The sequence below is a fragment of the Brienomyrus brachyistius genome, unplaced genomic scaffold (assembly GCF_023856365.1).
Source record: "Brienomyrus brachyistius isolate T26 unplaced genomic scaffold, BBRACH_0.4 scaffold77, whole genome shotgun sequence".
Classification (NCBI taxonomy): Eukaryota; Metazoa; Chordata; class Actinopteri; order Osteoglossiformes; family Mormyridae; genus Brienomyrus; species Brienomyrus brachyistius.
In genome coordinates this window covers 468,430-540,518 of record NW_026042352.1, presented here as the reverse complement: position 1 = coordinate 540,518, position 72,089 = coordinate 468,430, and the positions used below count along the sequence as shown (strand labels likewise).

The window sequence follows — 72,089 nt, the reverse complement described above, 5'->3', positions numbered from 1 at the left end:
AAAAGATTACTGGAGAATTGTAAAAACCCTAACCCTAATCCTAGCCCTAACCCTAACCGGAGAGTTGTAAAATTTTATCTAATGAAAATTCTTAAAATTGACTCTAATCTGCATTTAAATTGGAAACTCCCACTTGGACTTTGACCTTTTTCCATCGTTCAGTTCATGAAGATATTCTGAGACAGATCATTTTTGACAAGTACATGCTACAGAAAGTCTGTAATTTATTCCTTGAATCAAAAACTTTTGATCCAGGAAAGATTACCAGAGAAGTGTGATTTTTTTCTCCAATGACAATGCTTGAAATGGACTCTAATCTGCATATTAAATTGGAAACTCCCACTTGGACTTTGACCCTCTTTCATCATTCAGTTGACTAAAATATCATGCAGAATTTTTTTTGACACTTAAATGCTAAAGGAAGCGAGGATTTAATCCTTGAATCAATAGAATTAGGTCCAGAAAAGATTACTGGAGAATTGTAAAAACCCTAACCCTAATCCTAGCCCTAACCCTAACTGGAGAGTTGTAAAATTTTATCTAATGAAAATTCTTAAAATTGACTCTAATCTGCATTTTAAATTGGAAACTCCCACTTGGACTTTGACCTTTTTCCATCGTTCAGTTAATGAAGTTTTTCTGAGACAGATCATTTTTGACAAGTACATGCTATAGAAAGTCTGTCATTTATTCCTTTAATCAAAAACTTTTGATCCAGGAAAGATTACCAGAGAAGTGTGATTTTTTTCTCCAATGACAATGCTTGAAATGGACTCTAATCTGCATTTTAAATTGGAAACTCCCACTTGGACTTTGACCCTCTTTCATCATTCAGTTGACTAAAATATCATGCAGAATTATTTTTGACACTTAAATGCTAAAGGAAGCGAGGAATTGAATCCTTGAATCAAAAGAATTAGGTCCAGAAAAGATTACTGGAGAATTGTAAAAACCCTAACCCTAATCCTAGCCCTAACCCTAACCGGAGAGTTGTAAAATTTTATCTAATGAAAATGCTGGAAATTGACTGTAATCTGCATTTTAAATTGGAAACTCCCACTTGGACTTTGATCCTCTTTCATCTTTCAGTTCATGAAGATATTCTGAGACAGATCATTTTTGACAAGTACATGCTAAAGAAAGTGTGTAATTTAGTTCTTGAATCAAAAACTTTTGATCCAGGAAAGATTACCAGAGAAGTGTGATTTTTTTTCTCCAATGACAATGCTTGAAATTGACTCTAATCTGCATTTTAAATTGGAAACTCCCACTTGGACTTTGACCTTTTTCCATCGTTCAGTTCATGAAGATATTCTGAGACAGATCATTTTTGACAAGTACATGCTACAGAAAGTCTGTAATTTATTCCTTGAATCAAAAACTTTTGATCCAGGAAAGATTACCAGAGAAGTGTGATTTTTTTTCTCCAATGACAATGCTTGAAATTGACTCTAATCTGCATTTTAAATTGGAAACTCCCACTTTGACTTTGACCCTCTTTCATCATTCAGTTGACTAAAATATCATGCAGAATTTTTTTTTGACACTTAAATGCTAAAGGAAGCGAGGATTTAATCCTTGAATCAATAGAATTAGGTCCAGAAAAGATTACTGGAGAATTGTAAAAACCCTAACCCTAATCCTAGCCCTAACCCTAACCGGAGAGTTGTAAAATTTTATCTAATGAAAATTCTTAAAATTGACTCTAATCTGCATTTTAAATTGGAAACTCCCACTTGGACTTTGACCTTTTTCCATCGTTCAGTTAATGAAGATATTCTGAGACAGATCATTTTTGACAAGTACATGCTAAAGAAAGTGTGTAATTTAGTTCTTGAATCAAAAACTTTTGATCCAGGAAAGATTACCAGTGAAGGGTGATTTTTTTTTCTCCAAAAACAATGCTTGAAATTTACTCTAATCTGCATTTTAAATTGGAAACTCCCACTTGGACTTTGACCCTCTTTCATCATTCAGTTGACTAAAATATCATGCAGAATTTTTTTTGACACTTAAATGCTAAAGGAAGCGAGGATTTAATCCTTGAATCAAAAGAATTAGGTCCAGAAAAGATTACTGGAGAATTGTAAAAACCCTAACCCTAATCCTAACCCTAACCCCAACCGGAGAGTTGTAAAATTTTATCTAATGAAAATGCTGGAAATTGACTGTAATCTGCATTTTAAATTGGAAACTCCCACTTGGACTTTGATCCTCTTTCATCATTCAGTTTACTGAAATATCATGCAGAATTTTTTTTTACACTTAAATGCTAAAGGAAGCGAGGATTTAATCCTTGAATCAAAAGAATTAGGTCAAGAAAAGATTACTGGAGAATTGTAAAAACCCTAACCCTAATCCTAGCCCTAACCCTAACCGGAGAGTTGTAAAATTTTATCTAATGAAAATTCTTAAAATTGACTCTAATCTGCATTTTAAATTGGAAACTCCCACTTGGACTTTGACCTTTTTCCATCGTTCAGTTCATGAAGATATTCTGAGACAGATCATTTTTGACAAGTACATGCTAAAGAAAGTGTGTAATTTAGTTCTTGAATCAAAAACTTTTGATCCAGGAAATATTACCAGTGAAGGGTGATTTTTTTTCTCCAAAAACAATGCTTGAAATTTACTCTAATCTGCATTTTAAATTGGAAACTCCCACTTGGACTTTGACCCTCTTTCATCATTCAGTTGACTAAAATATCATGCAGAATATTTTTTGACACTTAAATGCTAAAGGAAGCGAGGATTTAAAACTTGAATCAAAAGAATTAGGTCCAGAAAAGATTACTGGAGAATTATAAAAACCCTAACCCTAATCCTAGCCCTAACCCTAACCGGAGAGTTGTAAAATTTTATCTAATGAAAATTCTTAAAATTGACTCTAATCTGCATTTTAAATAGGAAACTCCCACTTGGACTTTGACCTTTTTCCATCGTTCAGTTCATGAAGATATTCTGAGACAGATCATTTTTGACAAGTACATGCTACAGAAAGTCTGTCATTTATTCCTTGAATCAAAAACTTTTGATCCAGGAAAGATTACCAGAGAAGTGTGATTTTTTTTTCTCCAATGACAATGCTTGAAATTGACTCTAATCTGCATTTTAAATTGGAAACTCCCACTTGGACTTTGTCCCTCTTTCATCATTCAGTTGACTAAAATATCATGCAGAAATTTTTTTTGACACTTAAATACTAAAGGAAGCGAGGATTTAATCCTTGAATCAAAAGACTTAGGTCCAGAAATGATTACTGGAGAATTGTAAAAACTCTAACCCTAATCCTAACCCTAACCCCAACCGGAGAGTTGTAAAATTTTATCTAATGAAAATGCTGGAAATTGACTGTAATCTGCATTTTAAATTGGAAACTCGCACTTAGACTTTGATCCTCTTTCATCATTCAGTTTACTAAAATATCATGCAGAATTTTTTTTTGACACTTAAATGCTAAAGGAAGCGAGGATTTAATCCTTGAATCAAAAGAATTAGGTCCAGAAAAGATTACTGGAGAATTGTAAAAACCCTAACCCTAATCCTAGCCCTAACCCTAACCTGAGAGTTGTAAAATTTTATCTAATGAAAATTCTTAAAATTGACTCTAATCTGCATTTTAAATTGGAAACTCCCACTTGGACTTTGACCTTTTTCCATCGTTCAGTTCATGAAGATATTCTGAGACAGATCATTTTTGACAAGTACATGCTAAAGAAAGTCTGTAATTTATTCCTTGAATCAAAAACTTTTGATCCTGGAATGATTACCAGAGAAGTGTGATTTTTTTTCTCCAATGACAATGCTTGAAATGGACTCTAATCTGCATATTAAATTGGAAACTCCCACTTGGACTTTGACCCTCTTTCATCATTCAGTTGACTAAAATATCATGCAGAATTTTTTTTGACACTTAAATGCTAAAGGAAGCGAGGATTTAATCCTTGAATCAAAAGAATTAGGTCCAGAAAAGATTACTGGAGAATTGTAAAAACCCTAACCCTAATCCTAGCCCTAACCCTAACCGGAGAGTTGTAAAATTTTATCTAATGAAAATGCTTGAAATTGACTCTAATCTGCATTTTAAATTGGAAACTCCCACTTGGACTTTGACCTTTTTCCATCGTTCAGTTCATGAAGATATTCTGAGACAGATCATTTTTGACAAGTACATGCTAAAGAAAGTCTGTAATTTATTCCTTGAATCAAAAACTTTTGATCCAGGAATGATTACCAGAGAAGTGTGATTTTTTTTATCCAATGACAATGCTTGAAATTGACTGTAATCTGCATTTTAAATTGGAAACTCCCACTTGGACTTTGACCCTCTTTCATCATTCAGTTGACTAAAATATCATGCAGAATTTTTTTTTGACACTTAAATGCTAAAGGAAGCGAGGAATTTGTGTAATTTAGTCCTTGAATCAAAAACTTTTGATCTAGGAAAGATTACCAGAGAAGTGTGATTTTTTTTTCTCCAATGACAATGCTTGAAATCGACTCTAATCTGCATTTTAAATTGGAAACTCCCACTTGGACTTTGACCCTCTTTCATCATTCAGTTGACTAAAATATCATGCAGAATTTTTTTTGACACTTAAATACTAAAGGAAGCGAGGATTTAATCCTTGAATCAAAAGAATTAGGTCCAGAAAAGATTACTGGAGAATTGTAAAAACCCTAACCCTAATCCTAACCCTAACCCCAACTGGAGAGTTGTAAAATTTTATCTAATGAAAATGCTGGAAATTGACTGTAATCTGCATTTTAAATTGGAAACTCGCACTTGGACTTTGATCCTCTTTCATCATTCAGTTTACTAAAATATCATGCAGAATTTTTTTTGACACTTAAATGCTAAAGGAAGCGAGGATTTAATCCTTGAATCAAAAGAATTAGGTCCAGAAAAGATTACTGGAGAATTGTAAAAACCCTAACCCTAATCCTAGCCCTAACCCTAACCTGAGAGTTGTAAAATTTTATCTAATGAAAATTCTTAAAATTGACTCTAATCTGCATTTTAAATTGGAAACTCCCACTTGGACTTTGACCTTTTTCCATCGTTCAGTTCATGAAGATATTCTGAGACAGATCATTTTTGACAAGTACATGCTAAAGAAAGTCTGTAATTTATTCCTTGAATCAAAAACTTTTGATCCTGGAATGATTACCAGAGAAGTGTGATTTTTTTTCTCCAATGACAATGCTTGAAATGGACTCTAATCTGCATTTTAAATTGGAAACTCCCACTTGGACTTTGTCCCTCTTTCATCATTCAGTTGACTAAAATATCATGCAGAAATTTTTTTTGACACTTAAATACTAAAGGAAGCGAGGATTTAATCCTTGAATCAAAAGAATTAGGTCCAGAAAAGATTACTGGAGAATTGTAAAAACCCTAACCCTAATCCTAACCCTAACCCCAACCGGAGAGTTGTAAAATTTTATCTAATGAAAATGCTGGAAATTGACTGTAATCTGCATTTTAAATTGGAAACTCCCACTTGGACTTTGATCCTCTTTCATCATTCAGTTTACTGAAATATCATGCAGAATTTTTTTTTACACTTAAATGCTAAAGGAAGCGAGGATATAATCCTTGAATCAAAAGAATTAGGTCAAGAAAAGATTACTGGAGAATTGTAAAAACCCTAACCCTAATCCTAGCCCTAACCCTAACCGGAGAGTTGTAAAATTTTATCTAATGAAAATTCTTAAAATTGACTCTAATCTGCATTTTAAATTGGAAACTCCCACTTGGACTTTGACCTTTTTCCATCGTTCAGTTCATGAAGATATTCTGAGACAGATCATTTTTGACAAGTACATGCTAAAGAAAGTGTGTAATTTAGTTCTTGAATCAAACACTTTTGATCCAGGAAATATTACCAGTGAAGGGTGATTTTTTTTCTCCAAAAACAATGCTTGAAATTTACTCTAATCTGCATTTTAAATTGGAAACTCCCACTTGGACTTTGACCCTCTTTCATCATTCAGTTGACTAAAATATCATGCAGAATTTTTTTTGACACTTAAATGCTAAAGGAAGCGAGGATTTAATCCTTGAATCAAAAGAATTAGGTCCAGAAAAGATTACTGGAGAATTGTAAAAACCCTAACCCTAATCCTAGCCCTAACCCTAACCGGAGAGTTGTAAAATTTTATCTAATGAAAATGCTTGAAATTGACTCTAATCTGCATTTTAAATTGGAAACTCCCACTTGGACTTTGACCTTTTTCCATCGTTCAGTTCATGAAGATATTCTGAGACAGATCATTTTTGACAAGTACATGCTAAAGAAAGTCTGTAATTTATTCCTTGAATCAAAAACTTTTGATCCAGGAATGATTACCAGAGAAGTGTGATTTTTTTTATCCAATGACAATGCTTGAAATTGACTCTAATCTGCATTTTAAATTGGAAACTCCCACTTGGACTTTGACCTTTTTTCATCGTTCAGTTCACGAAGATATTCAGAGACAGATCATTTTTGACAAGTACATGCTAAAGAAAGTGTGTAATTTAGTTCTTGAATCAAAAACTTTTGATCCAGGAAAGATTACCAGAGAAGTGTGATTTTTTTTCTCCAATGACAATGCTTGAAATTGACTCTAATCTGCATATTAAATTGGAAACTCCCACTTGTACATTGACCCTCTTTCATCATTCAGTTGACTAAAATATCATGCAGAATTTTTTTTGACACTTAAATGCTAAAGGAAGCGAGGATTTAATCCTTGAATCAAAAGAATTAGGTCCAGAAAAGATTACTGGAGAATTGTAAAAACCCTAACCCTAATCCTAACCCTAACTGGAGAGTTGTAAAATTTTATCTAATGAAAATGCTTGATATTGACTCTAATCTGCATTTTAAATTGGAAACTCCCACTAGGACTTTGACCTTTTTTCATCGTTCAGTTCATGAAGATATTCTGAGACAGATCATTTTTGACAAGTACATGCTAAAGAAAGTCTGTAATTTATTCCTTGAATCAAAAACTTTTGATCCAGGAAATATTACCAGAGAAGTGTGATTTTTTTTCTCCAATTACAATGCTTGAAATTGACTCTAATCTGCATTTTAAATTGGAAACTCCCACTTGGACTTTGACCCTTTTTCATCATTCAGTTGACTAAAATATCATGCAGAATTTTATTTTGTGACTTAAATGCTAAAGGAAGTGCGGAATTTAATCCTTGAATCAAAAGAATTAGGTCCAGAAAAGATTACTGGAGAATTGTAAAAACCCTAACCCTAATCCTAGCCCTAACCCTATCTGGAGAGTTGTAAAATTTTATTTAATGAAAATTCTTAAAATTGACTTTAATCTGCATTTTAAATTAGAAACTCCCACTTGGACTTTGACCTTTTTTCATCGTTCAGTTCATGAAGATATTCTGAGACAGATCATTTTTCACAAGTACATGCTAAAGAAAGTGTGTAATTTAGTTCTTGAATGAAAAACTTTTGATCCAGGAAAGATTAACGGAGAAGTGTGATTTTTTTCTCCAATGACAATGCTTGAAATTGACTCTACTCTGCATTTTAAATTGGAAACTCCCACTTGGACTTTGACCCTCTTTCATCATTCAGTTCACTAAAATATCATGCAGAATTTTATTTGACACTTAAATGCTAAAGGAAGCGAGGATTTAATCCTTGAATCAAAAGAATTAGGTCCAGAAAAGATTACTGGAGAATTGTAAAAACCCTAACCCTAATCCTAGCCCTAACCCTAACCGGAGCGTTGTAAAATTTTATCTAATGAAAATGCTTGAAATTGACTCTAATCTGCATTTTAAATTGGAAACTCCCACTAGGACTTTGACCTTTTTTCATCGTTCAGTTCATGAAGATATTCTGAGACAGATCATTTTTGACAAGTACATGCTAAAGAAAGTCTGTAATTTATTCCTTGAATCAAAAACTTTTGATCCAGGAAATATTACCAGAGAAGTGTGATTTTTTTTCTCCAATTACAATGCTTGAAATTGACTCTAATCTGCATTTTAAATTGGAAACTCCCACTTGGACTTTGACCCTTTTTCATCATTCAGTTGACTAAAATATCATGCAGAATTTTATTTTGTGACTTAAATGCTAAAGGAAGTGAGGAATTTAATCCTTGAATCAAAAGAATTAGGTCCAGAAAAGATTACTGGAGAATTGTAAAAACCCTAACCCTAATCCTAGCCCTAACCCTATCTGGAGAGTTGTAAAATTTTATTTAATGAAAATTCTTAAAATTGACTTTAATCTGCATTTTAAATTGGAAACTCCCACTTGGACTTTGACCTTTTTTCATCGTTCAGTTCATGAAGATATTCTGAGACAGATCATTTTTCACAAGTACATGCTAAAGAAAGTGTGTAATTTAGTTCTTGAATAAAAAACTTTTGATCCAGGAAAGATTAACGGAGAAGTGTGATTTTTTTCTCCAATGACAATGCTTGAAATTGACTGTAATCTGCATTTTAAATTGGAAACTCCCACTAGGACTTTGACCCTCTTTCATCATTCAGTTCACTAAAATATCATGCAGAATTTATTTTGACACTTAAATGCTAAAGGAAGCGAGGATTTAATCCTTGAATCAAAAGAATTAGGTCCAGAAAAGATTACTGGAGAATTGTAAAAACCCTAACCCTAATCCTAACCCTAACCGGAGAGTTGTAAAATTTTATCTAATGAAAATGCTTGAAATTGACTGTAATCTGCATTTTAAATTGGAAACTCCCACTTTGACTTTGATCCTCTTTCATCATTCAGTTGACTAAAATATCATGCAGAATTTTTTTTTGACACTTAAATGCTAAAGGAGCGAGGAATTTAATCCTTGAATCAAAAGAATTAGGTCCAGAAAAGATTACTGGAGAATTGTAAAAACCCTAACCCTAATCCTAGCCCTAACCCTAACCGGAGCGTTGTAAAATTTTATCTAATGAAAATGCTTGAAATTGACTCTAATCTGCATTTTAAATTGGAAACTCCCACTAGGACTTTGACCTTTTTTCATCGTTCAGTTCATGAAGATATTCAGAGACAGATCATTTTTGACAAGTACATGCTAAAGAAAGTGTGTAATTTAGTTCTTGAATCAAAAACTTTTGATCCAGGAAAGATTACCAGAGAAGTGTGATTTTTTTTCTCCAATGACAATGCTTGAAATTGACTCTAATCTGCATATTAAATTGGAAGCTCCCACTTGTACATTGACCCTCTTTCATCATTCAGTTGACTAAAATATCATGCAGAATTTTTTTTGACACTTAAATGCTAAAGGAAGCGAGGATTTAATCCTTGAATCAAAAGAATTAGGTCCAGAAAAGATTACTGGAGAATTGTAAAAACCCTAACCCTAATCCTAACCCTAACTGGAGAGTTGTAAAATTTTATCTAATGAAAATGCTTGATATTGACTCTAATCTGCATTTTAAATTGGAAACTCCCACTAGGACTTTGACCTTTTTTCATCGTTCAGTTCATGAAGATATTCTGAGACAGATCATTTTTGACAAGTACATGCTAAAGAAAGTCTGTTATTTATTCCTTGAATCAAAAACTTTTGATCCAGGAAATATTACCAGAGAAGTGTGATTTTTTTTCTCCAATTACAATGCTTGAAATTGACTCTAATCTGCATTTTAAATTGGAAACTCCCACTTGGACTTTGACCCTCTTTCATCATTCAGTTGACTAAAATATCATGCAGAATATTATTTTGAGACTTAAATGCTAAAGGAAGTGAGGAATTTAATCCTTGAAACAAAAGAATTAGGTCCAGAAAAGATTACTGGAGAATTGTAAAAACCCTAACCCTAATCCTAGCCCTAACCCTATCTGGAGAGTTGTAAAATTTTATTTAATGAAAATTCTTAAAATTGACTTTAATCTGCATTTTAAATTGGAAACTGCCACTTGGACTTTGACCTTTTTTCATCGTTCAGTTCATGAAGATATTCTGAGACAGATAATTTTTCACAAGTACATGCTAAAGAAAGTGTGTAATTTAGTTCTTGAATAAAAAACTTTTGATCCAGGAAAGATTACCAGAGAAGTGTGATTTTTTTCTCCAATGACAATGCTTGAAATTGACTCTAATCTGCATTTTAAATTGGAAACTCCCACTTGGACTTTGACCCTCTTTCATCATTCAGTTCACTAAAATATCATGCAGAATTTTTTTTGACACTTAAATGCTAAAGGAAGCGAGGATTTAATCCTTGAATCAAAAGAATTAGGTCCAGAAAAGATTACTGGAGAATTGTAAAAACCCTAACCCTAATCCTAGCCCTAACCCTAACCGGAGAGTTGTAAAATTTTATCTAATGAAAATTCTTAAAATTGACTCTAATCTGCATTTTAAATTGGAAACTCCCACTTGGACTTTGACCTTTTTTCATCATTCAGTTCATGAAGATATTCTGAGACAGATAATTTTTGACAAGTACATACTAAATAAAGTCTGTAATTTATTTCTTGAATCAAAAACTTTTGATCCAGGAAAGATTAACAGAGAAGTGTGATTTTTTTCTCCAATGACAATGCTTGAAATTGACTGTAATCTGCATTTTAAATTGGAAACTCCCACTTTGACTTTGATCCTCTTTCATCATTCAGTTGACTAAAATATCATGCAGAATTTTTTTTTGACACTTAAATGCTAAAGGAGCGAGGAATTTAATCCTTGAATCAAAAGAATTAGGTCCAGAAAAGATTACTGGAGAATTGTAAAAACCCTAACCCTAATCCTAGCCCTAACCCTAACCGGAGCGTTGTAAAATTTTATCTAATGAAAATGCTTGAAATTGACTCTAATCTGCATTTTAAATTGGAAACTCCCACTAGGACTTTGACCTTTTTTCATCGTTCAGTTCACTAAAATATCATGCAGAATTTTTTTTGACACTTAAATGCTAAAGGAAGCGAGGATTTAATCCTTGAATCAAAAGAATTAGGTCCAGAAAAGATTACTGGAGAATTGTAAAAACCCTAACCCTAATCCTAGCCCTAACCCTAACCGGAGAGTTGTAAAATTTTATCTAATGAAAATTCTTAAAATTGACTCTAATCTGCATTTTAAATTGGAAACTCCCACTTGGACTTTGACCTTTTGTCATCATTCAGTTCATGAAGATATTCTGAGACAGATAATTTTTGACAAGTACATACTAAATAAAGTCTGTAATTTATTTCTTAAATCAAAAACTTTTGATCCAGGAAAGATTAACAGAGAAGTGTGATTTTTTTCTCCAATAACAATGCTTGAAATTGACTCTAATCTGCATTTTAAATTGGAAACTCCCACTTGGACTTTGACCCTCTTTCATCATTCAGTTCACTAAAATATCATGCAGAATTTTTTTTGACACTTAAATGCTAAAGGAAGCGAGGATTTAATCCTTGAATCAAAAGAATTAGGTCCAGAAAAGATTACTGGAGAATTGTAAAAACCCTAACCCTAATCCTAGCCCTAACCCTAACCGGAGCGTTGTAAAATTTTATCTAATGAAAATGCTTGAAATTGACTCTAATCTGCATTTTAAATTGGAAACTCCCACTAGGACTTTGACCTTTTTTCATCGTTCAGTTCATGAAGATATTCTGAGACAGATCATTTTTGACAAGTACATGCTAAAGAAAGTCTGTAATTTATTCCTTGAATCAAAAACTTTTGATCCAGGAAATATTACCAGAGAAGTGTGATTTTTTTTCTCCAATGACAATGCTTGAAATTGACTCTAATCTGCATTTTAAATTGGAAACTCCCACTTGGACTTTGACCCTCTTTCATCATTCAGTTCACTAAAATATCATGCAGAATTTATTTTGACACTTAAATGCTAAAGGAAGCGAGGATTTAATCCTTGAATCAAAAGAATTAGGTCCAGAAAAGATTACTGGAGAATTGTAAAAACCCTAACCCTAATCCTAACCCTAACCGGAGAGTTGTAAAATTTTATCTAATGAAAATGCTTGAAATTGACTGTAATCTGCATTTTAAATTGGAAACTCCCACTTTGACTTTGATCCTCTTTCATCATTCAGTTGACTAAAATATCATGCAGAATTTTTTTTTGACACTTAAATGCTAAAGGAGCGAGGAATTTAATCCTTGAATCAAAAGAATTAGGTCCAGAAAAGATTACTGGAGAATTGTAAAAACCCTAACCCTAATCCTAGCCCTAACCCTAACCGGAGCGTTGTAAAATTTTATCTAATGAAAATGCTTGAAATTGACTCTAATCTGCATTTTAAATTGGAAACTCCCACTAGGACTTTGACCTTTTTTCATCTTTCAGTTCATGAAGATATTCTGAGACAGATCATTTTTGACAAGTACATGCTAAAGAAAGTCTGTAATTTATTCCTTGAATCAAAAACTTTTGATCCAGGAAATATTACCAGAGAAGTGTGATTTTTTTTCTCCAATTACAATGCTTGAAATTGACTCTAATCTGCATTTTAAATTGGAAACTCCGACTTGGACTTTGACCCTCTTTCATCATTCAGTTGTCTAAAATATCATGCAGAATATTATTTTGAGACTTAAATGCTAAAGGAAGTGAGGAATTTAATCCTTGAATCAAAAGAATTAGGTCCAGAAAAGATTACTGGAGAATTGTAAAAACCCTAACCCTAATCCTAGCCCTAACCCTATCTGGAGAGTTGTAAAATTTTATTTAATGAAAATTCTTAAAATTGACTTTAATCTGCATTTTAAATTGGAAACTCCCACTTGGACTTTGACCTTTTTTCATCGTTCAGTTCATGAAGATATTCTGAGACAGATCATTTTTCACAAGTACATGCTAAAGAAAGTGTGTAGTTTAGTTCTTCAATAAAAAACTTTTGATCCAGGAAAGATTACCAGAGAAGTGTGATTTTTTTCTCCAATGACAATGCTTGAAATTGACTCTAATCTGCATTTTAAATTGGAAACTCCCACTTGGACTTTGACCCTCTTTCATCATTCAGTTGACTAAAATATCATGCAGAATTTTTTTTGACACTTAAATGCTAAAGGAAGCGAGGATTTAATCCTTGAATCAAAAGAATTAGGTCCAGAAAAGATTACTGGAGAATTGTAAAAACCCTAACCCTAATCCTAACCCTAACCGGAGAGTTGTAAAATTTTATCTAATGAAAATGCTTGAAATTGACTCTAATCTGCATTTTAAATTGGAAACTCCCACTTTGACTTTGACCCTCTTTCATCATTCAGTTGACTAAAATGTCATGCAGAATTTTTTTTGACACTTAAATACTAAAGGAAGCGAGGAATTGAATCCTTGAATCAAAATAATTAGGTCCAGAAAAGATTACTGGAGAATTGTAAAAACCCTAACCCTAATCCTAGCCCTAACCCTAACTGGAGAGTTGCAAAATTTTATCTAATGAAAATTCTTAAAATTGATTCTAATCTGCATTTTAAATTGGAAACTCCCACTTGGACTTTGACCTTTTTCCATCGTTCAGTTCATGAAGATATTCTGAGACAGATCATTTTTGACAAGTACATGCTAAAGAAAGTCTGTAATTTATTCCTTGAATCAAAAACTTTTGATCCAGGAAAGATTACCAGAGAAGTGTGATTTTTTTTCTCCAATGACAATGCTTGAAATTGACTCTAATCTGCATTTTAAATTGAAAACTCCCACTTGGACTTTGACCCTCTTTCATCATTCAGTTGACTAAAATATCATGCAGAATTTCTTTTGACACTTAAATGCTAAAGGAAGCGAGGATTTAATCCTTGAATCAAAAGAATTAGGTCCAGAAAAGATTACTGGAGAATTGTAAAAACCCTAACCCTAATCCTAACCCTAACCCTAACCTGAGAGTTGTAAAATTTTATCTAATGAAAATGCTTGAAATTGACTCTAATCTGCATTTTAAATTGGAAACTCCCACTTTGACTTTGACCCTCTTTCATCATTCAGTTGACTAAAATGTCATGCAGAATTTTTTTTGAGACTTAAATACTAAAGGAAGCAATGAATTGAATCCTTGAATCAAAATAATTAGGTCCTGAAAAGATTACTGGAGAATTGTAAAAACCCTAACCCTAATCCTAGCCCTAACCCTAACTGGAGAGTTGTAAAATTTTATCTAATGAAAATTCTTAAAATTGACTCTAATCTGCATTTTAAATTGGAAACTCCCACTTGGACTTTGACCTTTTTCCATCGTTCAGTTAATGAAGATATTCTGAGACAGATCATTTTTGACAAGTACATGCTACAGAAAGTCTGTCATTTATTCCTTGAATCAAAAACTTTTGATCCAGGAAAGATTACCAGAGAAGTGTGATTTTTTTCTCCAATGACAATGCTTGAAATGGACTCTAATCTGCATTTTAAATTGGAAACTCCCACTTGGACTTTGATCCTCTTTCATAATTCAGTTCATGAAGATATTCTGAGACAGATCATTTTTGACAAGTACATGCTAAAGAAAGTGTGTAATTTAGTTCTTGAATCAAAAACTTTTGATCCAGGAAAGATTACCAGTGAAGGGTGATTTTTTTTTCTCCAAAAACAATGCTTGAAATTTACTCTAATCTGCATTTTAAATTGGAAACTCCCACTTGGACTTTGACCCTCTTTCATCATTCAGTTGACTAAAATATCATGCAGAATTTTTTTTGACACTTAAATGCTAAAGGAAGCGAGGATTTAATCCTTGAATCAATAGAATTAGGTCCAGAAAAGATTACTGGAGAATTGTAAAAACCCTAACCCTAATCCTAGCCCTAACCCTAACCGGAGAGTTGTAAAATTTTATTTAATGAAAATTCTTAAAATTGACTTTAATCTGCATTTTAAATTGGAAACTCCCACTTGGACTTTGACCTTTTTTCATCGTTCAGTTCATGAAGATATTCTGAGACAGATCATTTTTCACAAGTACATGCTAAAGAAAGTGTGTAGTTTAGTTCTTCAATAAAAAACTTTTGATCCAGGAAAGATTACCAGAGAAGTGTGATTTTTTTCTCCAATGACAATGCTTGAAATTGACTCTAATCTGCATTTTAAATTGGAAACTCCCACTTGGACTTTGACCCTCTTTCATCATTCAGTTCACTAAAATATCATGCAGAATTTTTTTTGACACTTAAATGCTAAAGGAAGCGAGGATTTAATCCTTGAATCAAAAGAATTAGGTCCAGAAAAGATTACTGGAGAATTGTAAAAACCCTAACCCTAATCCTAACCCTAACCGGAGAGTTGTAAAATTTTATCTAATGAAAATGCTTGAAATTCACTGTAATCTGCATTTTAAATTGGAAACTCCCACTTTGACTTTGATCCTCTTTCATCATTCAGTTGACTAAAATATCATGCAGAAATTTTTTTTGACACTTAAATGCTAAAGGAGCGAGGAATTTAATCTTTGAATCAAAAGAATTAGGTCCAGAAAATATTACTGGAGAATTGTAAAAACCCTAACCCTAATCCTAGCCCTAACCCTAACCGGAGCGTTGTAAAATTTTATCTAATGAAAATGCTTGAAATTGACTCTAATCTGCATTTTAAATTGGAAACTCCCACTAGGACTTTGACCTTTTTTCATCGTTCAGTTCATGAAGATATTCTGAGACAGATCATGTTTGACAAGTACATGCTAAAGAAAGTGTGTAATTTAGTTCTTGAATCAAAAACTTTTGATCCAGGAAAGATTACCAGTGAAGGGTGATTTTTTTTTTCTCCAAAAACAATGCTTGAAATTTACTCTAATCTGCATTTTAAATTGGAAACTCCCACTTGGACTTTGACCCTCTTTCATCATTCAGTTGACTAAAATATCATGCAGAATTTTTTTGACACTTAAATGCTAAAGGAAGCGAGGATTTAATCCTTGAATCAAAAGAATTAGGTCCAGAAAAGATTACTGGAGAATTGTAAAAACCCTAACCCTAATCCTAACCCTAACCCTAACCTGAGAGTTGTAAAATTTTATCTAATGAAAATGCTTGAAATTGACTCTAATCTGCATTTTAAATTGGAAACTCCCACTTTGACTTTGACCCTCTTTCATCATTCAGTTGACTAAAATGTCATGCAGAATTTTTTTTGACACTTAAATACTAAAGGAAGCGAGGAATTGAATCCTTGAATCAAAATAATTAGGTCCAGAAAAGATTACTGGAGAATTATAAAAACCCTAACCCTAATCCTAGCCCTAACCCTAACTGGAGAGTTGTAAAATTTTATCTAATGAAAATTCTTAAAATTGACTCTAATCTGCATTTTAAATTGGAAACTCCCACTTGGACTTTGACCTTTTTCCATCGTTCAGTTCATGAAGATATTCTGAGACAGATCATTTTTGACAAGTACATGCTAAAGAAAGTCTGTAATTTATTCCTTGAATCAAAAACTTTTGATCCAGGAAAGATTACCAGAGAAGTGTGATTTTTTTTCTCCAATGACAATGCTTGAAATTTACTCTAATCTGCATTTTAAATTGGAAACTCCCACTTGGACTTTGACCCTCTTTCATCATTCCGTTGACTAAAATATCATGCAGAATTTTTTTTGACACTTAAATGCAAAAGGAAGCGAGGATTTAATCCTTGAATCAATAGAATTAGGTCCAGAAAAGATTACTGGAGAATTGTAAAAACCCTAACCCTAATCCTAGCCCTAACCCTAACCGGAGAGTTGTAAAATTTTATTTAATGAAAATTCTTAAAATTGACTTTAATCTGCATTTTAAATTGGAAACTCCCACTTGGACTTTGACCTTTTTTCATCGTTCAGTTCATGAAGATATTCTGAGACAGATCATTTTTCACAAGTACATGCTAAAGAAAGTGTGTAGTTTAGTTCTTCAATAAAAAACTTTTGATCCAGGAAAGATTACCAGAGAAGTGTGATTTTTTTCTCCAATGACAATGCTTGAAATTGACTCTAATCTGCATTTTAAATTGGAAACTCCCACTTGGACTTTGACCCTCTTTCATCATTCAGTTCACTAAAATATCATGCAGAATTTTTTTTGACACTTAAATGCTAAAGGAAGCGAGGATTTAATCCTTGAATCAAAAGAATTAGGTCCAGAAAAGATTACTGGAGAATTGTAAAAACCCTAACCCTAATCCTAACCCTAACCGGAGAGTTGTAAAATTTTATCTAATGAAAATGCTTGAAATTCACTGTAATCTGCATTTTAAATTGGAAACTCCCACTTTGACTTTGATCCTCTTTCATCATTCAGTTGACTAAAATATCATGCAGAAATTTTTTTTGACACTTAAATGCTAAAGGAGCGAGGAATTTAATCCTTGAATCAAAAGAATTAGGTCCAGAAAATATTACTGGAGAATTGTAAAAACCCTAACCCTAATCCTAGCCCTAACCCTAACCGGAGCGTTGTAAAATTTTATCTAATGAAAATGCTTGAAATTGACTCTAATCTGCATTTTAAATTGGAAACTCCCACTAGGACTTTGACCTTTTTTCATCGTTCAGTTCATGAAGATATTCTGAGACAGATCATTTTTGACAAGTACATGCTAAAGAAAGTGTGTAATTTAGTTCTTGAATCAAAAACTTTTGATCCAGGAAAGATTACCAGTGAAGGGTGATTTTTTTTTTCTCCAAAAACAATGCTTGAAATTTACTCTAATCTGCATTTTAAATTGGAAACTCCCACTTGGACTTTGACCCTCTTTCATCATTCAGTTGACTAAAATATCATGCAGAATTTTTTTGACACTTAAATGCTAAAGGAAGCGAGGATTTAATCCTTGAATCAAAAGAATTAGGTCCAGAAAAGATTACTGGAGAATTGTAAAAACCCTAACCCTAATCCTAACCCTAACCCTAACCTGAGAGTTGTAAAATTTTATCTAATGAAAATGCTTGAAATTGACTCTAATCTGCATTTTAAATTGGAAACTCCCACTTTGACTTTGACCCTCTTTCATCATTCAGTTGACTAAAATGTCATGCAGAATTTTTTTTGACACTTAAATACTAAAGGAAGCGAGGAATTGAATCCTTGAATCAAAATAATTAGGTCCAGAAAAGATTACTGGAGAATTGTAAAAACCCTAACCCTAATCCTAGCCCTAACCCTAACTGGAGAGTTGTAAAATTTTATCTAATGAAAATTCTTAAAATTGACTCTAATCTGCATTTTAAATTGGAAACTCCCACTTGGACTTTGACCTTTTTCCATCGTTCAGTTCATGAAGATATTCTGAGACAGATCATTTTTGACAAGTACATGCTAAAGAAAGTCTGTAATTTATTCCTTGAATCAAAAACTTTTGATCCAGGAAAGATTACCAGAGAAGTGTGATTTTTTTTCTCCAATGACAATGCTTGAAATTGACTCTAATCTGCATTTTAAATTGAAAACTCCCACTTGGACTTTGACCCTCTTTCATCATTCAGTTGACTAAAATATCATGCAGAATTTCTTTTGACACTTAAATGCTAAAGGAAGCGAGGATTTAATCCTTGAATCAAAAGAATTAGGTCCAGAAAAGATTACTGGAGAATTGTAAAAACCCTAACCCTAATCCTAACCCTAACCCTAACCTGAGAGTTGTAAAATTTTATCTAATGAAAATGCTTGAAATTGACTCTAATCTGCATTTTAAATTGGAAACTCCCACTTTGACTTTGACCCTCTTTCATCATTCAGTTGACTAAAATGTCATGCAGAATTTTTTTTGAGACTTAAATACTAAAGGAAGCGAGGAATTGAATCCTTGAATCAAAATAATTAGGTCCAGAAAAGATTACTGGAGAATTGTAAAAACCCTAACCCTAATCCTAGCCCTAACCCTAACTGGAGAGTTGTAAAATTTTATCTAATGAAAATTCTTAAAATTGACTCTAATCTGCATTTTAAATTGGAAACTCCCACTTGGACTTTGACCTTTTTCCATCGTTCAGTTAATGAAGATATTCTGAGACAGATCATTTTTGACAAGTACATGCTACAGAAAGTCTGTCATTTATTCCTTGAATCAAAAACTTTTGATCCAGGAAAGATTACCAGAGAAGTGTGATTTTTTTCTCCAATGACAATGCTTGAAATGGACTCTAATCTGCATTTTAAATTGGAAACTCCCACTTGGACTTTGATCCTCTTTCATAATTCAGTTCATGAAGATATTCTGAGACAGATCATTTTTGACAAGTACATGCTAAAGAAAGTGTGTAATTTAGTTCTTGAATCAAAAACTTTTGATCCAGGAAAGATTACCAGTGAAGGGTGATTTTTTTTTCTCCAAAAACAATGCTTGAAATTTACTCTAATCTGCATTTTAAATTGGAAACTCCCACTTGGACTTTGACCCTCTTTCATCATTCAGTTGACTAAAATATCATGCAGAATTTTTTTTGACACTTAAATGCTAAAGGAAGCGAGGATTTAATCCTTGAATCAATAGAATTAGGTCCAGAAAAGATTACTGGAGAATTGTAAAAACCCTAACCCTAATCCTAGCCCTAACCCTAACCGGAGAGTTGTAAAATTTTATCTAATGAAAATTCTTAAAATTGACTCTAATCTGCATTTTAAATTGGAAACTCACACTTTGACTTTGACCTTTTTCCATCGTTCAGTTCATGAAGATATTCTGAGACAGATCATTTTTGACAAGTACATGCTAAAGAAAGTGTGTAATTTAGTTCTTGAATCAAAAACTTTTGATCCAGGAAAGATTACCAGAGAAGTGTGATTTTTTTTCTCCAATGACAATGCTTGAAATTGACTCTAATCTGCATTTTAAATTGGAAACTCCCACTTGGACTTTGACCTTTTTCCATCGTTCAGTTCATGAAGATATTCTGAGACAGATCATTTTTGACAAGTACATGCTAAAGTAAGTCTGTAATTTATTCCTTGAATCAAAAACTTTTGATCCAGGAAAGATTACCAGAGAAGTGTGATTTTTTTTCTCCAATGACAATGCTTGAAATTGACTCTAATCTGCATTTTAAATTGGAAACTCCCACTTGGACTTTGACCTTTTTCCATCGTTCAGTTCATGAAGATATTCTGAGACAGATCATTTTTGACAAGTACATGCTAAAGAAAGTCTGTAATTTATTCCTTGAATCAAAAACTTTTGATCCAGGAAAGATTACCAGAGAAGTGTGATTTTTTTTCTCCAATGACAATGCTTGAAATTGACTCTAATCTGCATTTTAAATTGGAAACTCCCACTTTGACTTTGACCCTCTTTCATCATTCAGTTGACTAAAATATCATGCAGAATTTTTTTTGACACTTAAATGCTAAAGGAAGCGAGGAATTGAATCCTTGAATCAAAAGAATTAGTTCCAGAAAAGATTACTGGAGAATTGTAAAAACCCTAACCCTAATCCTAGCCCTAACCCTAACCGGAGAGTTGTAAAATTTTATCTAATGAAAATTCTTAAAATTGACTCTAATCTGCATTTTAAATTGGAAACTCCCACTTGGACTTTGACCTTTTTCCATCGTTCAGTTCATGAAGATATTCTGAGACAGATCATTTTTGACAAGTACATGCTAAAGAAAGTCTGTAATTTATTCCTTGAATCAAAAACTTTTGATCCAGGAAAGATAAGCAGAGAAGTGTGATTTTTTTTCTCCAATGACAATGCTTGAAATTGACTCTAATCTGCATTTTAAATTGGAAACTCCCACTTGGACTTTGACCCTCTTTCATCATTCAGTTGACTAAAATATCATGCAGAATTTTTTTTGACACTTAAATGCTAAAGGAAGCGAGGATTTAATCCTTGAATCAAAAGAATTAGGTCCAGAAAAGATTACTGGAGAATTGTAAAAACCCTAACCCTAATCCTAACCCTAACCTGAGAGTTGTAAAATTTTATCTAATGAAAATGCTTGAAATTGACTCTAATCTGCATTTTAAATTGGAAACTCCCATTTTGACTTTGACCCTCTTTCATCATTCAGTTGACTAAAATGTCATGCAGAATTTTTTTTGACACTTAAATACTAAAGGAAGCGAGGAATTGAATCCTTGAATCAAAATAATTAGGTCCAGAAAAGATTACTGGAGAATTGTAAAAACCCTAACCCTAATCCTAGCCCTAACCCTAACCGGAGAGTTGTAAAATTTTATCTAATGAAAATTCTTAAAATTGACTCTAATCTGCATTTTAAATTGTAAACTCCCACTTGGACTTTGACCTTTTTCCATCGTTCAGTTCATGAAGATATTCTGAGACAGATCATTTTTGACAAGTACATGCTACAGAAAGTCTGTAATTTATTCCTTGAATCAAAAACTTTTGATCCAGGAAAGATTACCAGAGAAGTGTGATTTTTTTCTCCAATGACAATGCTTGAAATTGACTCTAATCTGCATTTTAAATTGGAAACTCCCACTTGGACTTTGACCCTCTTTCATCATTCAGTTGACTAAAATATCATGCAGAATTTTTTTTGACACTTAAATGTTAAAGGAAGCGAGGATTTAATCCTTGAATCAAAAGAATTAGTTCCAGAAAAGATTACTGGAGAATTGTAAAAACCCTAACCCTAATCCTAGCCCTAACCCTAACCGGAGAGTTGTAAAATTTTATCTAATGAAAATTCTTAAAATTGACTCTAATCTGCATTTTAAATTGGAAACTCCCACTTGGACTTTGACCTTTTTCCATCGTTCAGTTCATGAAGATATTCTGAGACAGATCATTTTTGACAAGTACATGCTAAAGAAAGTCTGTAATTTATTCCTTGAATCAAAAACTTTTGATCCAGGAAAGATAAGCAGAGAAGTGTGATTTTTTTTCTCCAATGACAATGCTTGAAATTGACTCTAATCTGCATTTTAAATTGGAAACTCCCACTTGGACTTTGACCCTCTTTCATCATTCAGTTGACTAAAATATCATGCAGAATTTTTTTTGACACTTAAATGCTAAAGGAAGCGAGGATTTAATCCTTGAATCAAAAGAATTAGGTCCAGAAAAGATTACTGGAGAATTGTAAAAACCCTAACCCTAATCCAAGCCCTAACCCTAACCGGAGAGTTGTAAAATTTTATCTAATGAAAATGCTGGAAATTGACTGTAATCTGCATTTTAAATTGGAAACTCCCACTTGGACTTTGACCCTCTTTCATCATTCAGTTGACTAAAATATCATGCAGAATTTTTTTTGACACTTAAATGCTAAAGGAAGCGAGGATTTAATCCTTGAATCAAAAGAATTAGGTCCAGAAAAGATTACTGGAGAATTGTAAAAACCCTAACCCTAATCCTAACCCTAACCCTAACCTGAGAGTTGTAAAATTTTATCAAATGAAAATGCTTGAAATTGACTCTAATCTGCATTTTAAATTGGAAACTCCCACTTTGACTTTGACCCTCTTTCATCATTCAGTTGACTAAAATATCATGCAGAATTTTTTTTGACACTTAAATGCTAAAGGAAGCGAGGAATTGAATCCTTGAATCAAAAGAATTAGGTCCAGAAAAGATTACTGGAGAATTGTAAAAACCCTAACCCTAATCCTAGCCCTAACCCTAACCGGAGAGTTGTAAAATTTTATCTAATGAAAATTCTTAAAATTGACTCTAATCTGCATTTTAAATTGGAAACTCCCACTTGGACTTTGACCTTTTTCCATCGTTCAGTTCATGAAGATATTCTGAGACAGATCATTTTTGACAAGTACATGCTACAGAAAGTCTGTATTTTATTCCTTGAATCAAAAACTTTTGATCCAGGAAAGATTACCAGAGAAGTGTGATTTTTTTTCTCCAATGACAATGCTTGAAATGTACTCTAATCTGCATTTTAAATTGGAAACTCCCACTTGGACTTTGACCCTATTTCATCATTCAGTTGACTAAAATATCATGCAGAATTTTTTTTGACACTTAAATGCTAAAGGAAGCGAGAATTTAATCCTTGAATCAATAGAATTAGGTCTAGAAAAGATTACTGGAGAATTGTAAAAACCCTAACCCTAATCCTAGCCCTAACCCTAACCGGAGAGTTGTAAAATTTTATCTAATGAAAATTCTTAAAATTGACTCTAATCTGCATTTTAAATTGGAAACTCCCACTTGGACTTTGACCCTCTTTCATCATTCAGTTGACTAAAATATCATGCAGAATTTTTTTTGACACTTAAATGCTAAAGGAAGCGAGGATTTAATCCTTGAATCAATAGAATTAGGTCCAGAAAAGATTACTGGAGAATTGTAAAAACCCTAACCCTAATCCTAGCCCTAACCCTAACCGGAGAGTTGTAAAATTTTATCTAATGAAAATTCTTAAAATTGACTCTAATCTGCATTTTAAATTGGAAACTCCCACTTGGACTTTGACCTTTTTCCATCGTTCAGTTCATGAAGATATTCTGAGACAGATCATTTTTGACAAGTACATGCTACAGAAAGTCTGTAATTTATTCCTTGAATCAAAAACTTTTGATCCAGGAAAGATTACCAGAGAAGTGTGATTTTTTTCTCCAATGACAATGCTTGAAATGGACTCTAATCTGCATATTAAATTGGAAACTCCCACTTGGACTTTGACCCTCTTTCATCATTCAGTTGACTAAAATATCATGCAGAATTTTTTTTGACACTTAAATGCTAAAGGAAGCGAGGATTTAATCCTTGAATCAATAGAATTAGGTCCAGAAAAGATTACTGGAGAATTGTAAAAACCCTAACCGTAATCCTAGCCCTAACCCTAACTGGAGAGTTGTAAAATTTTATCTAATGAAAATTCTTAATATTGACTCTAATCTGCATTTTAAATTGGAAACTCCCACTTGGACTTTGACCTTTTTCCATCGTTCAGTTCATGAAGATATTCTGAGACAGATCATTTTTGACAAGTACATGCTAAAGTAAGTCTGTAATTTATTCCTTGAATCAAAAACTTTTGATCCAGGAAAGATTACCAGAGAAGTGTGATTTTTTTTCTCCAATGACAATGCTTGAAATTGACTCTAATCTGCATTTTAAATTGGAAACTCCCACTTGGACTTTGACCTTTTTCCATCGTTCAGTTCATGAAGATATTCTGAGACAGATCATTTTTGACAAGTACATGCTAAAGTAAGTCTGTAATTTATTCCTTGAATCAAAAACTTTTGATCCAGGAAAGATTACCAGAGAAGTGTGATTTTTTTTCTCCAATGACAATGGTTGAAATTGACTCTAATCTGCATTTTAAATTGGAAACTCCCACTTTGACTTTGACCCTCTTTCATCATTCAGTTGACTAAAATATCATGCAGAATTTTTTTTGACACTTAAATGCTAAAGGAAGCGAGGAATTGAATCCTTGAATCAAAAGAATTAGTTCCAGAAAAGATTACTGGAGAATTGTAAAAACCCTAACCCTAATCCTAGCCCTAACCCTAACCGGAGAGTTGTAAAATTTTATCTAATGAAAATTCTTAAAATTGACTCTAATCTGCATTTTAAATTGGAAACTCCCACTTGGACTTTGACCTTTTTCCATCGTTCAGTTCATGAAGATATTCTGAGACAGATCATTTTTGTCAAGTACATGCTAAAGAAAGTCTGTAATTTATTCCTTGAATCAAAAACTTTTGATCCAGGAAAGATTAGCAGAGAAGTGTGATTTTTTTTCTCCAATGACAATGCTTGAAATTGACTCTAATCTGCATTTTAAATTGGAAACTCCCACTTGGACTTTGACCCTCTTTCATCATTCAGTTGACTAAAATATCATGCAGAATTTCTTTTGACACTTAAATGCTAAAGGAAGCGAGGATTTAATCCTTGAATCAAAAGAATTAGGTCCAGAAAAGATTACTGGAGAATTGTAAAAACCCTAACCCTAATCCTAACCCTAACCCTAACCTGAGAGTTGTAAAATATTATCTAATGAAAATGCTTGAAATTGACTCTAATCTGCATTTTAAATTGGAAACTCCCACTTTGACTTTGACCCTCTTTCATCATTCAGTTGACTAAAATGTCATGCAGAATTTTTTTTGACACTTAAATACTAAAGGAAGCGAGGAATTGAATCCTTGAATCAAAATAATTAGGTCCAGAAAAGATTACTGGAGAATTGTAAAAACCCTAACCCTAATCCTAGCCCTAACCCTAACCGGAGAGTTGTAAAATTTTATCTAATGAAAATTCTTAAAATTGACTCTAATCTGCATTTTAAATTGGAAACTCCCACTTGGACTTTGACCTTTTTCCATCGTTCAGTTCATGAAGATATTCTGAGACAGATCATTTTTGACAAGTACATGCTACAGAAAGTCTGTAATTTATTCCTTGAATCAAAAACTTTTGATCCAGGAAAGATTACCAGAGAAGTGTGATTTTTTTCTCCAATGACAATGCTTGAAATGGACTCTAATCTGCATATTAAATTGGAAACTCCCACTTGGACTTTGACCCTCTTTCATCATTCAGTTGACTAAAATATCATGCAGAATTTTTTTTGACACTTAAATGCTAAAGGAAGTGAGGATTTAATCCTTGAATCAATAGAATTAGGTCCAGAAAAGATTACTGGAGAATTGTAAAAACCCTAACCGTAATCCTAGCCCTAACCCTAACTGGAGAGTTGTAAAATTTTATCTAATGAAAATTCTTAAAATTGACTCTAATCTGCATTTTAAATTGGAAACTCCCACTTGGACTTTGACCTTTTTCCATCGTTCAGTTCATGAAGATATTCTGAGACAGATCATTTTTGACAAGTACATGCTAAAGTAAGTCTGTAATTTATTCCTTGAATCAAAAACTTTTGATCCAGGAAAGATTACCAGAGAAGTGTGATTTTTTTTCTCCAATGACAATGCTTGAAATTGACTCTAATCTGCATTTTAAATTGGAAACTCCCACTTGGACTTTGACCTTTTTCCATCGTTCAGTTCATGAAGATATTCTGAGACAGATCATTTTTGACAAGTACATGCTACAGAAAGTCTGTAATTTATTCCTTGAATCAAAAACTTTTGATCCAGGAAAGATTACCAGAGAAGTGTGATTTTTTTCTCCAATGACAATGCTTGAAATTGACTCTAATCTGCATTTTAAATTGGAAACTCCCACTTGGACTTTGACCCTCTTTCATCATTCAGTTGACTAAAATATCATGCAGAATTTTTTTTGACACTTAAATGTTAAAGGAAGCGAGGATTTAATCCTTGAATCAAAAGAATTAGGTCCAGAAAAGATTACTGGAGAATTGTAAAAACCCTAACCCTAATCCTAGCCCTAACCCTAACCGGAGAGTTGTAAAATTTTATCTAATGAAAATGCTGGAAATTGACTGTAATCTGCATTTTAAATTGGAAACTCCCACTTGGACTTTGACCCTCTTTCATCATTCAGTTGACTAAAATATCATGCAGAATTTTTTTTGACACTTAAATGCTAAAGGAAGCGAGGATTTAATCCTTGAATCAAAAGAATTAGGTCCAGAAAAGATTACTGGAGAATTGTAAAAACCCTAACCCTAATCCTAACCCTAACCCTAACCTGAGAGTTGTAAAATTTTATCAAATGAAAATGCTTGAAATTGACTCTAATCTGCATTTTAAATTGGAAACTCCCACTTTGACTTTGACCCTCTTTCATCATTCAGTTGACTAAAATATCATGCAGAATTTTTTTTGACACTTAAATGCTAAAGGAAGCGAGGAATTGAATCCTTGAATCAAAAGAATTAGGTCCAGAAAAGATTACTGGAGAATTGTAAAAACCCTAACCCTAATCCTAGCCCTAACCCTAACCGGAGAGTTGTAAAATTTTATCTAATGAAAATTCTTAATATTGACTCTAATCTGCATTTTAAATTGGAAACTCCCACTTGGACTTTGACCTTTTTCCATCGTTCAGTTCATGAAGATATTCTGAGACAGATCATTTTTGACAAGTACATGCTACAGAAAGTCTGTATTTTATTCCTTGAATCAAAAACTTTTGATCCAGGAAAGATTACCAGAGAAGTGTGATTTTTTTTCTCCAATGACAATGCTTGAAATGTACTCTAATCTGCATTTTAAATTGGAAACTCCCACTTGGACTTTGACCCTATTTCATCATTCAGTTGACTAAAATATCATGCAGAATTTTTTTTGACACTTAAATGCTAAAGGAAGCGAGAATTTAATCCTTGAATCAATAGAATTAGGTCTAGAAAAGATTACTGGAGAATTGTAAAAACCCTAACCCTAATCCTAGCCCTAACCCTAACCGGAGAGTTGTAAAATTTTATCTAATGAAAATTCTTAAAATTGACTCTAATCTGCATTTTAAATTGGAAACTCCCACTTGGACTTTGACCCTCTTTCATCATTCAGTTGACTAAAATATCATGCAGAATTTTTTTTGACACTTAAATGCTAAAGGAAGCGAGGATTTAATCCTTGAATCAATAGAATTAGGTCCAGAAAAGATTACTGGAGAATTGTAAAAACCCTAACCCTAATCCTAGCCCTAACCCTAACCGGAGAGTTGTAAAATTTTATCTAATGAAAATTCTTAAAATTGACTCTAATCTGCATTTTAAATTGGAAACTCCCACTTGGACTTTGACCTTTTTCCATCGTTCAGTTCATGAAGATATTCTGAGACAGATCATTTTTGACAAGTACATGCTACAGAAAGTCTGTAATTTATTCCTTGAATCAAAAACTTTTGATCCAGGAAAGATTACCAGAGAAGTGTGATTTTTTTCTCCAATGACAATGCTTGAAATGGACTCTAATCTGCATATTAAATTGGAAACTCCCACTTGGACTTTGACCCTCTTTCATCATTCAGTTGACTAAAATATCATGCAGAATTTTTTTTGACACTTAAATGCTAAAGGAAGCGAGGATTTAATCCTTGAATCAATAGAATTAGGTCCAGAAAAGATTACTGGAGAATTGTAAAAACCCTAACCGTAATCCTAGCCCTAACCCTAACTGGAGAGTTGTAAAATTTTATCTAATGAAAATTCTTAAAATTGACTCTAATCTGCATTTTAAATTGGAAACTCCCACTTGGACTTTGACCTTTTTCCATCGTTCAGTTCATGAAGATATTCTGAGACAGATCATTTTTGACAAGTACATGCTAAAGTAAGTCTGTAATTTATTCCTTGAATCAAAAACTTTTGATCCAGGAAAGATTACCAGAGAAGTGTGATTTTTTTTCTCCAATGACAATGCTTGAAATTGACTCTAATCTGCATTTTAAATTGGAAACTCCCACTTGGACTTTGACCTTTTTCCATCGTTCAGTTCATGAAGATATTCTGAGACAGATCATTTTTGACAAGTACATGCTAAAGAAAGTCTGTAATTTATTCCTTGAATCAAAAACTTTTGATCCAGGAAAGATTAGCAGAGAAGTGTGATTTTTTTTCTCCAATGACAATGCTTGAAATTGACTCTAATCTGCATTTTAAATTGGAAACTCCCACTTTGACTTTGACCCTCTTTCATCATTCAGTTGACTAAAATATCATGCAGAATTTTTTTTGACACTTAAATGCTAAAGGAAGCGAGGAATTGAATCCTTGAATCAAAAGAATTAGTTCCAGAAAAGATTACTGGAGAATTGTAAAAACCCTAACCCTAATCCTAGCCCTAACCCTAACCGGAGAGTTGTAAAATTTTATCTAATGAAAATTCTTAAAATTGACTCTAATCTGCATTTTAAATTGGAAACTCCCACTTGGACTTTGACCTTTTTCCATCGTTCAGTTCATGAAGATATTCTGAGACAGATCATTTTTGTCAAGTACATGCTAAAGAAAGTCTGTAATTTATTCCTTGAATCAAAAACTTTTGATCCAGGAAAGATTAGCAGAGAAGTGTGATTTTTTTTCTCCAATGACAATGCTTGAAATTGACTCTAATCTGCATTTTAAATTGGAAACTCCCACTTGGACTTTGACCCTCTTTCATCATTCAGTTGACTAAAATATCATGCAGAATTTCTTTTGACACTTAAATGCTAAAGGAAGCGAGGATTTAATCCTTGAATCAAAAGAATTAGGTCCAGAAAAGATTACTGGAGAATTGTAAAAACCCTAACCCTAATCCTAACCCTAACCCTAACCTGAGAGTTGTAAAATATTATCTAATGAAAATGCTTGAAATTGACTCTAATCTGCATTTTAAATTGGAAACTCCCACTTTGACTTTGACCCTCTTTCATCATTCAGTTGACTAAAATGTCATGCAGAATTTTTTTTGACACTTAAATACTAAAGGAAGCGAGGAATTGAATCCTTGAATCAAAATAATTAGGTCCAGAAAAGATTACTGGAGAATTGTAAAAACCCTAACCCTAATCCTAGCCCTAAACCTAACCGGAGAGTTGTAAAATTTTATCTAATGAAAATTCTTAAAATTGTCTCTAATCTGCATTTAAATTGGAAACTCCCACTTGGACTTTGACCTTTTTCCATCGTTCAGTTCATGAAGATATTCTGAGACAGATCATTTTTGACAAGTACATGCTACAGAAAGTCTGTAATTTATTCCTTGAATCAAAAACTTTTGATCCAGGAAAGATTACCAGAGAAGTGTGATTTTTTTCTCCAATGACAATGCTTGAAATGGACTCTAATCTGCATATTAAATTGGAAACTCCCACTTGGACTTTGACCCTCTTTCATCATTCAGTTGACTAAAATATCATGCAGAATTTTTTTTGACACTTAAATGCTAAAGGAAGCGAGGATTTAATCCTTGAATCAATAGAATTAGGTCCAGAAAAGATTACTGGAGAATTGTAAAAACCCTAACCCTAATCCTAGCCCTAACCCTAACTGGAGAGTTGTAAAATTTTATCTAATGAAAATTCTTAAAATTGACTCTAATCTGCATTTTAAATTGGAAACTCCCACTTGGACTTTGACCTTTTTCCATCGTTCAGTTAATGAAGTTATTCTGAGACAGATCATTTTTGACAAGTACATGCTATAGAAAGTCTGTCATTTATTCCTTGAATCAAAAACTTTTGATCCAGGAAAGATTACCAGAGAAGTGTGATTTTTTTCTCCAATGACAATGCTTGAAATGGACTCTAATCTGCATTTTAAATTGGAAACTCCCACTTGGACTTTGACCCTCTTTCATCATTCAGTTGACTAAAATATCATGCAGAATTATTTTTGACACTTAAATGCTAAAGGAAGCGAGGAATTGAATCCTTGAATCAAAAGAATTAGGTCCAGAAAAGATTACTGGAGAATTGTAAAAACCCTAACCCTAATCCTAGCCCTAACCCTAACCGGAGAGTTGTAAAATTTTATCTAATGAAAATGCTGGAAATTGACTGTAATCTGCATTTTAAATTGGAAACTCCCACTTGGACTTTGATCCTCTTTCATGTTTCAGTTCATGAAGATATTCTGAGACAGATCATTTTTGACAAGTACATGCTAAAGAAAGTGTGTAATTTAGTTCTTGAATCAAAAACTTTTGATCCAGGAAAGATTACCAGTGAAGGGTGATTTTTTTTTCTCCAAAAACAATGCTTGAAATTTACTCTAATCTGCATTTTAAATTGGAAACTCCCACTTGGACTTTGACCCTCTTTCATCATTCAGTTGACTAAAATATCATGCAGAATATTTTTTGACACTTAAATGCTAAAGGAAGCGAGGATTTAATCCTTGAATCAATAGAATTAGGTCCAGAAAAGATTACTGTAGAATTGTAAAAACCCTAACCCTAATCCTAGCCCTAACCCTAACCGGAGAGTTGTAAAATTTTATCTAATGAAAATTCTTAAAATTGACTCTAATCTGCATTTTAAATTGGAAACTCCCACTTGGACTTTGACCTTTTTCCATCGTTCAGTTCATGAAGATATTCTGAGACAGATCATTTTTGACAAGTACATGCTACAGAAAGTCTGTAATTTATTCCTTGAATCAAAAACTTTTGATCCAGGAAAGATTACCAGAGAAGTGTGATTTTTTTCTCCAATGACAATGCTTGAAATTGACTCTAATCTGCATTTTAAATTGGAAACTCCCACTTGGACTTTGACCCTCTTTCATCATTCAGTTGACTAAAATATCATGCAGAATTTTTTTTGACACTTAAATACTAAAGGAAGCGAGGATTTAATCCTTGAATCAAAAGAATTAGGTCCAGAAAAGATTACTGGAGAATTGTAAAAACCCTAACCCTAATCCTAGCCCTAACCCTAACCGGAGAGTTGTAAAATTTTATCTAATGAAAATGCTGGAAATTGACTGTAATCTGCATTTTAAATTGGAAACTCCCACTTGACCTTTGACCCTCTTTCATCATTCAGTTGACTAAAATATCATGCAGAATTTTTTTTGACACTTAAATGCTAAAGGAAGCGAGGATTTAATCCTTGAATCAAAAGAATTAGGTCCAGAAAAGATTACTGGAGAATTGTAAAAACCCTAACCCTAATCCTAACCCTAACCCTAACCTGAGAGTTGTAAAATTTTATCAAATGAAAATGCTTGAAATTGACTCTAATCTGCATTTTAAATTGGAAACTCCCACTTTGACTTTGACCCTCTTTCATCATTCAGTTGACTAAAATATCATGCAGAATTTTTTTTTGACACTTAAATGCTAAAGGAAGTGAGGAATTGAATCCTTGAATCAAAAGAATTAGGTCCAGAAAAGATTACTGGAGAATTGTAAAAACCCTAACCCTAATCCTAGCCCTAACCCTAACCGGAGAGTTGTAAAATTTTATCTAATGAAAATTCTTAATATTGACTCTAATCTGCATTTTAAATTGGAAACTCCCACTTGGACTTTGACCTTTTTCCATCGTTCAGTTCATGAAGATATTCTGAGACAGATCATTTTTGACAAGTACATGCTACAGAAAGTCTGTATTTTATTCCTTGAATCAAAAACTTTTGATCCAGGAAAGATTACCAGAGAAGTGTGATTTTTTTTCTCCAATGACAATGCTTGAAATGTACTCTAATCTGCATTTTAAATTGGAAACTCCCACTTGGACTTTGACCTTTTTCCATCGTTCAGTTCATGAAGATATTCTGAGACAGATCATTTTTGACAAGTACATGCTAAAGAAAGTCTGTAATTTATTCCTTGAATCAAAAACTTTTGATCCAGGAAAGATTAGCAGAGAAGTGTGATTTTTTTTCTCCAATGACAATGCTTGAAATTGACTCTAATCTGCATTTTAAATTGGAAACTCCCACTTTGACTTTGACCCTCTTTCATCATTCAGTTGACTAAAATATCATGCAGAATTTTTTTTGACACTTAAATGCTAAAGGAAGCGAGGAATTGAATCCTTGAATCAAAAGAATTAGTTCCAGAAAAGATTACTGGAGAATTGTAAAAACCCTAACCCTAATCCTAGCCCTAACCCTAACCGGAGAGTTGTAAAATTTTATCTAATGAAAATTCTTAAAATTGACTCTAATCTGCATTTTAAATTGGAAACTCCCACTTGGACTTTGACCTTTTTCCATCGTTCAGTTCATGAAGATATTCTGAGACAGATCATTTTTGTCAAGTACATGCTAAAGAAAGTCTGTAATTTATTCCTTGAATCAAAAACTTTTGATCCAGGAAAGATTAGCAGAGAAGTGTGATTTTTTTTCTCCAATGACAATGCTTGAAATTGACTCTAATCTGCATTTTAAATTGGAAACTCCCACTTGGACTTTGACCCTCTTTCATCATTCAGTTGACTAAAATATCATGCAGAATTTCTTTTGACACTTAAATGCTAAAGGAAGCGAGGATTTAATCCTTGAATCAAAAGAATTAGGTCCAGAAAAGATTACTGGAGAATTGTAAAAACCCTAACCCTAATCCTAACCCTAACCCTAACCTGAGAGTTGTAAAATATTATCTAATGAAAATGCTTGAAATTGACTCTAATCTGCATTTTAAATTGGAAACTCCCACTTTGACTTTGACCCTCTTTCATCATTCAGTTGACTAAAATGTCATGCAGAATTTTTTTTGACACTTAAATACTAAAGGAAGCGAGGAATTGAATCCTTGAATCAAAATAATTAGGTCCAGAAAAGATTACTGGAGAATTGTAAAAACCCTAACCCTAATCCTAGCCCTAACCCTAACCGGAGAGTTGTAAAATTTTATCTAATGAAAATTCTTAAAATTGTCTCTAATCTGCATTTAAATTGGAAACTCCCACTTGGACTTTGACCTTTTTCCATCGTTCAGTTCATGAAGATATTCTGAGACAGATCATTTTTGACAAGTACATGCTACAGAAAGTCTGTAATTTATTCCTTGAATCAAAAACTTTTGATCCAGGAAAGATTACCAGAGAAGTGTGATTTTTTTCTCCAATGACAATGCTTGAAATGGACTCTAATCTGCATATTAAATTGGAAACTCCCACTTGGACTTTGACCCTCTTTCATCATTCAGTTGACTAAAATATCATGCAGAATTTTTTTTGACACTTAAATGCTAAAGGAAGCGAGGATTTAATCCTTGAATCAATAGAATTAGGTCCAGAAAAGATTACTGGAGAATTGTAAAAACCCTAACCCTAATCCTAGCCCTAACCCTAACTGGAGAGTTGTAAAATTTTATCTAATGAAAATTCTTAAAATTGACTCTAATCTGCATTTTAAATTGGAAACTCCCACTTGGACTTTGACCTTTTTCCATCGTTCAGTTAATGAAGTTATTCTGAGACAGATCATTTTTGACAAGTACATGCTATAGAAAGTCTGTCATTTATTCCTTGAATCAAAAACTTTTGATCCAGGAAAGATTACCAGAGAAGTGTGATTTTTTTCTCCAATGACAATGCTTGAAATGGACTCTAATCTGCATTTTAAATTGGAAACTCCCACTTGGACTTTGACCCTCTTTCATCATTCAGTTGACTAAAATATCATGCAGAATTATTTTTGACACTTAAATGCTAAAGGAAGCGAGGAATTGAATCCTTGAATCAAAAGAATTAGGTCCAGAAAAGATTACTGGAGAATTGTAAAAACCCTAACCCTAATCCTAGCCCTAACCCTAACCGGAGAGTTGTAAAATTTTATCTAATGACAATGCTTGAAATTGACTCTAATCTGCATTTTAAATTGGAAACTCCCACTTTGACTTTGACCCTCTTTCATCATTCAGTTGACTAAAATATCATGCAGAATTTTTTTTGACACTTAAATGCTAAAGGAAGCGAGGAATTGAATCCTTGAATCAAAAGAATTAGTTCCAGAAAAGATTACTGGAGAATTGTAAAAACCCTAACCCTAATCCTAGCCCTAACCCTAACCGGAGAGTTGTAAAATTTTATCTAATGAAAATTCTTAAAATTGACTCTAATCTGCATTTTAAATTGGAAACTCCCACTTGGACTTTGACCTTTTTCCATCGTTCAGTTCATGAAGATATTCTGAGACAGATCATTTTTGTCAAGTACATGCTAAAGAAAGTCTGTAATTTATTCCTTGAATCAAAAACTTTTGATCCAGGAAAGATTAGCAGAGAAGTGTGATTTTTTTTCTCCAATGACAATGCTTGAAATTGACTCTAATCTGCATTTTAAATTGGAAACTCCCACTTGGACTTTGACCCTCTTTCATCATTCAGTTGACTAAAATATCATGCAGAATTTCTTTTGACACTTAAATGCTAAAGGAAGCGAGGATTTAATCCTTGAATCAAAAGAATTAGGTCCAGAAAAGATTACTGGAGAATTGTAAAAACCCTAACCCTAATCCTAACCCTAACCCTAACCTGAGAGTTGTAAAATATTATCTAATGAAAATGCTTGAAATTGACTCTAATCTGCATTTTAAATTGGAAACTCCCACTTTGACTTTGACCCTCTTTCATCATTCAGTTGACTAAAATGTCATGCAGAATTTTTTTTGACACTTAAATACTAAAGGAAGCGAGGAATTGAATCCTTGAATCAAAATAATTAGGTCCAGAAAAGATTACTGGAGAATTGTAAAAACCCTAACCCTAATCCTAGCCCTAACCCTAACCGGAGAGTTGTAAAATTTTATCTAATGAAAATTCTTAAAATTGTCTCTAATCTGCATTTAAATTGGAAACTCCCACTTGGACTTTGACCTTTTTCCATCGTTCAGTTCATGAAGATATTCTGAGACAGATCATTTTTGACAAGTACATGCTACAGAAAGTCTGTAATTTATTCCTTGAATCAAAAACTTTTGATCCAGGAAAGATTACCAGAGAAGTGTGATTTTTTTCTCCAATGACAATGCTTGAAATGGACTCTAATCTGCATATTAAATTGGAAACTCCCACTTGGACTTTGACCCTCTTTCATCATTCAGTTGACTAAAATATCATGCAGAATTTTTTTTGACACTTAAATGCTAAAGGAAGCGAGGATTTAATCCTTGAATCAATAGAATTAGGTCCAGAAAAGATTACTGGAGAATTGTAAAAACCCTAACCCTAATCCTAGCCCTAACCCTAACTGGAGAGTTGTAAAATTTTATCTAATGAAAATTCTTAAAATTGACTCTAATCTGCATTTTAAATTGGAAACTCCCACTTGGACTTTGACCTTTTTCCATCGTTCAGTTAATGAAGTTATTCTGAGACAGATCATTTTTGACAAGTACATGCTATAGAAAGTCTGTCATTTATTTCTTGAATCAAAAACTTTTGATCCAGGAAAGATTACCAGAGAAGTGTGATTTTTTTCTCCAATGACAATGCTTGAAATGGACTCTAATCTGCATTTTAAATTGGAAACTCCCACTTGGACTTTGACCCTCTTTCATCATTCAGTTGACTAAAATATCATGCAGAATTATTTTTGACACTTAAATGCTAAAGGAAGCGAGGAATTGAATCCTTGAATCAAAAGAATTAGGTCCAGAAAAGATTACTGGAGAATTGTAAAAACCCTAACCCTAATCCTAGCCCTAACCCTAACCGGAGAGTTGTAAAATTTTATCTAATGAAAATGCTGGAAATTGACTGTAATCTGCATTTTAAATTGGAAACTCCCACTTGGACTTTGATCCTCTTTCATGTTTCAGTTCATGAAGATATTCTGAGACAGATCATTTTTGACAAGTACATGCTAAAGAAAGTGTGTAATTTAGTTCTTGAATCAAAAACTTTTGATCCAGGAAAGATTACCAGTGAAGGGTGATTTTTTTTTCTCCAAAAACAATGCTTGAAAATTACTCTAATCTGCATTTTAAATTGGAAACTCCCACTTGGACTTTGACCCTCTTTCATCATTCAGTTGACTAAAATATCATGCAGAATATTTTTTGACACTTAAATGCTAAAGGAAGCGAGGATTTAATCCTTGAATCAATAGAATTAGGTCCAGAAAAGATTACTGGAGAATTGTAAAAACCCTAACCCTAATCCTAGCCCTAACCCTAACCGGAGAGTTGTAAAATTTTATCTAATGAAAATTCTTAAAATTGACTCTAATCTGCATTTTAAATTGGAAACTCACACTTGGACTTTGACCTTTTTCCATCGTTCAGTTCATGAAGATATTCTGAGAAAGATCATTTTTGACAAGTACATGCTAAAGAAAGTGTGTAATTTAGTTCTTGAATCAAAAACTTTTGATCCAGGAAAGATTACCAGTGAAGGGTGATTTTTTTTTCTCCAAAAACAATGCTTGAAATTTACTCTAATCTGCATTTTAAATTGGAAACTCCCACTTGGACTTTGACCCTCTTTCATCATTCAGTTGACTAAAATATCATGCAGAATATTTTTTGACACTTAAATGCTAAAGGAAGCGAGGAATTGAATCCTTGAATCAAAATAATTAGGTCCAGAAAAGATTACTGGAGAATTGTAAAAACCCTAACCCTAATCCTAGCCCTAACCCTAACCGGAGAGTTGTAAAATTTTATCTAATGAAAATGCTGGAAATTGACTGTAATCTGCATTTTAAATTGGAAACTCCCACTTGACCTTTGACCCTCTTTCATCATTCAGTTGACTAAAATATCATGCAGAATTTTTTTTGACACTTAAATGCTAAAGGAAGCGAGGATTTAATCCTTGAATCAAAAGAATTAGGTCCAGAAAAGATTACTGGAGAATTGTAAAAACCCTAACCCTAATCCTAACCCTAACCCTAACCTGAGAGTTGTAAAATTTTATCAAATGAAAATGCTTGAAATTGACTCTAATCTGCATTTTAAATTGGAAACTCCCACTTTGACTTTGACCCTCTTTCATCATTCAGTTGACTAAAATATCATGCAGAATTTTTTTTTGACACTTAAATGCTAAAGGAAGTGAGGAATTGAATCCTTGAATCAAAAGAATTAGGTCCAGAAAAGATTACTGGAGAATTGTAAAAACCCTAACCCTAATCCTAGCCCTAACCCTAACCGGAGAGTTGTAAAATTTTATCTAATGAAAATTCTTAATATTGACTCTAATCTGCATTTTAAATTGGAAACTCCCACTTGGACTTTGACCTTTTTCCATCGTTCAGTTCATGAAGATATTCTGAGACAGATCATTTTTGACAAGTACATGCTACAGAAAGTCTGTATTTTATTCCTTGAATCAAAAACTTTTGATCCAGGAAAGATTACCAGAGAAGTGTGATTTTTTTTCTCCAATGACAATGCTTGAAATGTACTCTAATCTGCATTTTAAATTGGAAACTCCCACTTGGACTTTGACCCTATTTCATCATTCAGTTGACTAAAATATCATGCAGAATTTTTTTTGACACTTAAATGCTAAAGGAAGCGAGAATTTAATCCTTGAATCAATAGAATTAGGTCTAGAAAAGATTACTGGAGAATTGTAAAAACCCTAACCCTAATCCTAGCCCTAACCCTAACCGGAGAGTTGTAAAATTTTATCTAATGAAAATTCTTAAAATTGACTCTAATCTGCATTTTAAATTGGAAACTCCCACTTGGACTTTGACCCTCTTTCATCATTCAGTTGACTAAAATATCATGCAGAATTTTTTTTGACACTTAAATGCTAAAGGAAGCGAGGATTTAATCCTTGAATCAATAGAATTAGGTCCAGAAAAGATTACTGGAGAATTGTAAAAACCCTAACCCTAATCCTAGCCCTAACCCTAACCGGAGAGTTGTAAAATTTTATCTAATGAAAATTCTTAAAATTGACTCTAATCTGCATTTTAAATTGGAAACTCCCACTTGGACTTTGACCTTTTTCCATCGTTCAGTTCATGAAGATATTCTGAGACAGATCATTTTTGACAAGTACATGCTACAGAAAGTCTGTAATTTATTCCTTGAATCAAAAACTTTTGATCCAGGAAAGATTACCAGAGAAGTGTGATTTTTTTCTCCAATGACAATGCTTGAAATGGACTCTAATCTGCATATTAAATTGGAAACTCCCACTTGGACTTTGACCCTCTTTCATCATTCAGTTGACTAAAATATCATGCAGAATTTTTTTTGACACTTAAATGCTAAAGGAAGCGAGGATTTAATCCTTGAATCAATAGAATTAGGTCCAGAAAAGATTACTGGAGAATTGTAAAAACCCTAACCGTAATCCTAGCCCTAACCCTAACTGGAGAGTTGTAAAATTTTATCTAATGAAAATTCTTAAAATTGACTCTAATCTGCATTTTAAATTGGAAACTCCCACTTGGACTTTGACCTTTTTCCATCGTTCAGTTCATGAAGATATTCTGAGACAGATCATTTTTGACAAGTACATGCTAAAGTAAGTCTGTAATTTATTCCTTGAATCAAAAACTTTTGATCCAGGAAAGATTACCAGAGAAGTGTGATTTTTTTTCTCCAATGACAATGCTTGAAATTGACTCTAATCTGCATTTTAAATTGGAAACTCCCACTTGGACTTTGACCTTTTTCCATCGTTCAGTTCATGAAGATATTCTGAGACAGATCATTTTTGACAAGTACATGCTAAAGAAAGTCTGTAATTTATTCCTTGAATCAAAAACTTTTGATCCAGGAAAGATTAGCAGAGAAGTGTGATTTTTTTTCTCCAATGACAATGCTTGAAATTGACTCTAATCTGCATTTTAAATTGGAAACTCCCACTTTGACTTTGACCCTCTTTCATCATTCAGTTGACTAAAATATCATGCAGAATTTTTTTTGACACTTAAATGCTAAAGGAAGCGAGGAATTGAATCCTTGAATCAAAAGAATTAGTTCCAGAAAAGATTACTGGAGAATTGTAAAAACCCTAACCCTAATCCTAGCCCTAACCCTAACCGGAGAGTTGTAAAATTTTATCTAATGAAAATTCTTAAAATTGACTCTAATCTGCATTTTAAATTGGAAACTCCCACTTGGACTTTGACCTTTTTCCATCGTTCAGTTCATGAAGATATTCTGAGACAGATCATTTTTGTCAAGTACATGCTAAAGAAAGTCTGTAATTTATTCCTTGAATCAAAAACTTTTGATCCAGGAAAGATTAGCAGAGAAGTGTGATTTTTTTTCTCCAATGACAATGCTTGAAATTGACTCTAATCTGCATTTTAAATTGGAAACTCCCACTTGGACTTTGACCCTCTTTCATCATTCAGTTGACTAAAATATCATGCAGAATTTCTTTTGACACTTAAATGCTAAAGGAAGCGAGGATTTAATCCTTGAATCAAAAGAATTAGGTCCAGAAAAGATTACTGGAGAATTGTAAAAACCCTAACCCTAATCCTAACCCTAACCCTAACCTGAGAGTTGTAAAATATTATCTAATGAAAATGCTTGAAATTGACTCTAATCTGCATTTTAAATTGGAAACTCCCACTTTGACTTTGACCCTCTTTCATCATTCAGTTGACTAAAATGTCATGCAGAATTTTTTTTGACACTTAAATACTAAAGGAAGCGAGGAATTGAATCCTTGAATCAAAATAATTAGGTCCAGAAAAGATTACTGGAGAATTGTAAAAACCCTAACCCTAATCCTAGCCCTAACCCTAACCGGAGAGTTGTAAAATTTTATCTAATGAAAATTCTTAAAATTGTCTCTAATCTGCATTTAAATTGGAAACTCCCACTTGGACTTTGACCTTTTTCCATCGTTCAGTTCATGAAGATATTCTGAGACAGATCATTTTTGACAAGTACATGCTACAGAAAGTCTGTAATTTATTCCTTGAATCAAAAACTTTTGATCCAGGAAAGATTACCAGAGAAGTGTGATTTTTTTCTCCAATGACAATGCTTGAAATGGACTCTAATCTGCATATTAAATTGGAAACTCCCACTTGGACTTTGACCCTCTTTCATCATTCAGTTGACTAAAATATCATGCAGAATTTTTTTTGACACTTAAATGCTAAAGGAAGCGAGGATTTAATCCTTGAATCAATAGAATTAGGTCCAGAAAAGATTACTGGAGAATTGTAAAAACCCTAACCCTAATCCTAGCCCTAACCCTAACTGGAGAGTTGTAAAATTTTATCTAATGAAAATTCTTAAAATTGACTCTAATCTGCATTTTAAATTGGAAACTCCCACTTGGACTTTGACCTTTTTCCATCGTTCAGTTAATGAAGTTATTCTGAGACAGATCATTTTTGACAAGTACATGCTATAGAAAGTCTGTCATTTATTTCTTGAATCAAAAACTTTTGATCCAGGAAAGATTACCAGAGAAGTGTGATTTTTTTCTCCAATGACAATGCTTGAAATGGACTCTAATCTGCATTTTAAATTGGAAACTCCCACTTGGACTTTGACCCTCTTTCATCATTCAGTTGACTAAAATATCATGCAGAATTATTTTTGACACTTAAATGCTAAAGGAAGCGAGGAATTGAATCCTTGAATCAAAAGAATTAGGTCCAGAAAAGATTACTGGAGAATTGTAAAAACCCTAACCCTAATCCTAGCCCTAACCCTAACCGGAGAGTTGTAAAATTTTATCTAATGAAAATGCTGGAAATTGACTGTAATCTGCATTTTAAATTGGAAACTCCCACTTGGACTTTGATCCTCTTTCATGTTTCAGTTCATGAAGATATTCTGAGACAGATCATTTTTGACAAGTACATGCTAAAGAAAGTGTGTAATTTAGTTCTTGAATCAAAAACTTTTGATCCAGGAAAGATTACCAGTGAAGGGTGATTTTTTTTTCTCCAAAAACAATGCTTGAAAATTACTCTAATCTGCATTTTAAATTGGAAACTCCCACTTGGACTTTGACCCTCTTTCATCATTCAGTTGACTAAAATATCATGCAGAATATTTTTTGACACTTAAATGCTAAAGGAAGCGAGGATTTAATCCTTGAATCAATAGAATTAGGTCCAGAAAAGATTACTGGAGAATTGTAAAAACCCTAACCCTAATCCTAGCCCTAACCCTAACCGGAGAGTTGTAAAATTTTATCTAATGAAAATTCTTAAAATTGACTCTAATCTGCATTTTAAATTGGAAACTCACACTTGGACTTTGACCTTTTTCCATCGTTCAGTTCATGAAGATATTCTGAGACAGATCATTTTTGACAAGTACATGCTAAAGAAAGTGTGTAATTTAGTTCTTGAATCAAAAACTTTTGATCCAGGAAAGATTACCAGTGAAGGGTGATTTTTTTTTCTCCAAAAACAATGCTTGAAATTTACTCTAATCTGCATTTTAAATTGGAAACTCCCACTTGGACTTTGACCCTCTTTCATCATTCAGTTGACTAAAATATCATGCAGAATATTTTTTGACACTTAAATGCTAAAGGAAGCGAGGATTTAATCCTTGAATCAATAGAATTAGGTCCAGAAAAGATTACTGGAGAATTGTAAAAACCCTAACCCTAATCCTAGCCCTAACCCTAACCGGAGAGTTGTAAAATTTTATCTAATGAAAATTCTTAAAATTGACTCTAATCTGCATTTTAAATTGGAAACTCCCACTTGGACTTTGATCCTCTTTCATGTTTCAGTTCATGAAGATATTCTGAGACAGATCATTTTTGACAAGTACATGCTAAAGAAAGTGTGTAATTTAGTTCTTGAATCAAAAACTTTTGATCCAGGAAAGATTACCAGTGAAGGGTGATTTTTTTTTCTCCAAAAACAATGCTTGAAATTTACTCTAATCTGCATTTTAAATTGGAAACTCCCACTTGGACTTTGACCCTCTTTCATCATTCAGTTGACTAAAATATCATGCAGAATATTTTTTGACACTTAAATGCTAAAGGAAGCGAGGATTTAATCCTTGAATCAATAGAATTAGGTCCAGAAAAGATTACTGGAGAATTGTAAAAACCCTAACCCTAATCCTAGCCCTAACCCTAACCGGAGAGTTGTAAAATTTTATCTAATGAAAATTCTTAAAATTGACTCTAATCTGCATTTTAAATTGGAAACTCACACTTGGACTTTGACCTTTTTCCATCGTTCAGTTCATGAAGATATTCTGAGACAGATCATTTTTGACAAGTACATGCTAAAGAAAGTGTGTAATTTAGTTCTTGAATCAAAAACTTTTGATCCAGGAAAGATTACCAGTGAAGGGTGATTTTTTTTTCTCCAAAAACAATGCTTGAAATTTACTCTAATCTGCATTTTAAATTGGAAACTCCCACTTGGACTTTGACCCTCTTTCATCATTCAGTTGACTAAAATATCATGCAGAATTTTTTTTGACACTTAAATGCTAAAGGAAGCGAGGATTTAATCCTTGAATCAATAGAATTAGGTCCAGAAAAGATTACTGGAGAATTGTAAAAACCCTAACCCTAATCCTAGCCCTAACCCTAACCGGAGAGTTGTAAAATTTTATCTAATGAAAATTCTTAAAATTGACTCTAATCTGCATTTTAAATTGGAAACTCACACTTGGACTTTGACCTTTTTCCATCGTTCAGTTCATGAAGATATTCTGAGACAGATCATTTTTGACAAGTACATGCTAAAGAAAGTGTGTAATTTAGTTCTTGAATCAAAAACTTTTGATCCAGGAAAGATTACCAGAGAAGTGTGATTTTTTTTCTCCAATGACAATGCTTGAAATTGACTCTAATCTGCATTTTAAATTGGAAACTCCCACTTGGACTTTGACCTTTTTTCATCGTTCAGTTCATGAAGATATTCTGAGACAGATCATTTTTGACAAGTACATGCTAAAGAAAGTCTGTAATTTATTCCTTAAATCAAAAACTTTTGATCCAGGAAAGATTACCAGAGAAGTGTGATTTTTTTTCTCCAATGACAATGCTTGAAATTGACTCTAATCTGCATTTTAAATTGGAAACTCCCACTTTGACTTTGACCCTCTTTCATCATTCAGTTGACTAAAATATCATGCAGATTTTTTTTTTGACACTTAAATGCTAAAGCAAGCGTGGATTTAATCCTTGAATCAAAAGAATTAGGTCCAGAAAAGATTACTGGAGAATTGTAAAACCCCTAACCCTAATCCTAACCCTAACCCTAACCTGAGAGTTGTAAAATTTTATCAAATGAAAATGCTTGAAATTGACTCTAATCTGCATTTTAAATTGGAAACTCCCACTTGGACTTTGACCCTTTGTCATCATTCAGTTGACTAAAATATCATGCAGAATTTTTTTTGACACTTAAATGTTAAAGGAAGCGAGGATTTAATCCTTGAATCAAAAGAATTAGGTCCAGAAAAGATTACTGGAGAATTGTAAAAACCCTAACCCTAATCCTAACCCTAACCGGAGAGTTGTAAAATTTTATCTAATGAAAATGCTTGAAATTCACTGTAATCTGCATTTTAAATTGGAAACTCCCACTTTGACTTTGATCCTCTTTCATCATTCAGTTGACTAAAATATCATGCAGAAATTTTTTTTGACACTTAAATGCTAAAGGAAGTGAGGAATTTAATCCTTGAATCAAAAGAATTAGGTCCAGAAAAGATTACTGAAGAATTGTAAAAACCCTAACCCTAATCCTAGCCCTAACCCTAACCGGAGAGTTGTAAAATTTTATCTAATGAAAATTCTTAAAATTGACTCTAACCTGCATTTTAAATTGGAAACTCCCACTTGGACTTTGACCTTTTTCCATCGTTCAGTTCATGAAGATATTCTGAGACAGATCATTTTTGACAAGTACATGCTAAGGAAAGTCTGTAATTTATTCCTCGAATCAAAAACTTTTGATCCAGGAAAGATTAGCAGAGAAGTGTGATTTTTTTTCTCCAATGACAATGCTTGAAATTGACTCTAATCTGCATTTTAAATTGGAAACTCCCACTTGGACTTTGACCCTCTTTCATCATTCAGTTGACTAAAATATCATGCAGAATTTTTTTGACACTTAAATGCTAAAGGAAGCGAGGATTTAATCCTTGAATCAAAAGAATTAGGTCCAGAAAAGATTACTGGAGAATTGTAAAAACCCTAACCCTAATCCTAACATTAACCCTAACCTGAGAGTTGTAAAATTTTATCTAATGAAAATGCTTGAAATTGACTCTAATCTGCATTTTAAATTAGAAACTCCCACTTGGACTTTGACCCTCTTTCATCATTCAGTTGACTAAAATGTCATGCAGAATTTTTTTTGACACTTAAATACTAAAGGAAGCGAGGAATTGAATCCTTGAATCAAAAGAATTAGGTCCAGAAACGATTACTGGAGAATTGTAAAAACCCTAACCCTAACCCTAATCCTAGCCCTAACCCTAACCGGAGAGTTGTAAAATTTTATCTAATGAAAATTCTTAAAATTGACTCTAATCTGCATTTTAAATTGGAAACTCCCACTTGGACTTTGACCTTTTTCCATCGTTCAGTTCATGAAGATATTCTGAGGCAGATCATTCTTGACAAGTACATGCTACAGAAAGTCTGTAATTTATTCCTTGAATCAAAAACTTTTGATCCAGGAAAGATTACCAGAGAAGTGTGATTTTTTTCTCCAATGACAATGCTTGAAATGGACTCTAATCTGCATATTAAATTGGAAACTCCCACTTGGACTTTGACCCTCTTTCATCATTCAGTTGACTAAAATATCATGCAGAATTTTTTTTGACACTTAAATGCTAAAGGAAGCGAGGATTTAATCCTTGAATCAATAGAATTAGGTCCAGAAAAGATTACTGGAGAATTGTAAAAACCCTAACCCTAATCCTAGCCCTAAACCTAACTGGAGAGTTGTAAAATTTTATCTAATGAAAATTCTTAAAATTGACTCTAATCTGCATTTTAAATTGGAAACTCCCACTTGGACTTTGACCCTCTTTCATCATTCAGTTGACTAAAATGTCATGCAGAATTTTTTTTGACACTTAAATACTAAAGGAAGCGAGGAATTGAATCCTTGAATCAAAAGAATTAGGTCCAGAAACGATTACTTGAGAATTGTAAAAACCCTAACCCTAACCCTAATCCTAGCCCTAACCCTAACCGGAGAGTTGTAAAATTTTATCTAATGAAAATTCTTAAAATTGACTCTAATCTGCATTTTAAATTGGAAACTCCCACTTGGACTTTGACCTTTTTCCATCGTTCAGTTCATGAAGATATTCTGAGGCAGATCATTCTTGACAAGTACATGCTACAGAAAGTCTGTAATTTATTCCTTGAATCAAAAACTTTTGATCCAGGAAAGATTACCAGAGAAGTGTGATTTTTTTCTCCAATGACAATGCTTGAAATGGACTCTAATCTGCATATTAAATTGGAAACTCCCACTTGGACTTTGACCCTCTTTCATCATTCAGTTGACTAAAATATCATGCAGAATTTTTTTTGACACTTAAATGCTAAAGGAAGCGAGGATTTAATCCTTGAATCAATAGAATTAGGTCCAGAAAAGATTACTGGAGAATTGTAAAAACCCTAACCCTAATCCTAGCCCTAAACCTAACTGGAGAGTTGTAAAATTTTATCTAATGAAAATTCTTAAAATTGACTCTAATCTGCATTTTAAATTGGAAACTCCCACTTGGACTTTGACCTTTTTCCATCGTTCAGTTCATGAAGATATTCTGAGACAGATCATTTTTGACAAGTACATGCTACAGAAAGTCTGTAATTTATTCCTTGAATCAAAAACTTTTGATCCAGGAAAGATTACCAGAGAAGTGTGATTTTTTTCTCCAATGACAATGCTTGAAATGGACTCTAATCTGCATTTAAAATTGGAAACTCCCACTTTGACTTTGACCCTCTTTCATCATTCAGTTGACTAAAATATCATGCAGAATTTTTTTTGACACTTAAATGCTAAAGGAAGCGAGGAATTGAATCCTTGAATCAAAAGAATTAGGTCCAGAAAAGATTACTGGAGAATTGTAAAAACCCTAACCCTAATCCTAGCCCTAACCCTAACCGGAGAGTTGTAAAATTTTATCTAATGAAAATTCTTAAAATTGACTCTAATCTGCATTTTAAATTGGAAACTCCCACTTGGACTTTGACCTTTTTCCATCGTTCAGTTCATGAAGATATTCTGAGACAGATCATTTTTGACAAGTACATGCTAAAGAAATTATGTAATTTATTCCTTGAATCAAAAACTTTTGATCCAGGAAAGATTACCAGAGAAGTGTGATTTTTTTTCTCCAATGACAATGCTTGAAATTGACTCTAATCTGCATTTTAAATTGGAAACTCCCACTTTGACTTTGACCCTCTTTCATCATTCAGTTGACTAAAATATCATGCAGATTTTTTTTTTGACACTTAAATGCTAAAGGAAGCGTGGATTTAATCCTTGAATCAAAAGAATTAGGTCCAGAAAAGATTACTGGAGAATTGTAAAACCCCTAACCCTAATCCTAACCCTAACCCTAACCTGAGAGTTGTAAAATTTTATCAAATGAAAATGCTTGAAATTGACTCTAATCTGCATTTTAAATTGGAAACTCCCACTTGGACTTTGACCCTTTGTCATCATTCAGTTGACTAAAATATCATGCAGAATTTTTTTTGACACTTAAATGCTAAAGGAAGCGAGGATTTAATCCTTGAATCAAAAGAATTAGGTCCAGAAAAGATTACTGGAGAATTGTAAAAACCCTAACCCTAATCCTAACCCTAACCGGAGAGTTGTAAAATTTTATCTAATGAAAATGCTTGAAATTCACTGTAATCTGCATTTTAAATTGGAAACTCCCACTTTGACTTTGATCCTCTTTCATCATTCAGTTGACTAAAATATCATGCAGAAATTTTTTTTGACACTTAAATGCTAAAGGAAGTGAGGAATTTAATCCTTGAATCAAAAGAATTAGGTCCAGAAAAGATTACTGAAGAATTGTAAAAACCCTAACCCTAATCCTAGCCCTAACCCTAACCGGAGAGTTGTAAAATTTTATCTAATGAAAATTCTTAAAATTGACTCTAACCTGCATTTTAAATTGGAAACTCCCACTTGGACTTTGACCTTTTTCCATCGTTCAGTTCATGAAGATATTCTGAGACAGATCATTTTTGACAAGTACATGCTAAGGAAAGTCTGTAATTTATTCCTTGAATCAAAAACTTTTGATCCAGGAAAGATTAGCAGAGAAGTGTGATTTTTTTTCTCCAATGACAATGCTTGAAATTGACTCTAATCTGCATTTTAAATTGGAAACTCCCACTTGGACTTTGACCCTCTTTCATCATTCAGTTGACTAAAATATCATGCAGAATTTTTTTTGACACTTAAATGCTAAAGGAAGCGAGGATTTAATCCTTGAATCAAAAGAATTAGGTCCAGAAAAGATTACTGGAGAATTGTAAAAACCCTAACCCTAATCCTAACATTAACCCTAACCTGAGAGTTGTAAAATTTTATCTAATGAAAATGCTTGAAATTGACTCTAATCTGCATTTTAAATTAGAAACTCCCACTTGGACTTTGACCCTCTTTCATCATTCAGTTGACTAAAATGTCATGCAGAATTTTTTTTGACACTTAAATACTAAAGGAAGCGAGGAATTGAATCCTTGAATCAAAAGAATTAGGTCCAGAAACGATTACTGGAGAATTGTAAAAACCCTAACCCTAACCCTAATCCTAGCCCTAACCCTAACCGGAGAGTTGTAAAATTTTATCTAATGAAAATTCTTAAAATTGACTCTAATCTGCATTTTAAATTGGAAACTCCCACTTGGACTTTGACCTTTTTCCATCGTTCAGTTCATGAAGATATTCTGAGGCAGATCATTCTTGACAAGTACATGCTACAGAAAGTCTGTAATTTATTCCTTGAATCAAAAACTTTTGATCCAGGAAAGATTACCAGAGAAGTGTGATTTTTTTCTCCAATGACAATGCTTGAAATGGACTCTAATCTGCATATTAAATTGGAAACTCCCACTTGGACTTTGACCCTCTTTCATCATTCAGTTGACTAAAATATCATGCAGAATTTTTTTTGACACTTAAATGCTAAAGGAAGCGAGGATTTAATCCTTGAATCAATAGAATTAGGTCCAGAAAAGATTACTGGAGAATTGTAAAAACCCTAACCCTAATCCTAGCCCTAAACCTAACTGGAGAGTTGTAAAATTTTATCTAATGAAAATTCTTAAAATTGACTCTAATCTGCATTTTAAATTGGAAACTCCCACTTGGACTTTGACCCTCTTTCATCATTCAGTTGACTAAAATGTCATGCAGAATTTTTTTTGACACTTAAATACTAAAGGAAGCGAGGAATTGAATCCTTGAATCAAAAGAATTAGGTCCAGAAACGATTACTGGAGAATTGTAAAAACCCTAACCCTAACCCTAATCCTAGCCCTAACCCTAACCGGAGAGTTGTAAAATTTTATCTAATGAAAATTCTTAAAATTGACTCTAATCTGCATTTTAAATTGGAAACTCCCACTTGGACTTTGACCTTTTTCCATCGTTCAGTTCATGAAGATATTCTGAGGCAGATCATTCTTGACAAGTACATGCTACAGAAAGTCTGTAATTTATTCCTTGAATCAAAAACTTTTGATCCAGGAAAGATTACCAGAGAAGTGTGATTTTTTTCTCCAATGACAATGCTTGAAATGGACTCTAATCTGCATATTAAATTGGAAACTCCCACTTGGACTTTGACCCTCTTTCATCATTCAGTTGACTAAAATATCATGCAGAATTTTTTTTGACACTTAAATGCTAAAGGAAGCGAGGATTTAATCCTTGAATCAATAGAATTAGGTCCAGAAAAGATTACTGGAGAATTGTAAAAACCCTAACCCTAATCCTAGCCCTAAACCTAACTGGAGAGTTGTAAAATTTTATCTAATGAAAATTCTTAAAATTGACTCTAATCTGCATTTTAAATTGGAAACTCCCACTTGGACTTTGACCTTTTTCCATCGTTCAGTTCATGAAGATATTCTGAGACAGATCATTTTTGACAAGTACATGCTACAGAAAGTCTGTAATTTATTCCTTGAATCAAAAACTTTTGATCCAGGAAAGATTACCAGAGAAGTGTGATTTTTTTCTCCAATGACAATGCTTGAAATGGACTCTAATCTGCATTTAAAATTGGAAACTCCCACTTTGACTTTGACCCTCTTTCATCATTCAGTTGACTAAAATATCATGCAGAATTTTTTTTGACACTTAAATGCTAAAGGAAGCGAGGAATTGAATCCTTGAATCAAAAGAATTAGGTCCAGAAAAGATTACTGGAGAATTGTAAAAACCCTAACCCTAATCCTAGCCCTAACCCTAACCGGAGAGTTGTAAAATTTTATCTAATGAAAATTCTTAAAATTGACTCTAATCTGCATTTTAAATTGGAAACTCCCACTTGGACTTTGACCTTTTTCCATCATTCAGTTCATGAAGATATTCTGAGACAGATCATTTTTGACAAGTACATGCTAAAGAAATTATGTAATTTATTCCTTGAATCAAAAACTTTTGATCCAGGAAAGATTACCAGAGAAGTGTGATTTTTTTTCTCCAATGACAATGCTTGAAATTGACTCTAATCTGCATTTTAAATTGGAAACTCCCACTTGGACTTTGACCCTCTTTCATCATTCAGTTGACTAAAATATCATGCAGAATTTTTTTTGACACTTAAATGCTAAAGGAAGCGAGGATTTAATCCTTGAATCAAAAGAATTAGGTCCAGAAAAGATTACTGGAGAATTGTAAAAACCCTAACCCTAATCCTAACCCTAACCCTAACCTGAGAGTTGTAAAATTTTATCAAATGAAAATGCTTGAAATTGACTCTAATCTGCATTTTAAATTGGAAACTCCCACTTTGACTTTGACCCTCTTTCATCATTCAGTTGACTAAAATATCATGCAGAATTTTTTTTGACACTTAAATGCTAAAGGAAGCGAGGAATTGAATCCTTGAAACAAAAGAATTAGGTCCAGAAAAGATTACTGGAGAATTGTAAAAACCCTAACCCTAATCCTAGCCCTAACCCTAACCGGAGAGTTGTAAAATTTTATCTAATGAAAATTCTTAAAATTGACTCTAATCTGCATTTTAAATTGGAAACTCCCACTTGGACTTTGACCTTTTTCCATCGTTCAGTTCATGAAGATATTCTGAGGCAGATCATTCTTGACAAGTACATGCTACAGAAAGTCTGTAATTTATTCCTTGAATGAAAAACTTTTGATCCAGGAAAGATTACCAGAGAAGTGTGATTTTTTTCTCCAATGACAATGCTTGAAATGGACTCTAATCTGCATATTAAATTGGAAACTCCCACTTGGACTTTGACCCTCTTTCATCATTCAGTTGACTAAAATATCATGCAGAATTTTTTTTGACACTTAAATGCTAAAGGAAGCGAGGATTTAATCCTTGAATCAATAGAATTAGGTCCAGAAAAGATTACTGGAGAATTGTAAAAACCCTAACCCTAATCCTAGCCCTAAACCTAACTGGAGAGTTGTAAAATTTTATCTAATGAAAATTCTTAAAATTTACTCTAATCTGCATTTTAAATTGGAAACTCCCACTTGGACTTTGACCCTCTTTCATCATTCAGTTGACTAAAATGTCATGCAGAATTTTTTTTGACACTTAAATACTAAAGGAAGCGAGGAATTGAATCCTTGAATCAAAAGAATTAGGTCCAGAAACGATTACTGGAGAATTGTAAAAACCCTAACCCTAACCCTAATCCTAGCCCTAACCCTAACCGGAGAGTTATAAAATTTTATCTAATGAAAATTCTTAAAATTGACTCTAATCTGCATTTTAAATTGGAAACTCCCACTTGGACTTTGACCTTTTTCCATCGTTCAGTTCATGAAGATATTCTGAGGCAGATCATTCTTGACAAGTACATGCTACAGAAAGTCTGTAATTTATTCCTTGAATCAAAAACTTTTGATCCAGGAAAGATTACCAGAGAAGTGTGATTTTTTTCTCCAATGACAATGCTTGAAATTGACTCTAATCTGCATTTTAAATTGGAAACTCCCACTTTGACTTTGACCCTCTTTCATCATTCAGACTAAAATGTCATGCAGAATTTTTTTTGACGCTTAAATACTAAAGGAAGCGAGGAATTGAATCCTTGAATCAAAAGAATTAGGTCCAGAAACGATTACTGGAGAATTGTAAAAACCCTAACCCTAACCCTAATCCTAGCCCTAACCCTAACCTGAGAGTTGTAAAATTTTATCTAATGAAAATGCTTGAAATTGACTCTAATCTGCATTTTAAATTGGAAACTCCCACTTTGACTTTGACCCTCTTTCATCATACAGTTGACTAAAATATCATGCAGAATTTTTTTTGACGCTTAAATGCTAAAGAAAGCGAGGAATTGAATCCTTGAATCAAAAGAATTAGGTCCAGAAAAGATTACTGAAGAATTGTAAAAACCCTAACCCTAATCCTAGCCCTAACCCTAACCGGAGAGTTGTAAAATTTTATCTAATGAAAATTCTTAAAATTGACTTTAAGGGAAGCGTGGAATTTTGTCCTTGAATCAAAAAAATTTCATCCTGAAAAGATTACCCAAGAATTGTAAATTTTTCTCTCCAATGAACATGCTTGAAATTGAGTCTCATCTGCATTTTAAAATGGACACATCCTCTTGTACTTTCACCTTGTTTCATTTTTCATTTGACAAAGTCATTCTGAGGCAGAAAATTTTTGACACCTAATTGTTAAGGTACATTTGAGAGAAATATTTCGCAGCACGTCAGCTGTCTTCATATTTATGTTCTGGCAGAATATAGGGCCAGGGCATAGGCATTGCTTTGCCACCGACATGAGGAAAGCTCATACCGCTTCCACACCTATATATTCTTTCATCTGTTGGTAAACCTGTGCTTGCTATGGCAACACATATACTAAAATTGGAACGATACAGAGAAGATTAGCATGGCCCCTGCGCAAGGATGACACGCAAATTCGTGAAGCGTTCCATATTTTGCTTGGTTTCCCTGGTTCCTAACTTAATCAAACTGCATGCAATGATAGAGTCTAGTCAAGTGGCTTTTATTGTCATTTTGACCATATACAGTGATACAATACACAGTGAAATGAGACAGCATTCCTCCAGGACCATGGTACTATGTATAACACTACATCGACACAGGACTACATAAAGAGCAAGTGTGCAAAAACAGTGTGACACAAGACAGTGCAATAGAAGAAATAGAAGTGATGATAGGAGGTAAGACAGGCTAAGTGTGAAGTGCAACAGTGCAATTGGTTGTGCAAAACGTTATTGAGGTATTGGACACCATGTGGAATATTCCTAAATGAAACTATTGCAATACTTCTCAAGGAATGGACGTTAGGAGGAAACCTGTTCAGTATAGATGATTGGAATAATCAGAAAAATATAAAGCAGCATGAAATTCTTTCACTGGAAAAGACTGAGCCTGGTACAAGCATCTTTTGGTTATATGTGAAGATGAGGAAAATATCAGATGGCTATGCTGACTCAAATGTTATTTGTACCACAGTTCTGTATTTAGGTCTTTGAATCTAAAGTATCTGATACAGAACAGATGACCGGGGACATGTAGAATTGAGTCTCTAATGAAAAATGCTTGAAATTAACTCAACTCTGCATTTTAGAATGGAAACTCCCACTTGGACTTTGACCCTATTTCATAATTTAGTTGACTAAAATATCATGCAGAATTTTTTTTGACACTTAAATGCTAAAGGAAGCGAGGAATTGAATCCTTGAATCAAAATAATTAGGTCCAGAAAAGATTACTGGAGAATTGTAAAAACCCTAACCCTAATCCTAGCCCTAACCCTAACTGGAGAGTTGTAAAATTTTATCTAATGAAAATTCTTAAAATTGACTCTAATCTGCATTTTAAATTGGAAACTCCCACTTGGACTTTGACCTTTTTCCATCGTTCAGTTAATGAAGATATTCTGAGACAGATCATTTTTGACAAGTACATGCTAAAGAAAGTGTGTAATTTAGTTCTTGAATCAAAAACTTTTGATCCAGGAAAGATTACCAGTGAAGGGTGATTTTTTTTTTCTCCAAAAACAATGCTTGAAATTTACTCTAATCTGCATTTTAAATTGGAAACTCCCACTTGGACTTTGACCCTCTTTCATCATTCAGTTGACTAAAATATCATGCAGAATTTTTTTTGACACTTAAATGCTAAAGGAAGCGAGGATTTAATCCTTGAATCAAAAGAATTAGGTCCAGAAAAGATTACAGGAGAATTGTAAAAACCCTAACCCTAATCCTAACCCTAACCCTAACCTGAGAGTTGTAAAATTTTATCTAATGAAAATGCTTGAAATTGACTCTAATCTGCATTTTAAATTGGAAACTCCCACTTTGACTTTGACCCTCTTTCATCATTCAGTTGACTAAAATGTCATGCAGAATTTTTTTTGACACTTAAATACTAAAGGAAGCGAGGAATTGAATCCTTGAATCAAAATAATTAGGTCCAGAAAAGATTACTGGAGAATTGTAAAAACCCTAACCCTAATCCTAGCCCTAACCCTAACTGGAGAGTTGTGAAATTTTATCTAATGAAAATTCTTAAAATTGACTCTAATCTGCATTTTAAATTGGAAACTCCCACTTGGACTTTGACCTTTTTCCATCGTTCAGTTCATGAAGATATTCTGAGACAGATCATTTTTGACAAGTACATGCTAAAGAAAGTCTGTAATTTATTCCTTGAATCAAAAACTTTTGATCCAGGAAAGATTAGCAGAGAAGTGTGATTTTTTTTCTCCAATGACAATGCTTGAAATTGACTCTAATCTGCATTTTAAATTGGAAACTCCCACTTGGACTTTGACCCTCTTTCATCATTCAGTTGACTAAAATATCATGCAGAATTTTTTTTGACACTTAAATGCTAAAGGAAGCGAGGATTTAATCCTTGAATCAAAAGAATTAGGTCCAGAAAAGATTACTGGAGAATTGTAAAAACCCTAACCCCAATCCTAACCCTAACCCTAACCTGAGAGTTTTAAAATTTTATCAAATGAAAATGCTTGAAATTGACTCTAATCTGCATTTTAAATTGGAAACTCCCACTTGGACTTTGACCCTCTTTCATCATTCAGTTGACTAAAATATCATGCAGAATTTTTTTGACACTTAAATGCTAAAGGAAGCGAGGATTTAATCCTTGAATCAAAAGAATTAGGTCCAGAAAAGATTACTGGAGAATTGTAAAAACCCTAACCCTAATCCTAACCCTAACCCTAACCTGAGAGTTGTAAAATTTTATCTAATGAAAATGCTTGAAATTGACTCTAATCTGCATTTTAAATTGGAAACTCCCACTTTGACTTTGACCCTCTTTCATCATTCAGTTGACTAAAATGTCATGCAGAATTTTTTTTGACACTTAAATACTAAAGGAAGCGAGGAATTGAATCCTTGAATCAAAATAATTAGGTCCAGAAAAGATTACTGGAGAATTGTAAAAACCCTAACCCTAATCCTAGCCTTAACCCTAACTGGAGAGTTGTAAAATTTTATCTAATGAAAATTCTTAAAATTGACTCTAATCTGCATTTTAAATTGGAAACTCCCACTTGGACTTTGACCTTTTTCCATCGTTCAGTTCATGAAGATATTCTGAGACAGATCATTTTTGACAAGTACATGCTAAAGAAAGTCTGTAATTTATTCCTTGAATCAAAAACTTTTGATCCAGGAAAGATTAGCAGAGAAGTGTGATTTTTTTTCTCCAATGACAATGCTTGAAATTGACTCTAATCTGCATTTTAAATTGGAAACTCCCACTTTGACTTTGACCCTCTTTCATCATTCAGTTGACTAAAATATCATGCAGAATTTCTTTTGACACTTAAATGCTAAAGGAAGCGAGGATTTAATCCTTGAATCAAAAGAATTAGGTCCAGAAAAGATTACTGGAGAATTGTAAAAACCCTAACCCTAATCCTAACCCTAACCCTAACCTGAGAGTTGTAAAATTTTATCTAATGAAAATGCTTGAAATTGACTCTAATCTGCATTTTAAATTGGAAACTCCCACTTTGACTTTGACCCTCTTTCATCATTCAGTTGACTAAAATGTCATGCAGAATTTTTTTTGACACTTAAATACTAAAGGAAGCGAGGAATTGAATCCTTGAATCAAAATAATTAGGTCCAGAAAAGATTACTGGAGAATTGTAAAAACCCTAACCCTAATCCTAGCCCTAACCCTAACTGGAGAGTTGTAAAATTTTATCTAATGAAAATTCTTAAAATTGACTCTAATCTGCATTTTAAATTGGAAACTCCCACTTGGACTTTGACCTTTTTCCATCGTTCAGTTAATGAAGATATTCTGAGACAGATCATTTTTGACAAGTACATGCTACAGAAAGTCTGTCATTTATTCCTTGAATCAAAAACTTTTGATCCATGAAAGATTACCAGAGAAGTGTGATTTTTTTCTCCAATGACAATGCTTGAAATGGACTCTAATCTGCATTTTAAATTGGAAACTCCCACTTGGACTTTGATCCTCTTTCATAATTCAGTTCATGAAGATATTCTGAGACAGATCATTTTTGACAAGTACATGCTAAAGAAAGTGTGTAATTTAGTTCTTGAATCAAAAACTTTTGATCCAGGAAAGATTACCAGTGAAGGGTGATTTTTTTTTCTCCAAAAACAATGCTTGAAATTTACTCTAATCTGCATTTTAAATTGGAAACTCCCACTTGGACTTTGACCCTCTTTCATCATTCAGTTGACTAAAATATCATGCAGAATTTTTTTTGACACTTAAATGCTAAAGGAAGCGAGGATTTAATCCTTGAATCAATAGAATTAGGTCCAGAAAAGATTACTGGAGAATTGTAAAAACCCTAACCCTAATCCTAGCCCTAACCCTAACCGGAGAGTTGTAAAATTTTATTTAATGAAAATTCTTAAAATTGACTCTAATCTGCATTTTAAATTGGAAACTCACACTTGGACTTTGACCTTTTTCCATCGTTCAGTTCATGAAGATATTCTGAGACAGATCATTTTTGACAAGTACATGCTAAAGAAAGTGTGTAATTTAGTTCTTGAATCAAAAACTTTTGATCCAGGAAAGATTACCAGAGAAGTGTGATTTTTTTTCTCCAATGACAATGCTTGAAATTGACTCTAATCTGCATTTTAAATTGGAAACTCCCACTTGGACTTTGACCTTTTTCCATCGTTCAGTTCATGAAGATATTCTGAGACAGATCATTTTTGACAAGTACATGCTAAAGAAAGTCTGTGATTTATTCCTTGAATCAAAAACTTTTGATCCAGGAAAGATTACCAGAGAAGTGTGATTTTTTTCTCCAATGACAATGCTTGAAATTGACTCTAATCTGCATATTAAATTGGAAACTCCCACTTTGACTTTGACCCTCTTTCATCATTCAGTTGACTAAAATATCATGCAGAATTTCTTTTGACACTTAAATGCTAAAGGAAGCGAGGATTTAATCCTTGAATCAAAAGAATTAGGTCCAGAAAAGATTACTGGAGAATTGTAAAAACCCTAACCCTAATCCTAACCCTAACCCTAACCTGAGAGTTGTAAAATTTTATCTAATGAAAATGCTTGAAATTGACTCTAATCTGCATTTTAAATTGGAAACTCCCACTTTGACTTTGACCCTCTTTCATCATTCAGTTGACTAAAATGTCATGCAGAATTTTTTTTGACACTTAAATACTAAAGGAAGCGAGGAATTGAATCCTTGAATCAATAGAATTAGGCCCAGAAAAGATTACTGGAGAATTGTAAAAACCCTAACCCTAATCCTAGCCCTAACCCTAACTGGAGAGTTGTAAAATTTTATCTAATGAAAATTCTTAAAATTGACTCTAATCTGCATTTTAAATTGGAAACTCCCACTTGGACTTTGACCTTTTTCCATCGTTCAGTTCATGAAGATATTCTGAGACAGATCATTTTTGACAAGTACATGCTACAGAAAGTCTGTAATTTATTCCTTGAATCAAAAACTTTTGATCCAGGAAAGATTACCAGAGAAGTGTGATTTTTTTCTCCAATGACAATGCTTGAAATTGACTCTAATCTGCATTTTAAATTGGAAACTCCCACTTGGACTTTGACCCTCTTTCATCATTCAGTTGACTAAAATATCATGCAGAATTTTTTTTGACACTTAAATGTTAAAGGAAGCGAGGATTTAATCCTTGAATCAAAAGAATTAGGTCCAGAAAAGATTACTGGAGAATTGTAAAAACCCTAACCCTAATCCTAGCCCTAACCCTAACCGGAGAGTTGTAAAATTTTATCTAATGAAAATGCTGGAAATTGACTGTAATCTGCATTTTAAATTGGAAACTCCCACTTGGACTTTGACCCTCTTTCATCATTCAGTTGACTAAAATATCATGCAGAATTTCTTTTGACACTTAAATGCTAAAGGAAGCGAGGATTTAATCCTTGAATCAAAAGAATTAGGTCCAGAAAAGATTACTGGAGAATTGTAAAAACCCTAACCCTAATCCTAACCCTAACCCTAACCTGAGAGTTGTAAAATTTTATCTAATGAAAATGCTTGAAATTGACTCTAATCTGCATTTTAAATTGAAAACTCCCACTTTGACTTTGACCCTCTTTCATCATTCAGTTGACTAAAATGTCATGCAGAATTTTTTTTGACACTTAAATACTAAAGGAAGCGAGGAATTGAATCCTTGAATCAATAGAATTAGGTCCAGAAAAGATTACTGGAGAATTGTAAAAACCCTAACCGTAATCCTAGCCCTAACCCTAACTGGAGAGTTGTAAAATTTTATCTAATGAAAATTCTTAAAATTGACTCTAATCTGCATTTTAAATTGGAAACTCCCACTTGGACTTTGACCTTTTTCCATCGTTCAGTTCATGAAGATATTCTGAGACAGATCATTTTTGACAAGTACATGCTACAGAAAGTCTGCAATTTATTCCTTGAATCAAAAACTTTTGATCCAGGAAAGATTACCAGAGAAGTGTGATTTTTTTCTCCAATGACAATGCTTGAAATGGACTCTAATCTGCATATTAAATTGGAAACTCCCACTTGGACTTTGACCCTCTTTCATCATTCAGTTGACTAAAATATCATGCAGAATTTTTTTTGACACTTAAATGCTAAAGGAAGCGAGGATTTAATCCTTGAATCAATAGAATTAGGTCCAGAAAAGATTACTGGAGAATTGTAAAAACCCTAACCGTAATCCTAGCCCTAACCCTAACTGGAGAGTTGTAAAATTTTATCTAATGAAAATTCTTAAAATTGACTCTAATCTGCATTTTAAATTGGAAACTCCCACTTGGACTTTGACCTTTTTCCATCGTTCAGTTCATGAAGATATTCTGAGACAGATCATTTTTGACAAGTACATGCTAAAGAAAGTCTGTAATTTATTCCTTGAATCAAAAACTTTTGATCCAGGAAAGATTACCAGAGAAGTGTGATTTTTTTTCCTCCAATGACAATGCTTGAAATTGACTCTAATCTGCATTTTAAATTGGAAACTCCCACTTGGACTTTGACCTTTTTCCATCGTTCAGTTCATGAAGATATTCTGAGACAGATCATTTTTGACAAGTACATGCTAAAGAAAGTCTGTAATTTATTCCTTGAATCAAAAACTTTTGATCCAGGAAAGATTACCAGAGAAGTGTGATTTTTTTTCTCCAATGACAATGCTTGAAATTGACTCTAATCTGCATTTTAAATTGGAAACTCCCACTTTGACTTTGACCCTCTTTCATCATTCAGTTGACTAAAATATCATGCAGAATTTTTTTTGACACTTAAATGCTAAAGGAAGCGAGGAATTGAATCCTTGAATCAAAAGAATTAGTTCCAGAAAAGATTACTGGAGAATTGTAAAAACCCTAACCCTAATCATAGCCCTAACCCTAACCGGAGAGTTGTAAAATTTTATCTAATGAAAATTCTTAAAATTGACTCTAATCTCCATTTTAAATTGGAAACTCCCACTTGGACTTTGACCTTTTTCCATCGTTCAGTTCATGAAGATATTCTGAGACAGATCTTTTTTGACAAGTACATGCTAAAGAAAGTCTGTAATTTATTCCTTGAATCAAAAACTTTTGATCCAGGAAAGATAAGCAGAGAAGTGTGATTTTTTTTCTCCAATGACAATGCTTGAAATTGACTCTAATCTGCATTTTAAATTGGAAACTCCCACTTGGACTTTGACCCTCTTTCATCATTCAGTTGACTAAAATATCATGCAGAATTTCTTTTGACACTTAAATGCTAAAGGAAGCGAGGATTTAATCCTTGAATCAAAAGAATTAGGTCCAGAAAAGATTACTGGAGAATTGTAAAAACCCTAACCCTAATCCTAACCCTAACCTGAGAGTTGTAAAATTTTATCTAATGAAAATGCTTGAAATTGACTATAATCTGCATTTTAAATTGGAAACTCCCACTTTGACTTTGACCCTCTTTCATCATTCAGTTGACTAAAATGTCATGCAGAATTTTTTTTGACACTTAAATACTAAAGGAAGCGAGGAATTGAATCCTTGAATCAAAATAATTAGGTCCAGAAAAGATTACTGGAGAATTGTAAAAACCCTAACCCTAATCCTAGCCCTAACCCTAACCGGAGAGTTGTAAAATTTTATCTAATGAAAATTCTTAAAATTGACTCTAATCTGCATTTTAAATTGGAAACTCCCACTTGGACTTTGACCTTTTTCCATCGTTCAGTTCATGAAGATATTCTGAGACAGATCATTTTTGACAAGTTCATGCTACAGAAAGTCTGTAATTTATTCCTTGAATCAAAAACTTTTGATCCAGGAAAGATTACCAGAGAAGTGTGATTTTTTTCTCCAATGACAATGCTTGAAATTGACTCTAATCTGCATTTTAAATTGGAAACTCCCACTTGGACTTTGACCGTCTTTCATCATTCAGTTGACTAAAATATCATGCAGAATTTTTTTTGACACTTAAATGTTAAAGGAAGCGAGGATTTAATCCTTGAATCAAAAGAATTAGGTCCAGAAAAGATTACTGGAGAATTGTAAAAACCCTAACCCTAATCCTAGCCCTAACCCTAACCGGAGAGTTGTAAAATTTTATCTAATGAAAATGCTGGAAATTGACTGTAATCTGCATTTTAAATTGGAAACTCCCACTTGGACTTTGACCCTCTTTCATCATTCAGTTGACTAAAATATCATGCAGAATTTTTTTTGACACTTAAATGCTAAAGAAAGCGAGGATTTAATCCTTGAATCAAAAGAATTAGGTCCAGAAAAGATTACTGGAGAATTGTAAAAACCCTAACCCTAATCCTAACCCTAACCCTAACCTGAGAGTTGTAAAATTTTATCTAATGAAAATGCTTGAAATTGACTCTAATCTGCATTTTAAATTGGAAACTCCCACTTTGACTTTGACCCTCTTTCATCATTCAGTTGACTAAAATGTCATGCAGAATTTTTTTTGACACTTAAATACTAAAGGAAGTGAGGAATTGAATCCTTGAATCAATAGAATTAGGTCCAGAAAAGATTACTGGAGAATTGTAAAAACCCTAACCCTAATCCTAGCCCTAACCCTAACTGGAGAGTTGTAAAATTTTATCTAATGAAAATTCTTAAAATTGACTCTAATCTGCATTTTAAATTGGAAACTCCCACTTGGACTTTGACCTTTTTCCATCGTTCAGTTCATGAAGATATTCTGAGACAGATCATTTTTGACAAGTACATGCTACAGAAAGTCTGTAATTTATTCCTTGAATCAAAAACTTTTGATCCAGGAAAGATTACCAGAGAAGTGTGATTTTTTTCTCCAATGACAATGCTTGAAATTGACTCTAATCTGCATTTTAAATTGGAAACTCCCACTTGGACTTTGACCCTCTTTCATCATTCAGTTGACTAAAATATCATGCAGAATTTTTTTTGACACTTAAATGTTAAAGGAAGCGAGGATTTAATCCTTGAATCAAAAGAATTAGGTCCAGAAAAGATTACTGGAGAATTGTAAAAACCCTAACCCTAATCCTAGCCCTAACCCTAACCGGAGAGTTGTAAAATTTTATCTAATGAAAATGCTGGAAATTGACTGTAATCTGCATTTTAAATTGGAAACTCCCACTTGGACTTTGACCCTCTTTCATCATTCAGTTGACTAAAATATGCAGAATTTCTTTTGACACTTAAATGCTAAAGGAAGCGAGGATTTAATCCTTGAATCAAAAGAATTAGGTCCAGAAAAGATTACTGGAGAATTGTAAAAACCCTAACCCTAATCCTAACCCTAACCCTAACCTGAGAGTTGTAAAATTTTATCTAATGAAAATGCTTGAAATTGACTCTAATCTGCATTTTAAATTGGAAACTCCCACTTTGACTTTGACCCTCTTTCATCATTCAGTTGACTAAAATGTCATGCAGAATTTTTTTTGACACTTAAATACTAAAGGAAGCGAGGAATTGAATCCTTGAATCAATAGAATTAGGTCCAGAAAAGATTACTGGAGAATTGTAAAAACCCTAACCGTAATCCTAGCCCTAACCCTAACTGGAGAGTTGTAAAATTTTATCTAATGAAAATTCTTAAAATTGACTCTAAACTGCATTTTAAATTGGAAACTCCCACTTGGACTTTGACCTTTTTCCATCGTTCAGTTCATGAAGATATTCTGAGACAGATCATTTTTGACAAGTACATGCTACAGAAAGTCTGCAATTTATTCCTTGAATCAAAAACTTTTGATCCAGGAAAGATTACCAGAGAAGTGTGATTTTTTTCTCCAATGACAATGCTTGAAATGGACTCTAATCTGCATATTAAATTGGAAACTCCCACTTGGACTTTGACCCTCTTTCATCATTCAGTTGACTAAAATATCATGCAGAATTTTTTTTGACACTTAAATGCTAAAGGAAGCGAGGATTTAATCCTTGAATCAATAGAATTAGGTCCAGAAAAGATTACTGGAGAATTGTAAAAACCCTAACCGTAATCCTAGCCCTAACCCTAACTGGAGAGTTGTAAAATTTTATCTAATGAAAATTCTTAAAATTGACTCTAATCTGCATTTTAAATTGGAAACTCCCACTTGGACTTTGACCTTTTTCCATCGTTCAGTTCATGAAGATATTCTGAGACAGATCATTTTTGACAAGTACATGCTAAAGAAAGTCTGTAATTTATTCCTTGAATCAAAAACTTTTGATCCAGGAAAGATTACCAGAGAAGTGTGATTTTTTTTCTCCAATGACAATGCTTGAAATTGACTCTAATCTGCATTTTAAATTGGAAACTCCCACTTGGACTTTGACCTTTTTCCATCGTTCAGTTCATGAAGATATTCTGAGACATATCATTTTTGACAAGTACATGCTAAAGAAAGTCTGTAATTTATTCCTTGAATCAAAAACTTTTGATCCAGGAAAGATTACCAGAGAAGTGTGATTTTTTTTCTCCAATGACAATGCTTGAAATTGACTCTAATCTGCATTTTAAATTGGAAACTCCCACTTTGACTTTGACCCTCTTTCATCATTCAGTTGACTAAAATATCATGCAGAATTTTTTTGACACTTAAATGCTAAAGGAAGCGAGGAATTGAATCCTTGAATCAAAAGAATTAGTTCCAGAAAAGATTACTGGAGAATTGTAAAAACCCTAACCCTAATCCTAGCCCTAACCCTAACCGGAGAGTTGTAAAATTTTATCTAATGAAAATTCTTAAAATTGACTCTAATCTCCATTTTAAATTGGAAACTCCCACTTGGACTTTGACCTTTTTCCATCGTTCAGTTCATGAAGATATTCTGAGACAGATCTTTTTTGACAAGTACATGCTAAAGAAAGTCTGTAATTTATTCCTTGAATCAAAAACTTTTGATCCAGGAAAGATAAGCAGAGAAGTGTGATTTTTTTTCTCCAATGACAATGCTTGAAATTGACTCTAATCTGCATTTTAAATTGGAAACTCCCACTTGGACTTTGACCCTCTTTCATCATTCAGTTGACTAAAATATCATGCAGAATTTCTTTTGACACTTAAATGCTAAAGGAAGCGAGGATTTAATCCTTGAATCAAAAGAATTAGGTCCAGAAAAGATTACTGGAGAATTGTAAAAACCCTAACCCTAATCCTAACCCTAACCTGAGAGTTGTAAAATTTTATCTAATGAAAATGCTTGAAATTGACTATAATCTGCATTTTAAATTGGAAACTCCCACTTTGACTTTGACCCTCTTTCATCATTCAGTTGACTAAAATGTCATGCAGAATTTTTTTTGACACTTAAATACTAAAGGAAGCGAGGAATTGAATCCTTGAATCAAAATAATTAGGTCCAGAAAAGATTACTGGAGAATTGTAAAAACCCTAACCCTAATCCTAGCCCTAACCCTAACCGGAGAGTTGTAAAATTTTATCTAATGAAAATTCTTAAAATTGACTCTAATCTGCATTTTAAATTGGAAACTCCCACTTGGACTTTGACCTTTTTCCATCGTTCAGTTCATGAAGATATTCTGAGACAGATCATTTTTGACAAGTTCATGCTACAGAAAGTCTGTAATTTATTCCTTGAATCAAAAACTTTTGATCCAGGAAAGATTACCAGAGAAGTGTGATTTTTTTCTCCAATGACAATGCTTGAAATTGACTCTAATCTGCATTTTAAATTGGAAACTCCCACTTGGACTTTGACCGTCTTTCATCATTCAGTTGACTAAAATATCATGCAGAATTTTTTTTGACACTTACATGTTAAAGGAAGCGAGGATTTAATCCTTGAATCAAAAGAATTAGGTCCAGAAAAGATTACTGGAGAATTGTAAAAACCCTAACCCTAATCCTAGCCCTAACCCTAACCGGAGAGTTGTAAAATTTTATCTAATGAAAATGCTGGAAATTGACTGTAATCTGCATTTTAAATTGGAAACTCCCACTTGGACTTTGACCCTCTTTCATCATTCAGTTGACTAAAATATCATGCAGAATTTTTTTTGACACTTAAATGCTAAAGGAAGCGAGGATTTAATCCTTGAATCAAAAGAATTAGGTCCAGAAAAGATTACTGGAGAATTGTAAAAACCCTAACCCTAATCCTAACCCTAACCCTAACCTGAGAGTTGTAAAATTTTATCAAATGAAAATGCTTGAAATTGACTCTAATCTGCATTTTAAATTGGAAACTCCCACTTTGACTTTGACCCTCTTTCATCATTCAGTTGACTAAAATATCATGCAGAATTTTTTTTGACACTTAAATGCTAAAGGAAGCGAGGAATTTGTGTAATTTAGTCCTTGAATCAAAAACTTTTGATCCAGGAAAGATTACCAGAGAAGTGTGATTTTTTTTCTCCAATGACAATGCTTGAAATCGACTCTAATCTGCATTTTAAATTGGAAACTCCCACTTGGACTTTGACCCTCTTTCATCATTCAGTTGACTAAAATATCATGCAGAATTTTTTTTGACACTTAAATGCTAAAGGAAGCGAGGAATTTAATCCTTGAATCAAAAGAATTAGGTCCTGAAAAGATTACTGGAGAATTGTAAAAACCCTAACCCTAATCCTAGCCCTAACCCTAACCGGAGAGTTGTAAAATTTTATCTAATGAAAATTCTTAAAATTGAATCTAATCTGCATTTTAAATTGGAAACTCCCACTTGGACTTTGACCTTTTTCCATCGTTCAGTTCATGAAGATATTCTGAGACAGATCATTTTTGACAAGTACATGCTACAGAAAGTCTGTAATTTATTCCTTGAATCAAAAACTTTTGATCCAGGAAAGATAAGCAGAGAAGTGTGATTTTTTTTCTCCAATGACAATGCTTGAAATTGACTCTAATCTGCATTTTAAATTGGAAACTCCCACTTGGACTTTGACCCTCTTTCATCATTCAGTTGACTAAAATATCATGCAGAATTTCTTTTGACACTTAAATGCTAAAGGAAGCGAGGATTTAATCCTTGAATCAAAAGAATTAGGTCCAGAAAAGATTACTGGAGAATTGTAAAAACCCTAACCCTAATCCTAACCCTAACCTGAGAGTTGTAAAATTTTATCTAATGAAAATGCTTGAAATTGACTATAATCTGCATTTTAAATTGGAAACTCCCACTTTGACTTTGACCCTCTTTCATCATTCAGTTGACTAAAATGTCATGCAGAATTTTTTTTGACACTTAAATACTAAAGGAAGCGAGGAATTGAATCCTTGAATCAAAATAATTAGGTCCAGAAAAGATTACTGGAGAATTGTAAAAACCCTAACCCTAATCCTAGCCCTAACCCTAACCGGAGAGTTGTAAAATTTTATCTAATGAAAATTCTTAAAATTGACTCTAATCTGCATTTTAAATTGGAAACTCCCACTTGGACTTTGACCTTTTTCCATCGTTCAGTTCATGAAGATATTCTGAGACAGATCATTTTTGACAAGTTCATGCTACAGAAAGTCTGTAATTTATTCCTTGAATCAAAAACTTTTGATCCAGGAAAGATTACCAGAGAAGTGTGATTTTTTTCTCCAATGACAATGCTTGAAATTGACTCTAATCTGCATTTTAAATTGGAAACTCCCACTTGGACTTTGACCGTCTTTCATCATTCAGTTGACTAAAATATCATGCAGAATTTTTTTTGACACTTAAATGCTAAAGGAAGCGAGGAATTTAATCCTTGAATCAAAAGAATTAGGTCCTGAAAAGATTACTGGAGAATTGTAAAAACCCTAACCCTATTCCTAGCCCTAACCCTAACCGGAGAGTTGTAAAATTTTATCTAATGAAAATTCTTAAAATTGAATCTAATCTGCATTTTAAATTGGAAACTCCCACTTGGACTTTGACCTTTTTCCATCGTTCAGTTCATGAAGATATTCTGAGACAGATCATTTTTGACAAGTACATGCTACAGAAAGTCTGTAATTTATTCCTTGAATCAAAAACTTTTGATCCAGGAAAGATTACCAGAGAAGTGTGATTTTTTTTTCTCCAATGACAATGCTTGAAATTGACTCTAATCTGCATTTTAAATTGGAAACTCCCACTTGGACTTTGACCCTCTTTCATCATTCAGTTGACTAAAATATCATGCAGAATTTTTTTTGACACTTAAATGCTAAAGGAAGCGAGGATTTAATCCTTGAATCAATAGAATTAGGTCCAGAAAAGATTACTGGAGAATTGTAAAAACCCTAACCGTAATCCTAGCCCTAACCCTAACTGGAGAGTTGTAAAATTTTATCTAATGAAAATTCTTAAAATTGACTCTAATCTGCATTTTAAATTGGAAACTCCCACTTGGACTTTGACCTTTTTCCATCGTTCAGTTCATGAAGATATTCTGAGACAGATCATTTTTGACAAGTACATGCTAAGGATAGTCTGTAATTTATTCCTTGAATCAAAAACTTTTGATCCAGGAAAGATTAGCAGAGAAGTGTGATTTTTTTTCTCCAATGACAATGCTTGAAATTGACTCTAATCTGCATTTTAAATTGGAAACTCCCACTTGGACTTTGACCCTCTTTCATCATTCCGTTGACTAAAATATCATGCAGAATTTTTTTTGACACTTAAATGCTAAAGGAAGCGAGGATTTAATCCTTGAATCAAAAGAATTAGGTCCAGAAAAGATTACTGGAGAATTGTAAAAACCCTAACCCTAATCCTAACCCTAACCCTAACCTGAGAGTTGTAAAATTTTATCAAATGAAAATGCTTGAAATTGACTCTAATCTGCATTTTAAATTGGAAACTCCCACTTTGACTTTGACCCTCTTTCATCATTCAGTTGACTAAAATATCATGCAGAATTTTTTTTGACACTTAAATGCTAAAGGAAGCGAGGAATTGAATCCTTGAATCAAAAGAATTAGGTCCAGAAAAGATTACTGGAGAATTGTAAAAACCCTAACCCTAATCCTAGCCCTAACCCTAACCGGAGAGTTGTAAAATTTTATCTAATGAAAATTCTTAAAATTGACTCTAATCTGCATTTTAAATTGGAAACTCCCACTTGGACTTTGACCTTTTTCCATCGTTCAGTTCATGAAGATATTCTGAGACAGATCATTTTTGACAAGTACATGCTACAGAAAGTCTGTATTTTATTCCTTGAATCAAAAACTTTTGATCCAGGAAAGATTACCAGAGAAGTGTGATTTTTTTTCTCCAATGACAATGCTTGAAATGTACTCTAATCTGCATTTTAAATTGGAAACTCCCACTTGGACTTTGACCCTCTTTCATCATTCAGTTGACTAAAATATCATGCAGAATTTTTTTTGACACTTAAATGCTAAAGGAAGCGAGGATTTAATCCTTGAATCAAAATAATTAGGTCCAGAAAAGATTACTGGAGAATTTTAAAAACCCTAACCCTAATCCTAACCCTAACCCTAACCTGAGAGTTGTAAAATTTTATCTAATGAAAATGCTTGAAATTGACTCTAATCTGCATTTTAAATTGGAAACTCCCACTTGGACTTTGACCTTTTTCCATCGTTCAGTTCATGAAGATATTCTGAGACAGATCATTTTTGACAAGTACATGCTACAGAAAGTCTGTATTTTATTCCTTGAATCAAAAACTTTTGATCCAGGAAAGATTACCAGAGAAGTGTGATTTTTTTTCTCCAATGACAATGCTTGAAATGTACTCTAATCTGCATTTTAAATTGGAAACTCCCACTTTGACTTTGACCCTCTTTCATCATTCAGTTGACTAAAATATCATGCAGAATTTTTTTTGACACTTAAATGCTAAAGGAAGCGAGGAATTTAATCCTTGAATCAAAAGAATTAGGTCCTGAAAAGATTACTGGAGAATTGTAAAAACCCTAACCCTAATCCTAGCCCTAACCCTAACCGGAGAGTTGTAAAATTTTATCTAATGAAAATTCTTAAAATTGACTTGAAGGGAAGCGTGGAATTTTGTCCTTGAATCAAAAAAATTTCATCCTTTGCGCAGGGGCCATGCTAATCTTCTCTGTATCGTTCCAATTTTAGTATATGTGTTGCCATAGCAAGCACAGATTTACCAACAGATGAAAGAATATATAGGTGTGGAAGCGGTATGAGCTTTCCTCATGTCGGTGGCAAAGCAATGCCTATGCCCTGGCCCTATATTCTGCCAGAACATAAATATGAAGACAGCTGACGTGCTGCGAAATATTTCTCTCAAATGTAACTTAACAATTAGGTGTCAAAAATTTTCTGCCTCAGAATGACTTTGTCAAATGAAAAATGAAACAAGGTGAAAGTACAAGAGGATGTGTCCATTTTAAAATACAGATGAGACTCAATTTCAAGCATGTTCATTGGAGAGAAAAATTTACAATTCTTGGGTAATCTTTTCAGGATGAAATTTTTTTGATTCAAGGACAAAATTCCACGCTTCCCTTCAAGTCAATTTTAAGAATTTTCATTAGATAAAATTTTACAACTCTCCGGTTAGGGTTAGGGCTAGGATTAGGGTTAGGGTTTTTACAATTCTCCAGTAATCTTTTCTGGACCTAATTCTTTTGATTCAAGGATTCAATTCCTCGCTTTCTTTAGCATTTAAGTGTCAAAAAAAATTCTGCATGATATTTTAGTCAACTGTATGATGAAAGAGGGTCAAAGTCAAAGTGGGAGTTTCCAATTTAAAATGCAGATTAGAATCAATTTCAAGCATTTTCATTAGATAAAATTTTACAACTCTCAGGTTAGGGTTAGGGTTAGGATTAGGGTTAGGGTTTTTACAATTCTCCAGTAATCTTTTCTGGACCTAATTATTTTGATTCAAGGATTAAATCCTCGCTTCCTTTAGTATTTAAGTGTCAAAAAAATTCTGCATGATATTTTAGTCAACTGAATGATGAAAGAGGGTCAAAGTCCAAGTTGGAGTTTCCAATTTAAAATGCAGATTAGAGTACATTTCAAGCATTGTCATTGGAGAAAAAAATCACACTTCTCTGGTAATCTTTCCTGGATCAAAAGTTTTTGATTCAAGGAATAAAATACAGACTTTCTGTAGCATGTACTTGTCAAGAATGATCTGCCTCAGAATATCTTCATGAACTGAACGATGGAAAAAGGTCAAAGTCCAAGTGGGAGTTTCCAATTTAAAATGCAGATTAGAGTCAATTTTAAGAATTTTCATTAGATAAAATTTTACAACTCTCCGGTTAGGGTTTGGGCTAGGATTAGGGTTAGGGTTTTTACAATTCTCCAGTAATCTTTTCTGGACCTAATTCTTTTGATTCAAGGATTCAATTCCTCGCTTCCTTTAGCATTTAAGTGTCAAAAAATATTCTGCATGATATTTTAGTCAACTGAATGATGAAAGAGGGTCAAAGTCAAAGTGGGAGTTTCCAATTTAAAATGCAGATTAGAGTCAATTTCAAGCATTTTCATTTGATAAAATTTTACAACTCTCAGGTTAGGGTTAGGGTTAGGATTAGGGTTAGGGTTTTTACAATTCTCCAGTAATCTTTTCTGGACCTAATTCTTTTGATTCAAGGATTAAATCCTCGCTTCCTTTAGCATTTAAGTGTCAAAAAAAATTCTGCATGATATTTTAGTCAACTGAATGATGAAAGAGGGTCAAAGTCCAAGTGGGAGTTTCCAATTTTAAATGCAGATTAGAGTCCATTTCAAGCATTGTCATTGGAGAAAAAAATCACACTTCTCTGGTAATCTTTCCTGGATCAAAAGTTTTTGATTCAAGGAATAAATTACAGACTTTCTGTAGCATGTACTTGTCAAAAATGATCTATCTCAGAATATCTTCATGAACTGAACGATGGAAAAAGGTCAAAGTCCAAGTGGGAGTTTCCAATTTGAAATGCAGATTAGAGTCAATTTTAAGAATTTTCATTAGATAAAATTTTACAACTCTCCGGTTAGGGTTAGGGCTAGGATTAGGGTTAGGGTTAGGGTTTTTACAATTCTCCAGTAATAGTTTCTGGACCTAATTCTTTTGATTCAAGGATTCAATTCCTCGCTTCCTTTAGTATTTAAGTGTCAAAAAAAATTCTGCATGATATTTTAGTCAACTGAATGATGAAAGAGGGTCAAAGTCCAAGTGGGAGTTTCCAATTTAATATGCAGATTAGAGTCCATTTCAAGCATTGTCATTGGAGAAAAAAATCACACTTCTCTGGTAATCTTTCCTGGATCAAAAGTTTTTGATTCAAGGAATAAATTACAGACTTTCTGTAGCATGTACTTGTCAAAAATGATCTGTCTCAGAATATCTTCATGAACTGAACGATGGAAAAAGGTCAAAGTCCAAGTGGGAGTTTCCAATTTAAAATGCAGATTAGAGTCAATTTTAAGAATTTTCATTAGATAAAATTTTACAACTCTCCAGTTAGGTTTAGGGCTAGGATTAGGGTTAGGGTTTTTACAATTCTCCAGTAATCTTTTCTGGACCTAATTCTATTGATTCAAGGATTAAATCCTCGCTTCCTTTAGCATTTAAGTGTCAAAAAAAATTCTGCATGATATTTTAGTCAACTGAATGATGAAAGAGGGTCAAAGTCCAAGTGGGAGTTTCCAATTTAATATGCAGATTAGAGTCCATTTCAAGCATTGTCATTGGAGAAAAAAATCACACTTCTCTGGTAATCTTTCCTGGATCAAAAGTTTTTGATTCAAGGAATAAATTACAGACTTTCTGTAGCATGTACTTGTCAAGAATGATCTGCCTCAGAATATCTTTATGAACTGAACGATGGAAAAAGGTCAAAGTCCAAGTGGGAGTTTCCAATTTAAAATGCAGATTAGAGTCAATTTTAAGAATTTTCATTAGATAAAATTTTACAACTCTCCGGTTAGGGATAGGGCTAGGATTAGGGTTAGGGTTAGGGTTTTTACAATTCTCCAGTAATCGTTTCTGGACCTAATTCTTTTGATTCAAGGATTCAATTCCTCGCTTCCTTTAGTATTTAAGTGTCAAAAAAAATTCTGCATGACATTTTAGTCAACTGAATGATGAAAGAGGGTCAAAGTCAAAGTGGGAGTTTCCAATTTAAAATGCAGATTAGAGTCAATTTCAAGCATTTTCATTAGATAAAATTTTACAACTCTCAGGTTAGGGTTAGGGTTAGGGTTAGGGTTTTTACAATTCTCCAGTAATCTTTTCTGGACCTAATTCTTTTGATTCAAGGATTAAATCCTCGCTTCCTTTAGCATTTAAGTGTCAAAAAAAATTCTGCATGATATTTTAGTCAACTGAATGATGAAAGAGGGTCAAAGTCCAAGTGGGAGTTTCCAATTTAAAATGCAGATTAGAGTCAATTTCAAGCATTGTCATTGGAGAAAAAAAATCACACTTCTCTGCTAATCTTTCCTGGATAAAAAGTTTTTGATTCAAGGAATAAATTACAGACTTTCCTTAGCATGTACTTGTCAAAAATGATCTGTCTCAGAATATCTTCATAAACTGAACGATGGAAAAAGGTCAAAGTCCAAGTGGGAGTTTCCAATTTAAAATGCAGATTAGAGTCAATTTCAAGCATTGTCATTGGAGAAAAAAAATCACACTTCTCTGCTAATCTTTCCTGGATCAAAAGTTTTTGATTCAAGGAATAAATTACAGACTTTCCTTAGCATGTACTTGTCAAAAATGATCTGTCTCAGAATTTCTTCATGAACTGAACGATGGAAAAAGGTCAAAGTCCAAGTGGGAGTTTCCAATTTAAAATGCAGGTTAGAGTCAATTTTAAGAATTTTCATTAGATAAAATTTTACAACTCTCCGG

At 33.2% G+C, this 72,089-nt stretch overlaps 2 non-coding genes across 2 annotated transcripts; one reads left to right on the top strand and one right to left on the bottom strand.

Moving 5' to 3' along the window:
* The first annotated feature begins 52,162 nt into the window (after positions 1–52,162).
* LOC125726826 (U6 spliceosomal RNA) lies at positions 52,163–52,269 on the top strand. Its single transcript, XR_007388432.1, has one exon. It is a non-coding gene; the product is annotated as a U6 spliceosomal RNA (small nuclear RNA).
* A 15,999-nt stretch (positions 52,270–68,268) lies between these two features.
* Positions 68,269–68,374, bottom strand: LOC125726827 (U6 spliceosomal RNA). The gene has a single exon (XR_007388433.1). It is a non-coding gene; the product is annotated as a U6 spliceosomal RNA (small nuclear RNA).
* Positions 68,375–72,089: the final 3,715 nt, after the last annotated feature.